Here is a 72089-nt window from a genome sequence, read left to right as displayed (position 1 = left end):
TAAACCATCGAACTATGGCATGCGAGGGTGACCTCTTGAATGGTTAACAGACTTAATAACTGATTTTAGTTTGTTCAATGTGGTCAAACATTATCTCAAAGGATCAGTGTTAGGACCAACTCTGTTTTAGATCTATAAAAATGATCTGCTATCAGTTACTGTTTATTTCAACTTTCGGCTGTTTTTCGATGATTCTAACCTATTTCATTCTTTCCCAGCTGCAGGAGATACAACATTGGTGCATTATTAAACAAAGCTACAATTAAGTGCTTTAAAAACAGACATCATTTTGATAAGAAGTACATGTAGAAATTTAAATTTATTTCTTACGAAATAGAGGTGTGGGGATGCACTTCTAAGACTAGTCTAAGAACTTAAGAAGCATATTGTATTCACCAGGGGCGGATCCAGCCGGCGACATAGGGAGGGAAGGGGTGGGGGAGGGGGGGGGGGGGTGGTGAGCAATAAATATATATATATTTTGTTTTGCTCCCGAAAATTTAAAATCGCGCCGGCCGATAATTCGCTCAGTGGGGAGGGGGGGGGGGTACTTTTTGTTTTGGCCCTCGAAAATTCGAAAAATCGCTACTCCCCCCTCCCCCCCCCCTTGAGCGCCAGGGACGGGGGCCCATCTCCAAAAAGGTAAAATTAACGTGTTTTTACATGTCCCCCCCCCCCTGGATCCGCCACTGGTATTCACAGATAGGAAGTTCGTGCTATTAAGCAAATATTAACAGACTACGAGGGTAATGGTACAACTATCATCACCTCGGCGATGATAGTTTGTATCCATTGCCCGAGTAAAGGAGGTTAATATTTGTTTTATATCCCACATCGGCAATGTCTATTCAAAGTGAATTTTACATTGTTAAAAGATTCAAATAGGTTTTCGTTCGCGGTGTACTGATTCTGCAGACAGATTAGCTTCAGCAGATATCGGTAGTGTTTCTATCGATTGCTTTCGTAACATCGTAGAGCTTAGTCTACGCCCCTAGTTTTTATTCGCGGTGCGTATTTCTACTAGTAGTCGTAGTAGTCTAGACTAGATCTAGACCCTATGCATAAATAGGTCTAGAGGTCTAGACTCTTTAGCAGCATAGTATAACAATTAATTGATTAAAATTAATATTATAGATGAACTTACCTCACTTGTTATCGTTCCACTGTCTACATCTATGGTCCAACAAAACTGGTAAAAATCCGAACTGAGATGAGAACGTAGAACTTGTCAACACATAGACTTCTACCACTGGCGAACTGGTGGGGGGGCTTGGGGGGCGCCAGCCCCCCCCCCAAATAAAATTGAACCATGACTTATTTTCAATTCCATATACAAGTGACGTATAAATGTTCGTGATATCACATGATTTTCAACAAAATGCGCGTTTCTCCATTTCTGTTGCAAACTGACACATTCCCAAATGGCCAGGAAGAGCATATGTTTTTTTATGGTCACTAAGGGGACGTGGCCACTAACAGTAACACTAGTAAAACAAATCTTTCCAGAAGCAACTGTGACAAGCACTGCCGGGCGTTCCATACTTAAGGGGCACAGAGGGGAAATTGAATTCAGACAAGATTAAGAGTAGTGAACGGTACAACGAATCGTCTTCTTTCTCTAATAATTTAATAAAACGTGAAAGCTTCCGCGCTTCGCGCGGGATGGGCGAAAATATATTCAGGCAAGGATTAAGAGTAATAGTTTAATGAAACGTCAGAGTTTCCGCACTTCACGCGAGATGGGCGAAAATGAATTCAGACAAGGATTAAGAGTCGGAACCGGTACAATGAATCGTCTTCTTTCTCTAATAATTTAATGAAGTGTCAAAGCTTCCGCGCTTCGCGCGGGAGGGGGGGGGGGGGGGGGGGGGGGGGGGGGTGAACTGAATTCAGACAAGAACACGATACAACGAATCGTCTTCTTTCTCTAATAATCTAATGAAACGTGAAAACTTCCGCGCTTCGCGCGGGATGGGCGAAAGTGAATTAAGACAAGGATTAAGAGTATTGATTTATTGAAAATTCAAAACTGCCGCGCTTCGCGCGGGAGGGGGGGGAACTGGATTCTAACAAGAATTAAGAGTCGGAATTGGTACAATGAATCGTCTTCTTTCTCTAATAATTTAATGAAGTGTCAAAGCTTCCGCGCTTCGCGCGGGAATGGGGGGGGGGGGGGGGGGGGGGGAGGGAACTGAATTCAGACAAGAACACGATACAACGAATCGTCTTCTTTCTCTAATAATTTAATGAAACGTCAGAGCTTCCGCGCTTAGCGCGGGATGGGCGAAAATGAATTCAGACAAGGATTAAGAGTAATAGTTTAATGAAACGTCAGAGTTTCCGCACTTCACACGAGATGGGCGGAAATGAATTCAGATAAGGATTAAGAGTCGAATGGGGGCGGGGGAACTGAATTCAGACAAGAACACGATACAACAAATCGTCTTCTTTCTCTAATAATTTAATGAAACGTCAGAGTTTCCGCACTTCACGCGAGATGGGCAAAAATGAATTCAGACAAGGATTAAGAGTCGGAACCGGTACAATGAATCGTCTTCTTTCTCTAATAATTTAATGAAGTGTCAAAGCTTCCGCGCTTCGCGCGGGAGGGGGGGGGGGGGGGGGGGGGAACTGAATTCAGACAAGAACACGATACAACGAATCGTCTTCTTTCTCTAATAATCTAATGAAACGTGAAAGTTTCCGCGCTTCGCGCTTATAGGCGAAAAGGAAATTAGACAAGGATTAAGAGTAATAATTTATTAAAACGTCAAAACTGCCGCGCTTCGCGCGAGGGGGGGGGGGGGGGGGGGGAACTGGATCCAAACAAGAATTAAGAGTCGAGAACGGTACAACGGATCGTCTTCTTTCTCTAATAATTTAATGAAGTGTCAAAGATTGCGCGCTTTGCGCGGGAGGGGGGAGACTGAAAAATAACTCAGTTCCTGACCCGGGTTTATAGGGTTCAATTTGTAGACATTTGGACATTGGCATTAATATATTTGTCGGTAATTGGTTGCTCGTTTTGTCGGTAATCGGTGGCCTCTACTCCCTCCCCACTCCCCACTGACAAAGATCTAGCGACGCCCCTGATAACGACACAGTTTATACACTCGAGAACATTTCTGCAAGTACTACTGATGAAGTACCGGACCACCGTCTTTGTGCATTGTGCGGCATCAAAGCATAATTATACAACGTCTCAAGACGTGACAGATCACTTTTCTCTAACTTCTGACCAATCAGAAGGCCTCGTTCCAGGAAGTGCCGGTGGACATAATGCGCCAAATGTGGTTCTCAAATTGCAAAAGTCAAAGATCCCTACTCTTGGAAGGGGTAGGAGAAAGTAATTTTACGTCATATTACTCCAGGAAGTGCCTGAAAATGCGTCTAATTTGGTTCTAAAATTGCAAATGCTTCTTACTCTGGGAGGGCGCCAGAACTCCCCTCCCAGACCCACCCCCGCTTAGTCGCTCCGCTCCCTCGCCACTAAATTAAGCCTCGTTCTGTCGCTTCATCGTTTTACATATTATATTTAACCCCATGCCAGTTTGTTCCCCTCCCCCCCCCCGGTAAGAAATTCCTGGATCCGCCACTGATGCCCATACCCCTTGACCCCCGCCGGGGCTTTGCCCCTAGACCCCACTTTGCGCGAAACGTTCAGCGGGGCCTGCATGTTATAGTGGGGTGCTGCGGATTTTTTTTTGTCAGCCCCCCCAAACGTTTTTGCTCATTACGCCACTGACTTCTACTACCAGTTCTAGTCTAGTCTGTACACTGTATGGTCAAAAAACTAAGTAAACTGGTAAAAAGCCGAAACTGAGAACGATGAACTGAATTGTCAACACATAACAACATGTCTATGTACACTATGGATGAATGACGAGCTAATTGAATTATAAATGTTAACAATACATCCATGGAATTGGAAGGATGCTTGGCTGCTGAAGTTTCGGTTGATATTGACATTTTGTGTAGAGAGAACTCGGTAGGCCTAGATGCAAACTGCTGAGAGTTGGAGTTGAAGTTGATGATGGTTGGGCATTTATAGTTGAAGACATTTGGTGCAGTATCCTTTCGACTTGGCTTTCGGATCCGGCGGAGGAAATATGAATATTGTCATCTAGTTCAAGTAGATCAACGTCCTCACCTCCACTAGTACTAGTACTAGCAGTAGCACAAGTAACAGGCACCACTGGCACTGGCTGTTGAACTTCCTGATCTGGGCCTGGATCTAGACTCCTGTTTACCACGGTATTTTCTAGGCCTAGATCTAGGTCTACTCCTAGCAAGGCAGAAGATAAAGTATCCGACATCCTGGACTTTTGTGCTACACTTGTGCGAGCATAATGCTTAATGCCACCCTCTGACCTGTGTCCAGACACAGCCATTATGTCCCGGAGGGATAACCTGCTTCATCTAAGATAGTGACGCTCATTGCTCTCAAGCAGTGGTTGGGTGTTGAACAGTTGGCATTTTGGCTAATGATTTTCATCATTTTCCCAAAGTGTTCTTGCCCAATGGACAGTTATCATACTAAACATTAGTTTTTGGAGCTTTGTTTGGTTTCTGCCAAACCAGCTACATTTGGGATTGAGCTCGGCTTTGTACTTCAGCATTGATTCCACAGGACAGTTTGGATTCGTATGTATTTCAAACATCCTTCCACCTTGGCTGGTGCTGTCATCATCGCGATGATTTGTTATGAGTTTGTCAACAATGCTGAAATAACGACGGCCGTCGACTTCATTCGAAATAAAGTCATTAGGTGTCAGATCACGAAGATTCTCCATCCCCCGGTTTGCAAAATATACCATGATATCCACAAACACTTTTGGCTGCAGTCCTTCGGGTGTTTCTGAGTCGAGACTTTCTTGGATCAACTTCATGTCAGCTGTACTAACTGGTGTGTGATGTTTTACATTTGCTTTACCCTCAGATTTCAGTTGTGAAATAACTGATTTGAATACTCTTACATACTTTGAGAAAGCTTTGTCATTAACAATGTCGAGTTCATGTGATGACAAGAAATTTCTCTGAAGGCCGTATCTGATTGCTTGCGTTTACCTCTTTGAATAAAGATCTCCATTTCGATTTCTTGCTCCTGCATAGAATTTACAAAGACTGTCGAGAAGTTTAATATCTTGTCCCAAATGTTCAATATGTTCAACCTTCATTTCCATCAGAAAATCTGTAAAAACCTTCGAAACATATTTGATTTGTCTTTTAGTATTAGTACTGTTGAGGATACCATAGGTATGTGCCCAATTGGAGCGTGTATACCTTGCAAACATTGTTTGTATCAATAAATATCATTAGATATTGAATAGATGATAAATAAATGTATTCTGTACATATGAACGATAATGGCCTGTCAAATTCATTGTATCATAATTTCTCATTTTTGAAGAAGAAAAAAAAAACAGCTGTTAAAATCTTGGTGCTCACTGTGAATGATTGGTGAAGGTAAAAAAAAGGGGGGGAACTCATCAAAAATCTTGTGTAGCTTTACAATGAAAAGCCCATGCTGAAGGAACGTAGGAAGAAAGGACGTAAACAAAACGAATGAATGACACTAAATAATTATAAAGTTGATGATGTTGATAATAATGATGATGATGATGGTGGTGGTGTGATGATGACGATGGTGATTATGAGGAAGATGGTGGTGGTGATGACGATGATGCAGATGGTGGCGGTGAAGATGACGATGGTGTTTATGAGGAAGATATTGGTGGTGATGATGATGATGATGGTGGCGGTGATGATGACGATGGTGGTGATGATGACGATGGTGATTATGAGAAAGATATGAATAATGAGGGTGATATACAGTTGTTGAAAGCATAAGTGGAATGAGCATTGATTGAGTGCGATGAAATTCTTCTTCTTTTTTTTTAAATCAGAAATTTCATATTTTTGTGAATATAGTATTGACAAAATGAATCACTGCTGCAAACTTTGTTTTGCTTTTCTAACCCATCGTTGTGTATGCTATGTACATAGTAAGCAGAGGGGGCGCTCCTGGGGTGGGGCCCCTTTTTGAACTACCCCCAAAGTACCCCTTTTTACATAGGAAAAGTGCCCCCTTGATTTTCAGTGCCCATTTTTATTTCTCATAGGTGCCAAAATGAATGACAAAACGAGCCCCCAATTTGTCACGGATCATGAACATCACAAAACCACGACAATCTGATTCGCCACCAAAGACAAGCATTACAAATCCCGAAACCGCCACAATAATTCCCAGAACATAACAGTCAGGAGGCCAATGTCTAAGTGTCAAGATGTCTACGATAACGAACCCTTTATTAACTAGTCTTGTCTCCAAGCGCACGCAGGCACGTCACACATTGTCAGGATCTTGCTGATAATTACAACAAGTACAGAAATGTACTGATAACCACGTTACTAAAATGCAGAAATAATTACTATTGCAATTTGCAATATAACAATACGAAGAACACAAAATTATAATATCACCGAGAAGTGGTAAGGTGGATCGACTATGCAACTTAGATCATTCTGCATCTGATATTAGTAGTTATACTAGTCTATCCAGGCAGGTAGAATTAATTAGCACCTAATTAGCATCTGATTAATGAGTCATTCATTACTCACTACAGGAGCGGATCTAGGGGGAGGGGTTAGGGGCTTAACACACCCCTTAGGCTGGTAAAAAAAAGTGTCGGGGGCCAATTGATTTTTTGTAGTGCTGTCTCCCCCCCCCCCCCCCCCCCCACCCCCCCCCCCCCCCCCCCCCCCTGAGCGAAATATTGGTCGCCGCGATTTTCAAATTTTGCTGGGTCAAACCCCCCAACCCCTTAGCAAACAGCTAGATCCGCCCCTGCACTAATGAACCATTCATAACTAGTGAGCATAATTAAAAACACAATAGACTAATTAAAAGATCCTTCTACGATTTACGTCTTTAATAAGCGTTTTTCTCTTTGATCGTCAGAAGAGAGGAAGTTTTCAGTAGCAGCGATTGGATGATTTTAATTAATCCTCTTGCTTATGATTGGTCAACGGAGACAGTGCTTGGTGATGATTGGGCGGCTAATTAATAAAATAGTGTGCTGTGACTTGTCGATGGGTGTGGTGCATATGGACGTGTAGTCAAGAAATACAAACATATTAACGTCTAGCAGAACATAAACACAAAACACGTAATAAAGAACCAGTTCCGACGGGAAGGAGGATTAACTTTATATAAATGGTGAACATCGTGAAGAAACATAATTTCTCAGCATTTTTGCAGCATATATATATATAAATCTGTGTACGTGAACACTTGCGCTTTGATTTGTATGCAACATGTCCCAAACAACTCTTGCATGAATCTTGCAAGACTAAGACCTAAAATCATATCAAAATCATTATCTGGAGTCCTTTATTTTCAAAATATTACAAGGAATTATCATTGAGAAAACTGTTTTATGAGGAATTTACGTGTTTATTTATTCTAGTAATTGAAATGAAATAAGGGTAGCAATAGGAAAAATTACTTTATTTTCGATTGGACGTTATCTTTTTGGCAAGGACACACTGTGATTCGTGTCTTCGCGTAACGTCTCTTACAATCGCGCGATTATTTTAGCTACTTGGGACTATGTTCAGCAGTCTTTTTTATATAAACAGTTGACACGAATTAATGTTCTCTTTTATTAGAAATGTAAACAAATAATTATCAACTGTTATGACTATTATTTGCACTATGGCGTCATTGGTTTTCTTAAGACACGTAGATTATATTTGTCTCTTGTAACGTCCAATCAGTGTAGACATAAAAGATAACAAGACCAATTGAGAACCAGTACATGTTAGAACAGGTTTTGGAATCGCCGACTAACTGCAAATTATTATTTTTTGACTGAAAAATTCTGCTTTCAGGAAAGAAATCTTTGGCAAACTCACACCGACCGTGACTTTGACGTATCCTTCCCTTTCACCATTTCACTTCAATCATTTGATTGACAATATCCGCATTTGGAATGTACTTTGATCATTCTTGAATCGTATCATGTTTAAACGGATATATAATCTTCACTAAAAATAATGTTCTTTTTTGCTTGTTAATTATTAACCCTTATCGTGCAAAGTTTTTTGTTGTTGCTTGTTTCGAGATTTGAACAAAACGTGAACAATATTTTATCTTCCATCAACGTCATACCGCCATGACCTACATAATATATACAACAGTTTTTGTGTAGGGCCTAACAGATGTTGTCGAAAATATAATAACCTTTCACATTGTGCCACATATTTCTACTTCACGTAAATTTAATGAATGACCATTATCGTGAAAGAAAATCAGTTTCCTTGTTATAGTCCTTTACATTTCTGATCCGCATTTGTGTAATGTTGTTTGATGCTGTATTCAGAAAAGATTCTGAAAAGATTCAATTTTCTCCAAATTTATTTATGGTGGCATAGCATTATAATAGGCTCCTCATATTTTAACCTTTTTAATATCGTTGGTCATGATACACTCAGTCTCGAGACACCTTGCTTTATATCGACAAATTATAATTCAATAAAGTTATCTACCTGTAATGCGCTGTTGCTCCACAGTTTGTATGAACCTGTATTATTAGTTTTTGATGTGGAACAAATAACTTCAAACGTCAAAATTTTGTTATTTCGAAATCTTGCATTCATTTACTACATTTGCCAAGTTATAATCAAGAAAAAGGGGTTAGTTTAAAAGTACTATGTCCTATTTGCAGGCCAAAAAATGAAAAGGTTAAATTCCAACGGCATTTAAAAGATAATACTAATTTAGAACTTCCCTAAAGAAAGGGGTGAGGGCTTGAAAATGTCTTTAAGTGGGAAAATAACGACTATTAGTTGTCGAATTGACTTAAAAGCTATAGAGCCATTAAGTAATAGTCTGATTTTCAGAACATTGTATTGAATGGTCGTACGTTTTATGCTGTGCAAAGATTCAATCAGTTTAATTTTGGCCATTACAAGAAGAGGGTTATTGATGTAGACAAATGCTCAATTACCTTTAAAGCTCATTTTATGTATGTTATTACCAAAGAAGAAGAAAAGCCAGTCAGTCACTCAAAAGTGTCTAACAGTGAAGTCTAGCAAATAAACGGGTTTCCTTGCATAATTTGAATATTAGGACGCTGCTAACGTTTACATTTCACAGATAGGAGTTAGGACATACATGACATCTACATAATTCCTGCAAAGTTCTACAGAATTTGATGTTGGCTGCAAAAGGGACATAGTATCTTTAAGACATTTTGACTAGTCCCCCTCCCTGTCCTAGTCCTCTCCTAGAACTGCTTTCGGAACCCAGTCGGTGGGACGGGCTTACATAAAGAAAAAGAAAAAAAATTGGATCTATACAGTATATCCGCCTGAACATGATATACAGAGCGTCCCAGCCAAAAATGAAACCGAGAATTATCGATATGTAATCATAACTGTAATAATCACAATTATAATGAATAAATGACACATATTTGTAAAGCATAGATCCTCCTATTTCATTTGATACAACTCATATGATGCATATTTCACGCATGCGTGATTAAAAACAATTTGAAGAAAGGGTACCAAAAAGTCATTTGGCGGACGGTATTTGAATTTCAAAGAGAAAATCACAACAGAGGAAAAATGAGCCAGGAATAACAAAGTTCTGTTTGTTTAAAGTAATGGTTGCATTTCCAAAATTTTATTAAACGAAATCGTTTTCACTGGCTCCCTGCCGTAGCAACAAACATAGTTGACAAAAGACTTAACTCCGTTTTGTTGACGATCAGCCATGCATGAAGTATTTCGAGTAAACCAGCAGCGGATAGGGGGCAGGGAGCACGCGTCCCTCGTCCCCACAGCCCCTGCTGATCGAACCAAAGCTGGCATACTCTCAATACAAACACTATATATATAACTTCACAAATTTGTACACGTATGCCTCAGCCCTCAGGTAGAATTTGATAACCTTCTTTAATACAATTTCTTGCATAACAGCTGAGACTATATAGGCCACGAAATAGTGTGCCACGTACGTATACCCCCCCCCCCCCACACACACACACACCTTCCCCCGCGACGGTAGGTATGCCAAATCGTCCAGTTTGAATTTCACTGAAAGGAGACTATAATTCCAATATTTTCATGAATTATAGTCATATCTCTTCGTCCATGCAGCTACTCTGTGTGACAAAGTTCATTTTGTTGATCAAAATGTTGAATCTCAGCTATGTCAGTCCTCCATCCTCCAAGAACCCTCAATATACTCGAAAGTTCGGTAAACTATTTATCTATGTGATTGCATGGATATTGAACATATTTTAATACGGAATATTAACAAAAATCAATATAAAAGGAGGTAAATCTGATCTATTTATATCTTGGTCTGGACAAAGACAAGTGTGGAAAAAAGGAGAAGTATTGAACCCATGCAACCATGTTCACAATCAACACATGTAGCCCTCAGCATAAAACAATACAAATATAGTGAAGCACAAAAATGAACAATTCAATTTTTAATTATAAAGGACAGGGATATGATAAAATGATTTGTTAAAGCAATCAGTTCAGAGGAAGTTAAAGAGACATGCATTCATAGCAAGATTGTGGGAATTCCCAGCAACCATGTATTTGAATAGCGATATAGTGCACTATATACCGTAGCGGGGAATTTCCGCCATCGACCTTTCTATAAATGGAGGTCATATGTAAACAATATCTTGACGCGTCTTTGTTGCCAGTGGTAGGCGTGCTCAGTTCGCACATAGGAAGTACAGAATAAATGATGCAAATCATTATAATTTTTTTTCTTTAAATAACTTTGGGGAATTTCGGTAAAGGCACTGTTTACATTAGAAATGTTAACGCTTTTAATTCCCCGCGCTACCAACTGCTATCAACTAAATCGCATAATTTTACGATAATGTGCAACGTATATTCCTGGCCTGACTCTCACTTATTTGCCCTACCAGACAGGTGGTCGGAGACTCTTGCCGATTTAGGGGAGGGGGGGGGGGGGGCTCAAGTCCAAGAAAGGGCCACCTTTTCTTGTCAGCCAACTTTAAGGAATATCGGACCCTCTTTAATTTATCTCGGATCCGCCTCTGGTCAAAGTTTTATGTTAGCTTTAGTGATAATTTTTGTTTGTGTGTTTGAGGGGGGGGGGGCATCGGGGAGGGGGAAGCGGGCGATATAGGATAATAAGGGCATGTTGCACGGAATCTACCTGTGGGCTATTCAGCTCTGGCAGAACTTGACCATTTGACTATATGCAGGGCCAACGCTACGGCGGTGCTGGGGGATCCTCCCCCCCCCCGCTCCACTGTTTTGAAAAAGTATGTTTAGACAAAATAGAAAGAAACCAACCAAGACCCAAGCAAAAATTTTAAAAAGAATTCTGCCGAATGCGAGACTACATTTGATTAAAAGCGCAATTTAGCGAACCTAATTCAGCAAGAAAAAATAGCAAATGCGAGAAGTAAAAACATGGAGGCATCGGCAAAACTTCGGCCATTCGGCAGTTTAAGGATTCATAAACTCTTTTTTTAAAAATCTGCGCATAATTTTTTATATGCAAATTTTACCGAAAAAAATTGTCTCATGCACATCGTCATAAGTGTCACGTTTTCACCTCTGGTAATTCCCCTTTTGACTCTGACATGTGCCTTTTTCTTTACTAATAGGTTTTCTTTTCCTTTTGGATATCTGCCCCACCGGGCCTTTTCCTTTCCCCATAAAATGTGCACCTATAATTTAAAGAGATTAAGAGCTTTTTATTGAATTTCACCAAAATCTGGCTCGCTTCGCTCGCTCGCTTTTAAAGTTGATAAATTGTGTTTCTTATTAAAGATCTTTTCAGTCTTTCATGATAAGATTATGCTTAAAGCACCATCAGGATTGTCCTTTTCTCTTTATTAGATGTAATTTTTTCCACTGCGACCTCACAAATCTAATTTTTTTTGCTCGTTCGCTTCGCTCGCCGCTCGCAAATAATTTTTCATACCGTCACACCCAGCTGCAAAGTACATGTATGATGCTTGATCTGTATCTTGGACCATGTAAGGAGAGAGCCAAACATTTAAATCATCCCTGTTAATGAAATTACAATGTAGGTATACCAATGTCTAAAAATTGTATATATTTGCGGTTTGAGGTTTCCCTTTGCAGGTGCCCCCTTTTCCAAGAAAGTGCTCTTTTGTATTGGTGCCTCCCCCCCCCCCCCACCTCCACTGTGAAAAAAACGTAGCGCGGGCTATTCACAAGAATAATCAAACTATACTTATGCTAATGCGAACTTGACCAAATTTCTTTCGTTTTCGTAATCGAATGAAGTTTAAAATATGAAATGGGACAGAGGCTGCCTCTATAATTATATGCATGCACCGCACGTTGTTGCTATATGCGCATGCGCTACATGCTATTGGCGTATATTACCTATATTCGGCGGACTCGGACATTTAATTCATTTAGAGATCAGCGATCTAGTCTTACATGGACGTTTTGAGATATTCCCGAAGCCCTATACGAAACACGGGACGATACTTCAGCACATGCTTCAGCAGATAGGCATTCTGTATTCATTTATTTGTGTTGAAATGACTCAATGATTATGAGGTTCTTATATTTCAATGCCATGATAACCACCTGCATCGCGCTCATATTATGTTTGCCCAACGAAGGATTTGGACTTAATTGTGTTGGGATTCTCGGAGTCTCGGGCCGTGAAGTTGGGAAAGATGAACCAGTTTGATCGATAATGTGCAACATTCTTCACGAGTGTTTATTTCTTCAAACAAAATGGTAAGCTGTATTTTACTTTCAGTAATGTATGAGACTGCCCCCGCCTTCAGTCCCGATCACTACGTCAGGATTGTTCTGACGTAGCTGGGGAATTTGGTTCTTTACAAAAAAATTAACTCATCATCTCTGTTACAATTAATTATGTTCGTTTCGTCAAAATCGATAGGGACTTTTAGATTGAGTGGACGAGAATACGACGAACGCCGACTGATCATGCGTGTCAACGTACTTAACTGCCCATGTTGACTACAATTATAAATGCTTTAGATTGCAATCGACGATATACATGCATACAGGAAGTAACACTATGAACATCACGGACAAAGAAAGAGGACAAAATATACAGTTCCTCATTCTACCTTCAACAAAAGAACACCCCTTCACTGCTATGTAAAATGTGTTTAACAGGTGAATATGCATGTGACACCTGTTCTACACATTTTACATAATAGCAGGGAAGGGATGTTCCTTTGTCTACCTGAGGAACTGTATATTTTATGCGCACGCGGCATACTAGTACCTTGAGCATGTAAAGGCGCTACTTAAATATCAACATGTATGTATGTACTGTATGTACTAGATTTAGGAAAATCAAGGTTGACGCATTCTCGATCGTAGCCTATAATCTAGGCGGAGTGCCGAGCTTTTTCTTTGCTGCTAGACTAACCTTAAGCAGAACGTCTGATACGGCGAGACTACGAACCGTGAGCCGCGAGCGCGTTTCCGTTTTACACCCTGCCCTAGGCTTTTCTCCAATAAAATTTTACAAACCGACTGGTATTCGGAGTCTAGTCGTCCACATCTTGCCTCGGCGCTCTGCACACCACCAGAACTCTGAAAACGTCACGTAGCGCTAGCTAACTCTCTATACTAGTTGATCTTCCTAGTCGTATCATTTATTTTTATCCATTAATACGCAATACTCTAAGAGCGTGAGGATGCGTGATCAGCTCGCAAAATTTAGCCCAGCGATAACAAAACAATAATATATCGGGAAAACCGTCTTGAACAAGAAGACCCTCGCATCCCCAATTGAAATTGTACATAAGCTTTGGCTTCGCTATTCTTGACGTCGATATAAACAAACTTAGACTTCGGATACAGCATGTTTCGTGTAATTTCTTGCCGAAAAGCCTAGGGCAGGGTGTAAAACGGAAACGCGCCCCCCGCGAACCGCCTATAATCACTGGTCTAGTTTTGGTCGTTGTTTTTTTTTTTTTTATTATCGACCATGAATCCGTGGCAATTTTTCGTGCGAAAAAACCTCATGAATACGACCAGTGATTATAGGCGGTGAGCCGCTTCGCGACTCACGGTTCGTAGTCTCGCCGTATCAGACGTTCTGCTTAGGGTTAGTCTAGCAGCAAAGAAAAAAGCTCGGCACTCCGCCTAGATTATAGGCTATCTCGATCGCCGACTGAGACGACGTAACGCATGCGCAGTGACTTAAAATGACGTCACACGTTGCAGTCAAAGCTGTCGACGTGCAAATCTAAAAGTCCCTTATGACTATGATGGAGGTACACAAGTTAAGAAAGACACAAGTGTTTATTGACTCAAATTTAAGTTTCAAGGCAAAAAGAAAAATGGTTAACAATTAATTAAATTAACAAAAAACCCGATATCGCCACTCTTACCATATCGTAATCTAGTAGTTCTAGTCCCTGAATATATTTCCTCTCTTCTTAATATCTCTTCAAGTTCTCGTGCAGGTATTCGTTCCTCCAAATCAACGAATCTAATACATTTAAGAAAAAAGAGGAGTTGGGGTGACAAAGCTTTTACAGCTGCTGCACCCCGGTTATGGAACTCCCTACCCCATTCAATCAAAATGTCAGTCAATCAAAATTTGTGCCAAAAAAACTTGAAAAACTATTTAATGTCTGAATTCCTTAGTTTAAGACGTAGTGTATTTCACAATCTGATGTAATTCACGTTGTTTAATTATATTTAATTATGTTAAATTATTTTCGTTCTCTGTAACTTTTCATGTACTTTCTTATGTTTAATGTATTTACCCTGTTAGGCGCATTGAGCATCTCTTGGGGTGGATATGTGCGCATTATAAATGTTGTTATTATTATTATTACACTAGTTCATGTAATTTATTAATTTTCTTTCTAATATTGATCTTAATACATGTAACTAATCAACTTCGAGGGCCATGATTCATTTTTCAGTAAACATGGACTAAGTCAGAACTATGGAAGTTTCCAATCTTAGTTAAATACCATTTCTTCTAATATACGGCATCGCGGGGGGGGGGGGGGGGGGGGGTCTCAGGCATATTCCAGCGTCTGAAAGTAGTCTTCGTTCAGAACCATAGACATATTAAGTTTAAGCATCTTTCTTCTATGGAGGGAAATTTCAAGGAGAGCTGAGCTCAATAATAGTTGTGATCACCCGACGGAGGCCTAAATTCGACTCCCCTTATTCAGGGGGGTCGCTAGACCTTTTTCTGTTGGGGGGGGGGGGGGGGGTTGGGGGATGTGGAGGCTACCGAATTCCGACAAAACTAGCCACCAATTACCGACACATATATTAATGCCAATGTCTACAAATTTAAGCCTATAAGCACGGGGCTGGGGCTAAATTATTTTTCCTCCGAACTATCTGTAGTACTTGCGAATGCGCACATGGTCATTTTCCTCGACCACATAGATACGGTTTATTTCGTCAAGACTAGTCAGCATCGTAGCTATACATTTGCAACCTTTTTGAGCAATCTATCGTTCCGGCGTGATTGGAAAAAGTGCGGCGCCAGTGCCCCTAAATGTATTTACTTTTGCTGATATTATATTAAGGTGAAACTTTGAGAAAAAACAAGTATTATAGCAAGCGCGCAGCTGGGATTTTATTTTAGGGGGGCGGTAGTGAGCATGCGAAAAGCGCTCTTTAGGGGGTGGGTGCAGGGAGGTCCCGCGCGAACCTTGACTGAATTATGTCCCCCCCCCCCCTTCTGCGCGAGGCTCGGAATCTTTGACGTTTCATTAAATTATTAGCGGAAAGAAGACGATTCGTTGTACCGTTCTCGACTCTTAATCCCTGTCTGAAGTCTGTTTCTCCCTCCCGCGCGAAGCTCGGAAGCTTTGACGTTTCATTAAACTAATAGATAAATTAATAACACGATTCGTTGTACTATTCTCGCCAAATGAATTCAGTTTTCCAACGCCCACGCAAAGCGCGGAAGCTTTGACGTTTCATTAAACTTTTAAAGAAAGAAGACGATTCGTTGTACCGTTCTCGACTTGTCTAAATTTAAAAGAATGTTTTTGTTTTTTTCCCTTTCTTGCCTTTCTTTTCCTTTTTTTTTCTTCTTTTCTTTCCATTTCCCTCTCATTTTCCCCTCCCCCTTTTTCTCATTTTCCCCGACGGCAGCGCAATTTTACCGACAATATCCTGACAGGTGGGGGGTGTCGCACCACCACACCCCCTTTAGTGACGCCCCTGCCCTGATTTAGAAATCTAACGAAATCCTGGCGGGGGGGGGGGGGGGGTTGGGACGATGCGCTGAGCGCTAACGGTCTTGGATAGCAAACGCGCAACGTATAATGGACCTACGTGACTTGTAAGCATACGACTGTGCTAGTCCGTATAGATTTATTCGTATAAACTTCAAAACCTAAACTAAACCATCAAATTTCAAAAGAGTATATTTTTTTTTGCACTGGGCAGAGCACAATTAAAATATCAATATAATCAATTTCGAGTCATAAGCTTTTAACATATGTATTAATTGAATTCCATTAATAAACGCATTGGAAACGGGGAATAGTTTTGGTCAATGAAGTTCGTACAAAGTGGATTTGTTCTTTGTTCCATAAGAATGGAAAGAAGAATTTACCTTAAAGGTATAGACCAGCTTTGGAAACGCCCCCCTCTCAAAAAAATGAAATGGAAGCTGTTATTACCAATAATGTGAAAGAATATGTTTTGAATAATACATGATGATACAAATTCCGCCGGGAAACCGCCTACTATTGATATATTTTGTAAATTATTATATCTATCCGGACTGGATAGATATCGCGTAGCCCCATATAATCTTTCTGTGTACAGTGCTTGTAACTTTACCAAGACTGGGTCAAATTTCTTATCATTTTGATGATTCCAGAACCTTGCAGTACACACCAATACTTATATGCAATCGCATGACCAGAACTGGTCTATACCTTTAAACATGTCATTTAATAGTGGTGGGAGATGTTAGCTTAAGGAAATAATACATGAACTAGACCTGCAATCGTGGCACAACGATATGCGTGCAATGACGGGTGATGTGGCACTAACGGTCGTCTATACTAACATAATCATAAACAGTATAATATGGTGTCTAAAATGCGATTAACTCACAATTTTGTGTGTGAACATATACCATACTTGGTATCAGGCGCGGATCCACGGGGGGGGGGGGGCCAACGGGCCCGGCCCCCCCCCCTCCCGAAAAAAAAGGAAAGGAAATGAAAGAAAAGGAAAGGAAAGGAAAGGAAAGGAAAAGGGAAGAAAGAAGGGCTAAAACACGAGTTAGGAGTGGACCCAGGGCCCTCACCTATCCGTATACAGGCCAAGCTCCCGCGGTTCAGCTGGACATGCGCCGAGCTTTGGGTTGTTGTTTTCAGGTCAAAACTAGCCCTAATTCTTGTTTTAGGCCTATATATTATGATAGAAACAAAATGCCGATGATCTTTCTACACTAGGGCGTACAAGTTACAACGTTCAAAAGTATTTCAGGACTCGGTTAACTTCAGGTCCATCTGTCAAATCATCATGCAGTTACACAGTGTACAGGGTCCGCGGTATGGCGGGGCTCGAGCCTCCCCCTCCCCCCTCTTATTTGAAAAAGTGTTTTAAAGAGAAATAGAAAGAAACCAACCAAGGGTAAGGCCCCGGAAAAAAAATTATCTACATAAAAGCGCGACTTAGCAAACGTAATTAAGGAAAAAAGCACGAAAAAATAGCAAATGCGAAAAGTAATAACACGGAGGCATCGTGAAGCATGTCGGCAAAGCTTCCAAATTCGGCAGTTCGCGGATTCATAAAATTAGTTCCGTAAAAGCCTGATTTATTCAGAAAATTACTCATTTTTATCGCCAGAATCTGGGTAAAAACACTGCATTCAGTTGAACAGGTGCCCAGAAGACGACCTGTCAGTCTAAAAAAAAAAATCAATCTGCCTATAATATTTATTATATGTAAATTATACCGAATAAAATTAGTCTCATGCACATCGTTTATTAGTGTCACAGATGGGTCGTTACTGTTACACTATATGGACAGATTGAATAGATGCGTAAATCATTTAAAATTAAAATCAGTATACGATCATGCGAAAAGGATTCTTCTCCAGCTTCCGGAAACCAACCTGGGATTTGTGTTGTGTCCTGCAGGACGTAATTACTCACCTTTTTTGCATAATGTGTGCGTGAGATTTGGTTCTTTCTTATACGTGCCCCTTTTCATCTCCGATGAGTGCATGCCCTTATTAAAATTTGAGAGGTGCCCCCTTTAACTCTGTAATAAGTGCCCCTTTTCATCTAAGATTAGTGACATTTTTCTTCTAAAAATTGCACTTTTTCCGTTGTCATAAGTGCCTATTTTCATCTCTGGTGAGTGCCTCTTATTAAGTGCGAGGAGTGCCCCATTTTCACCTCTGGTAATTCCCCTTTTTACTTTGACATGTGCTCTTTTTCATTTTAAATAAGTGTCATTTTTCCTTTGGATATGTGCCTCCTTTTCCTTTCCCCATAAAAAGTGCTCCTAATCTAAAGGGATTAAGAGGAACTTTTCTTTAATTTCACCCAAGTGTGGCTCGCTACGCTCGCTCGTATTTAAAGTTGATATAATTATGGTTCATATTAAAGATCTTTTCAGTCTTTCATGATTAGATTGTGCTTAAAACCCCATCAGGATTTTTTTTCTTCTTTATAAGATGTAATTTTTTTTACTGCGACCTCACAAATCCAAATTTTTTGCTCGCTCGCTTCGCTCGCTCGCAAAAATTATTCTTACCATCACAAACCAACTACAAAGTAAATGTGTGATGCTTGAACAGTATGGACCATGTTAAGAGAGTAACAGACATTGAAATCATCCATGTAATCACATTGTATGGGTATATACCAATGTCTAAAAAAAATGTAAATTTTCGCTTTGAGGTTTCCCTTAGTAGGTGCCCCTTTCTCCCGGAAAGTGCCCTTTATTGTTGATGCCCCCACACCCTTTGCCCTTTGAATGACCTCATTTGCCCCTGGCCTGCTCAAACCTTCGAGCTTCCAGGGGCACCGCCCCTTGGACCCTACGCCAACTTTACGCTACACTCTACCTGTTCATAAATACTTTAGCCCCCCCCCCCTACTTTGAAAAACGTTCACCGGGGCCTGATGTAAGGTGTTAAAGCTGCAGCCCGAATCAAGACTAGTCATTGCTGTCTGCCCATCACAACTGCTGCACTAGTCTTGTACTGACTGATTTTGACAATCAAGTAATACCCGAGGTATTAGGAATCTGTACCGTGTCAATTGTGGTTATCAACATTGTTGCAATTGAAGATCTTGTTTAGAAATGCAAGAAAAAGGATAAAAGATATACTTTATGGACTCTTGATCTTGATGAGGGAATCATTGCTGTGTTAAGTTATACATATATCAATATTAAACACTTACACCTAGAGGCAGTGGCGTACGCAGGATTTTTCCAAGGGGGGGGGGGGTTAACATTTTGAAATCGGGCCAAAAATTTCGCAACGACTCAGCAAGCCGCTGAATAAGCGGGGGGGGGGGGGGGGGGTTGTTCTAAAATAAACACATACAAAAACAACTAAAGGGAGGTGGGGGGTTAACCCCCCCCCCCCCCCCCCCTGCGTACGCGCCTGGCTAGAGGTACTGGTGCCATGAATACCAGTGTTCTAAAGACTTTTTGTCACAACGGGGTACTATGCGGACTGTACACATAGTCCCGATTCTTGTGTTTCCAGTCTTTTCCTCCTATCATAAATTTATGCTGGAAAAAGTCACAGATTTTAAATGATATCCTGGCAAAAAGTATACACCAAATCGCACAAATTGAGTTTACAAATTCGATTTTTCTTCAGCTTTTCAGAGGGACACATCCCCCCTCAGACTCCCCCTGTCCGCGCAAGCGCGGAACGCGGCGCTGACGCGCCGCTCAATATTTTCTCACAAATTGGCCCCCCCCCCTCGACGCCGGCTTGATCCGCCCCTGCTTGGTATTATTCGAAAGGGCACTTCATTGCGGTCAGTTTGACACCATTTTCATCTGCGCGCAATGTACTGCACGCATTAAACGCGCTATTACGTAATTCATAGTAAATTCATTATTTTGGGCGATAACTTTGCGCTGACATAATCGAATTTTACCAAACTTAGCAGACAGTTGTCACGTATGTGTCTGCCATTAAGACCCCGTTCTCACTCACTTTGTTGGAGCGCTCTGGAGCGCTCTAACCAAGACCCGCTCCTCAGGAGCGGTTCTTAGGTGAGTGAGAACGCTCAAAGTGGTCCAGGAAGCGGACTTCTGGACCGCTCCAGAAGTCCACCTTCCGAGGTGGTCTTGAGGAGCGGGTCTTATTAAGAGCGCTCCAGAGCGCTCTAACGTGCAATGTGAACGGAAAGCGTACTTTGAACGGAAGTGACGTTCCGCGCGATGAGCGATCGGGCAGGCACTACACATATACATGTGTATACGGGACGCGTCGCGCGAACGGGACATCAGGTGACATAGGGTTTGGATTCCGCGCGCGAAAAAAATGACCCGCCTACCTGAGCTGCCATAGCAACAAGACCACTTTGACTCGTGGAGCGGTTTGAGCCATAAAAACTGCTCGGAGTGTGAACGCTCGCAAACCGTTCCTCAAGACCCGTTCCTTTGGAGCGGTCTGGAGCGGTCTAACTAAGACCACCTTCAAAGTGAGTGAGAACGGGGTCAAAGTTCCATTGACGTAGGCATAAGGATCGTAATTTTAGAGCAAGTTGAAGTTATTTCGCAATTTTCTTGAAAACTGCATATTGACAATATTTAGTACAATGTGAATCCAGTTTTTAGTACCGGTAAGTCATAAAGTGAGGGAGAAGATCTACGATGGGTGATTGAAGATCTATATGCAGATCATAAATGGGTGCTAACAGGGATAAAATATGTTCTAATCAACCCTACATAATTTTATCCAGTTTCATTTATGCCATGAAATAATGAATCACAATTGTAGCAGGCAGTTCCAACTGCATGTCCGAAAAAAAAATGTCCTCTCCGAACTAAATATTGTCTCCGAACGAATTTTTGACGCCACATATCTCAAGAACCATCTATCCTTTTATTCTGGAAGTTGGTATGCAAAAGCACCCTTACAATAAGTAGCTGTGCAGTACAGAATATAGGGTCGAACTGCTCTGTGTACTTTTTTTAATTAGTAACGTCATGCTGTCAGGCCATCATTTTGTGGTATGAAAAGATGCATAACTGAGTTTTACATGAATAAAACCATTTTGCACTTGAAAAATTGAGTTGTATCCTGACTCCATATCATCAAGCTATCAAACTATGTCATTCACATTTACCCAAAGAAACAATAAATATTTTCTTCCTGCATAATGTCATCAGGTGACTCTTGACCCTATTTTGTTCATTAAGGACAGGTTTAATACTTGAACAAAAAAAGTTTGACACTTGTAGCCCTGATATTTTACAGACTTTACCAGAAACTTATATACAACAAAAAAACAAAAATTCAGAAGAATCAAAGGAACTTTTTTTTTCACCCCAAGTGAGACAAAGTGTGTACCCTGATTGTAAAACAACCCTCATGTTAGTCCAGAAATTGAAAATTGTAAAACTATGTCATCTTGCGGTATCATTACTATAGTCCAGAATATAGCCTATTCAATTTTGATCTCCACCACACCAACGTTACCATGCACCCCCCCCCCCACCCTGCTTACTTGCTACCAGCCGAAGATTACATTTGGACGCCCAGCAACATGTTTTACATTATTTGCAACAGATAAGAAACCTTGTTTTCATTTTCTTGTCTAGTATAACCATGCATAAATTCTTATTTTAAACTATTGACCCATACAAGTGGTATTGCTCGTTTAAAGGGCAAGTCGACTCCAAAAAAAAATACTTACAATAGAAGCAGGACAAAATAATAAGAAAGTTATGAATTTATGAAAAAGTATGTAAAACCATGGAACGATGGAAATCACTACACACATCGTCATTTGGTTATCAGTTTGTGACGTCATGTCCTCACTATTTATCAATTGCTTTATATATTTTCATCCCATTAATTTATTTGTTATCCCCCAAAACAGGATTTAGCCATGCCTTTGCTCAGGTTATATGATTCGTATCATATTGCGTGCATAACATTTCACAAATCTTTTATGAACTTTGAAGAACTGATACTATCTTCTGAATATAGTATACTTACAATTATTTAATTTTATATTAATAGTTTATCAAAACTCAAATTTGTCATGATTTAACTGAAACAAATTACGCTTTATTAGTGCATCCACACAAAAACATATTACTATCAATCTAACTTGGATGCTGGTGTGAAGAAATAAGATTCTTAAGGGGAAAATAGGAAATTTATATCATGAATATAAAGAAAACAATTTTAATAGTGGATAGTGAGGAAATGACGTCACAGACTCAGGAGTCAGTTGCCAATTTGTCTTGTGATGTTCAAAGTTTTTCATGACATTTAAAATTCATAACTTTCTTATTACTTCTCAGATTTTGCTCAATTTTCTTTTGATTGGTTTGCAGATTTGTATGCTTATATTTCAAGTTTTAATTGTTCCACATTTTACAAAAAATTATACGATACATGTAGTATAAATGCGCACTTCTCAATGATTCTCAATTCATATAATAGAAGAATATGAGAAACCTATTAAAAAGCAGTGCTTGTATGTTATACATAGGTTCCTGTAAAAATATGTATTGTAGATGAAAAAACCGTAGCAGTAGAGAAAGACGTAATTTAGAGGGGAGAATTTGAAGTGACTCAGTATTGTTGAAGGTTGATGAAAAAACTGCGTAATTTTTGTATGAAATGTTACTCATCATATTCCTTCTTCTGTATTCACCTTCTAACATTCAACAAATCCTGAACAAATTCTCAAACCACAAAGATATTCATTGTTTTATTTAAAGGCATCACTGTGCGACACCCTCTAACAGTAAATTCTCCTAACCATTTTTGAATTTTCCCAACCGTTTTTCCATTAAAATAAGACTTAAGACAGGATTTTTAAAATCTGTCAACACTTAAACGTCTGGAATGGTATATAGAGCCAATTCATTGCTTAGTGACGATTTAAATTCAACTTAAATATAATTACATTTTGATAATATAGTTGGGAGAATTAAGGAATCGATCAGATCAGTTTTTCCAAATTTCTATCATAATAATGGTTTGTTTTCACTCAATTTTTCAGATTATTTTAGGTGTTCATCTAGCATTAAAGTCACTACCTTAGCATAATTTTCTCTCATCTGAACAATGTTTCCAAGTCCCTTTAACCCTAAAGTCCCTTTAACCGAAGTCCCTTTAACCCCCCCCCCCACCACCGGGGGGGGGGGGGCATTATGGGCCCGCCGTGAAACGGTCGATCTCCGCGAAAATTTGCACGCATGATAAGTGAAGTGTATAGAATACTATGATCATTTCAATTTCAATATTCAAATAAATTTTCTTTTTTATCGTGGATTATGCGATGCAATTAGAGAAGGGTTTAATAATTGTACTATTTTTAACAAGGTGCCACAACCTCTTTTCCAAGATACAATGGCATTTGTTATGAAACGCATTAAAGGATGTTCACATATCTATGCAATTTTATTAAAGAGAAGAATAGGACTATGTAAATGTTTTCTTAAATGGAAATGCATTTTCGACATGAATGATACGAGTTTGGAAACATATTGTTCTATTGGATTTAATTGTAGCATTGATGTGGGCTTACGATGGTTTCAGTTTAAAGTTTTGCAACCCATATTATATACGAACGATCTACTGTTTAATATTAATTTAGTCCCAAGAAAAGAATGTACATTTTGGAATGAACAGATTGAAACAGTTATACATTAGCTAAGTGATTGTACGCGTGTTAAACATATGTGGGATAGGTAGAGCACTGGATTTATACTGGAACCGGAAATAAATTAACATTTTCATTACAAGATAAATTATTTGGTTTAAGAGGTTCAAATAATTATGCATGGAATTGTATACTGATTGTGATGCGTCAGATGGTGTATACTTGCAAAATAGAGAAACAATTGCCCGACTTTGATAATACATGTATTAGAGTTTCGTTTATGAATTACTTCAAAAACGAAAAGGATATTGCAAATTCGAATTGTAGAAATAATAAATTCACAAGAAAATGGTTTCAATTCAGAAGTTTGTTTACATAAAATGATTTCAACAATACTTGAATCTTGAGAAGCCAATTTTATTTATGTTATAAATGTAAATTACCTTGAATATATATTTGTTAATTTGTTTCAAATGAAAATCAATAAAATCCCTTTGGAGGGAAATATATGGAAAAAATAATAAATTTCAATTTTTTGAAAAATACACTCATTTGCATATTTATGGCAATTTATGCAAATAATTTTTTACCCATAAATCATATACTATTCATATTTAAGCATTCTTTTTCACTACATATATTCCTTAGACCATTTGGAATAATAATACGAAAACAAATTTGGAAGAGCCAGCTTATTCCTTGTTTTGATAATTTCTTATGTATTTCATTGTTTTTTTTAAACTAATATGTATTTTATTGTTTTTGTTGTTTTATTTCATTTCTAACTACAATTCAACTATTATGACTCCCAAAACTACCACCTAAACATTAAACAAGACCCAATAACCAATGTTGGATCAATTTTTAGGAAAAATTACATTTCCATATGTTTTGTACACAAATCACGAAAATGAGCGATTTTCACATGACCTTGTAACTGTAGTCCGATTTTTCAACCAAACAAATTAAAAGATGCGCAAGACTCGAAAGAAAAAAGTCATCGAGCGGCGGGGCGCCATCCATATGCGTTCTCGAACAATCAGAAAAATACAAAATACAAAATAATGTACTAGCACCAATACCCAGGACAGAGTCACCTGGTTAACATGCGTAGTCAAAATGCGTAATCACCTGAGCAATTTAGGTTAGCAAATAGCATAATGTAATTTGTTTATATACATTAAAAAAAACGGAACATGCATCATTGATTAATAGTTAAGATTATCATTGAAAAAGAAATAAGTGGGGAGGGCAAGCACATTATATTTGATGTAAGAATGTAAAAGAAAAACTCGAAGTTTGTGTTTAAAGCAATTTAACGATGGTGCTTCCTTAACCTCCGAATCCAAACCATTGTGGGATAGGAGTGAATAACGCTGTTTAAAGCGAACATAGGAGAGAATATATTGGGCAAATCATCCTTACTTAGCTGATACATGAACGTTCCGAGGAAATTATTGAATAAATCAGATACTTTTAGAAAACAATTTGCAAGAAATAAAACGTTAAAGTGTGGAAGGGATCCCATCGTCTCATTTCTTATTTCTCATTTTTCATTTTTCTCTTTCTTTTTTCTGTCCTTTTACCCGCTTCTTTCTTTTCATGTTTCCTTCATGATACGATTCCTGGGGCAAATGCCCCCTATGCTCCCCTCCCCACTTGTACCTAAGCCCTAAAGCGGAGGAACCATCCAAAATGGCGGCCCTTTTGACAACAAATATTGTATATCTATATTTTTTGTAAAATGTGGAACAAATAAAACTTGATTTTTGTTGTTGTTGAAACTAGTCCTTGTTTAGTAGTAGATAATTTTTTCCTCTTCCCCAATGAAAGTACCTCCACAATAGCTTGATTGACGTTACGCCACTGTAATGGAGAGCATCTGATTACAAAGACTGCAGTTTGAATTATGTTTTAATAATATATTCTGGTTTGGTTTATTCTGTATTTTCCTCATCCTTTTCTTTTCGTTTTATTCCCATTCACAGGCGGAGAGAGAAGACGATGACCGTGAGTACAATTCATTTCAACACATTTATAAATTAAGCCCTCACAATGTATATCAAAGGATAATTTTTAGCTTTGTAAAATGAAACATATATCTATCTTGGTTAGGTCCATATTGTCAATTAAAGGGGGAGAGGTTTTTCTTGGATTCAAAACATCACCTCTGCCAATCTCGGTGATCTTTGTTTTATTTTTTCTTTATTGTTAGTTCATAATTCAAATTAGAGTCATCATTATATATAATAACAGTATTTATTAATGTCAATTACAATGTAAGAGTCGAAACGTAGAATTCTGTTAACATGCATAAAACCATTCCGAAAAATAATGGCAAGAGACCACTTCACCCTGCACTTAAGACCATTACTTGATAAGAGTATTGGGAAGGAAAAGAATAAGTTAATTCTAACACTTAATCAAAAGAGGAATTTTCTTTTGTGAGTAGAAATCCAATAAAGCATTAAATGAGGTTACTCAGATACAAAGTCATGTAACTTCATCCCTGACAGCTCCTCTACAAAGGTTTTGAGAGGAGTATTTGGGAGGGGGTGGGTGGGGTTTGTTGTCTTAACAACATTAGTACCCCCCCCCCCCCCCCAAAAAAAAAGGGGGGGGGGGTCTTTTCTACTTTTTCTTTTGGTTATGTGCTATAAAATCCCAAACATTTTACAAAACAATATTTTCCAGAATAAGGGGTACAAACATTTGTGTGTGTGTATGGGTGTGTGGGGCTGTGCTATTGTGTGTGTGTGTGTATGTGTGTGTGTGTATGTGTATTTTTATATATTTTTAATTTCTTCTTATTTATGACCAGATATATATAGCACACCAAAAATAAGTACAGCAAACACATGTTATTTGATGATTGCAAATGATCAAGCTTTATGAAAGCTTCAAAAAAAAAAAAGAATTGAAATCGGTCAATGCGTTGTGATTTTATATCATTTTTTTGATATCGCAAAATTACCGAAAAACCTGCCAGAAATGGTCAAATTGGCAAAAATGGCAAAATTCGCCAAATTTGACAACTTAATAATTCATCACTTTCTTGGACACAAATAATAAATTAAATTATTAGACAATAAAATATCATCTTTGTGGTAAAAAACACAAAAATGAAAATTCATATATCTATTACAGTTTTGAAAACAGAAGCCAACAAAATAAATCATTTTTGCCATTTTTGCGAATCTGCAGATATGAAAAAGTTGTGAAAATAACTAAGTCCGCCTAATTGATATGTGCATATGTAATCAATCAAAACCGATCATGATACATCAGTGAAACCTATGTTTATCAGACAGGTATGGAAATATATTTTATTTGAAAGAAAAAAAAATCATATATATTCATCAAATATGCAAATTAGGTCATTTCAGCTAATTATATATTCGCGCACTCATTATGCAAATTAGGAAAGTCAAACTGTTTATTTTTTAGGCATTTTTTAAATCATATATTTATAGATCATATTTACACCAAATACATATGGAAAACTTTGGGGGCCAATTCGTTCATAAAATGGATTGCTCACCGGCTCGGTCAACTCTGCACAGAGCTTCGCACCAAGTCCCGCAGGGTGCACTGGCGCGTAACACAGATCACTGGGTGCGTCCATTATGACAAAATAGGGAGAATGGGTCTTGTTCATAACATGAACATAAAACAAGGACGATTTCATTTGCATGTTTGTGTCTTTTAATGAAACTCTAAGACGACACAAAAACAATAACAAGACTTTAAAACTGTTGAAGATTGAATTCATATCGATAATTCAATATCAAGGAGTTCACTAATTATATATCTAACCCCACAATCAAATGGAACATTCCTCTCTCAGGGTCTGAGGTTTACGACGAACAATTTTAAAAAATCCTTTGTGTTTCTTCATGGTCACTGGCAAATTACACAACAAATCCATGATGTATCACCATTTAATTATCATTACTACAGTCTACATGTCTTCTTCTTTCTATATTTAAGGTTAAAACTCACATATTGAAAGAAATAACTACACAAAATGGACAAGTTCGAAGAACATTCCGAGAGGAGACGTGCTGTTTCAAATCACATGCAACGCAAAAGTTCGCACGCTAATGTGTACGTCTATGGAACTCGTGTAGTGTGGCATTATGCCATGCTCTTGCGCGAAAAGGAGCATACATGAGAGACAGCAAATCATTGGATGCAAAAGTGCAACCTTTTCCTCTTATCCAATCAAAATGTATGATACATTACTGGAATCTTTGAAACCTCTGCTTCAATTTGATATGCGAGATGGTGCAATTCGCCGATCGAATCAGTTATACAGCCAAGATAAGTATGGAGAGTTGACGGATTTTGGGCGAAAATCCGTTGACCTCCATAGAGAAAGTGTCGTGAAAGGTTTTTTTTTAACATTTTAAAGCAAAAAGTGCAACCTTTCCTCACGAATGAAATTATTTCAAATTTATATCATCTTAAAGAGAAAACATTGAACTTTAAAATTCAGGCCGAGACGGTATTAAAAGTGGGTTCAGTTAGGCTGTTGCTGTGATTTAGCGTAGGTAATGCATGAAATGGTAAGGAATTTCACGTGTTGTAGCTCACGGTGCGATGCGTGAGGAGCAGATGAACGAAAGTTTTTCATATGTTAACCTTAAAGGAGCTACACAAAGAAAATTTACTAACAACTGATAATTAGAACAAATTACATATGGATGGAAAGGTTTTCTCTTGACAAACACGAATAATTTGCTGAGAAGTCATATAGATATCATGGAAAGGCGTAAAATGCAATTTTTCAAGACCCTTCTTAGACCCCCAAGCGCCCCCGGACGTAAGCCAAACACACGAGCGTAGCGAGCTCTGAATAGTGACGTCACACCCTGGACAAACAGCTCGGCACCGGCCGCATAGTCCAGGGTGTGACGTCACAACAGTGACGTCATACGAAGGACTGCTGAAGGCAGTAAATCTGGATCTCAAAACTAACATTTTTTAAAGTTGATTTCTGCGGGCCCCAAACATATTTTGAAGAGGAAATTTGTTGTATTTGATCAGTAAGACTTCCCCTTCGCAATGATATGAATTTTGCATCAATTCAATACACTTTTGCTTCTTGGTGTGACTCCTTTAAATTCCAAATGACCCAAATTGGCCCAATGCAGTGGCGTGCAGCGGTGGCGATGGAAATTACTTGGATCACCGTCACAGCTATTTTCTCATGTGTTTCACAAATCATTCAGAAAAACCGATCATATGATAAGAAATTGCAGACTTTCAGCTACATCACAGTATAGTCCGGCAGCCATCTCGATATACCTTGTTTTAGGGTCTATAGTTTTTTATGCCTCCGCCATCGAAGGTGGTGCCGGAGGCATCATGTTTTCGGGTTGTCCGTCCGTACGTCCGTACGTCCGTCCCGTTTGACCGTTATCACAATATCTCAAGAACCATTTAAGATTTAAACTCGGGAATAGTATTTATCACCATAGGAAGACGATCTGATTAGATTTTGGAGTACGTAGGTCAAAGGTCACAGGTCACAGAGGTCAACTTATGAAATTCCTTGTATTGAGTTTGTTAGCGCGATATCTCAAGAACCATTTGAGATTTAAACTTCAAACTTAAGGATAGTATGTATCACCATAGGAAGACGATCTGATTATATTTTGGAGCACGTATGTCAAAGGTCAAGGGTCACAGAGGTCAACTTATGAAATTCCATACATTGAGATTGTTATCATGATATCTCAAGAACCACTGGAGATTTAAACTTCAAACTTAGTGATAGTGTGTATCACTATAGGAAAACAATCTGATTACATTTTGGAGCACGTAGGTCAAAGGTCAAGGGTCACAGAGGTCAACTTATGAAATTCCATACATTGAGATTGTTATCATGATATCTCAAGAACCACTGGAGATTTAAACTTCAAACTTAATGATAGTATGTATCACCATATCATAATATCTCAAGAACCACTGGAGATTTAAACTTCAAACTTAATGATAGTGTGTATCACCATAGGAAGACAATCTGATTAGATTTTGGAGCACGTAGGTCAAAGGTCAAGGGTCACAGAGGTCAACTTATGAAATTCCATACATTGAGATTGTTATTATGATATCTCAAGAACCACTGGAAATTTAAACTCCAAACTTGTTTAAATTGCTCTATGGCGGAGGCATCATTTTCGACTGCGCGCAGTCAAAATTCCATCTAGTTTTTTTTTGGATTATAGTTCCTGAGACCATCAATTTGAAGAATCCGATTGCTGACACTCTGTCAGCATTGAGCAATTTGAGATATGTGACGTCATACAAAATGGCCGCCAAAATCCCCTTTTTAACCCAAATTAATGATATAAAAAGTGTTAACAGCGTTTTACTACATTAAATGCCAGTCAAATATCTTGATTTTTTTCTAGAATCATCACTAAATAAAAATTGCGATGTTGTATGATCACAATTGATATGTAAATTTGCATAATTCGGAATGGCGCCCTCTATAGACACATTAACTTGCATAGTTAAAAAGGATGGCCAAATACCAATTTCTAACATGAGATTAGCATATGTCATAAGTCAGATGCACTGGATACAGTGACTAAAAGTTGTGCTGCACATTTATTTTTATTTTGTAAATTAATACTCGAAGAAAACACGATTGAAGTTTATGCTCTCTGTCGAATAGATATGAGGTGGCATACGATGATAAATGCCCGTTTTCAGTGACAGCGTTAAGAAACTAGATTTGTATTCTAAGGTACTAGATTCTTTTATATGAACCTAAAAATTACGAACTACCAATACGATACAGGACTATATCCGTTTATAAGTTTGCTTCAAAATTTTGAAATTTGTTTAAAAGCCCTCTAAAGTGTTGGGAACCGTAAAATATTCCACGCGGAAGAGGGTGTCATTTAACACTTAATTCTGCAAAAATATTCAAAACTAATGTGTTCGAAGTGAGGTCGTAAGGCGTGCTTCCACACACATGTTTGCAAATGAGCTCTCTTAACATTTTTTTACAAACGCTTCAGTAGTTTGAGGTAGCGAGGCAAGGTTTAGGGGTAATTGTAGCTCCTAGTCTTCGGACCCTTGATAGCCACACGTTGATACGAGCCTCTGACATTGAGCTGGTTGTTGACTGTCCATAACATGAAGCAAAGCATTGAGCAGGTTGAGTGATGACATATGACCATGCTGCATCAACATTGCCAACTGAGTCCTAAGGGAGTCAAATTTTCTGCTTCATCACTTTCAGCATTGTACCCTATCCAATGCCAAAGTATGCCCCAAGAGTGTCGCATCCCGTCAACGCATGTCCTGCCAACATCGATGGAATGATATCTCCTAACTTGTCTACAGTGGCAGGAACATCAATAACAGTTCGATCTGTGATGGACGTCTCCATGGTCATTGGCGTTTTATAAGTCCGTCATCTAGATAATGATGCAAAAGTAGTGCGTAGACGTCTGTGTCATCCACTAGGACCCTAACATACCTCTTCTCATTAGCAGCAATTCGAATCGCTTGCTGTACTATGACGTTGCCTGCTTCTTCATAATTATGTTGTGGACAGACCTTTCCTTGGCATGACATCACTGCCTGGAATCACTTCAACAGGAACCTCATCTTGACGATAATGACCAGCTTGTGCTTTTGCCTATTTCTGAACACCCAATCATCCTACAGACTCGCGCATATTATGATGTTGATCAACTGTAGTCAGCAACACTAGAGACATGTTTAACACATCAAGTCACTGACCAAGAAACCTACACCAAACTTATATGTCTTGAAGGATGAAAATGGGAAAATTTTAACAGAGGATGAAGATATAAAGGCAAGGTGAAAGAAGTAATATTGTGTAAAAACGTATACTGCTTGGGGACAGTTGACCCCCCAAATAAAATTCAAACTGTTTTTTCTTCATATTCGATACCAGTGATTTACAAATGTTGCTGAAATGACATGATTTATTTAAAATCCTACATGTCAGGGTCCGCAGAACCGCGGGGCTCAGGGGACTCGAGCCCCCCTCACTTTTTGTATAAAGTATGTTGAAGAGAACTAGAAAGAAAGAAAGTGACCCGAGCTGAAATGAGGTATCAAAATATGCTCATCTGACCGTTATTAAATGCCTAAAACCCCTGAGCTTCCGGGGGCTGGGCCCCTTGAACCCCACCTAGGGCCCTAAGGCAGGCCCCTGCATGGATGCTTATCTGACAAATATTAGCTGCCTACAACCCCCGAGCTTCCGGGGGCCCTGCCCCCTGGACCCCACGCCAATTTGCGCTCCTCTCTTCCTGATCATAAATACTTTCGCTCCCCCACCCCGCTTTAAAAAACGTTCCGCGAGGCCTGCATGTACATGTATGAGTAGTGGTGATGCAGATTTTTTTTCTGCCCCTCTAAGTGTTTTTGCTCATTATACCACTGGGAACACTTATAACAAGAACATCAGAAGAACTACTAGAACTTCTTAAAAAAGAGTGAATGATGCAAGTGAATAATTTAGACCCTACCTCAATGTGAAAAAGACCAAGATTATGATTGGTGGAAATTAACTACATGCAACAGAGCATGGTGGTTGGTGGAGAAGAAGTTGATCAAGTGGACAAGTTTATATAATGTTCTTGGGTCAATGGTTGTCAAGGAGGGTGGAAGCTCGGTATCTATCAAGAGACAACTGGCCATGGCTAAAACATCGGCCTCAACACTGTCAAATATCTGGAAGGACAGAAACCTCACCTTGGCCACTAATTAAGGGCTTTCATCGAAAGGGTGCGGTGCGGTGCGGCGCGGTGTGGTGTGCTCAACGCACCCATTCGATAAAAGAAGGGGGGCTTTCTCGAAAGGGTGCGTTGAGAGCGGAGTACCGTTTTAACACACCCTTTCGATAAAAGCGGGGGGGGGGGGGGCTTTTCTCGAAAGGGCGCGTCGACTAGTCTTTCACATCAGTCGTTTAAAATGAGGATCTGGGACAGAAGGTAATAGTTGCCAATTTAAGTATATCGAAAATGTATTAAATAAAATGGAATGGTCTTGATTACAGAGTGGTCTCTTTCGTTGTTACTATGTTGATGGGGGAGACAGAGAGAAGGAAAAAAGGGAAAGGGAAAGGGAAGATAAAAGGAAAGAAAGAATAATAAGAAGAAAAGAGGGAAACGGGGGGGGGGCGAAGGGCTCTTGCCTCCTCACCCCACCCCGCCAAAAAATAAATAAGAGAGAGAGAGAGAAGGGAAAGGGAAAGGGAAAGAAAATATAAAAGGAAAGAAAGAAGAGGAAGAAGGAAAGAGGGAAACGGGGGAAGGGCGAAAGGCTCTTACCTCCCCCCCCCCCGCCAAAAAAATAAATGAGAGAGAGAGAGAGAGAGAGAGAGAGAAGGGAAAGGGAAAGAAAGAAGAGGAATAAGAAGGAAAGAGGGAAACGGGGGAAGGGCGAAGGGCTCTTGCCTCCTCCCCCCCCCGCCAAAAATAAATAAGAGAGAGAAGGGAAAGGGAAAGAAAATATAAAAGGAAAGAAAGAAGAGGAAGAAGGAAAGAGGGAAACGGGGGAAGGGCGAAAGGCTCTTACCTCCCCCCCCCCCGCCAAAAAAATAAATGAGAGAGAGAGAGAGAGAGAGAGAGAGAGAAGGGAAAGGGAAAGAAAGAAGAGGAATAAGAAGGAAAGAGGGAAACGGGGGAAGGGCGAAGGGCTCTTGCCTCCTCCCCCCCCCCCGCCAAAAATAAATAAGAGAGAGAAGGGAAAGGGAAAGAAAATATAAAAGGAAAGAAAGAAGAGAAATAAGAAGGAAAGAGGGAAACGGGGAAAGGGCGAAGGGCTCTTGCCTCCTCCCTCCCCACCCCCGCCAAAAATAAATAAGAGAGAGAAGGGAAAGGGAAAGAAAATATAAAAGGAAAGAAAGAAGAGGAATAAGAAATAAGAATAAGAATAAGAAAAGAGGGAAACAGGGCCAAAGGGCTCTTGCCTCCTTTCTTTTCTTTCTTTTCCTTTCTTTCCTATTCTCCCTCTTTTTCGTTTTTCTCTTTCTTTCTTCTCTTTCCCTTTCCTTCTCTCTCTCTCTCTTATTTATTTTTTGGCGGGGGGGGGGACGAGGCTAAAGCCCTTTGCGCCCGTTTCCCTCTTTTCTTCTTCTTCCTCTTCTTTCTTTCCTTTTATCTTCTCTTTCCCTTTCCCTTTCCCTTCTCTCTCTCTCTGATTTATTTTTTGGCGGGGGGGGGGGGGAGGGGGGCAAGAGTCCTTCACCCTTACCCCGTTTCCCTCTTTTCTTCTTCTTCCTCTTCTTTCTTTCCTTTTATCTTCTCTTTCCCTTTACCTTTCCCTTCTCTCTCTCTCTTAATTTTTTTTGCGGGAGGGGGGGGGGGGAGGGAGGAGGCAAGAGCCCTTCGCCCTTCCCCCGTTTCCCTCTTTCATTCTTATTCTCTTCTTTCTTTCCTTTTATATTTTCTTTCCCTCTCCCTTTCCCTTCTCTCTCTCATTTATTTTTTTGGCAGGGGGGGGGGAGGCAAAAGCCCTTTGCCCCCGTTTCCCTCTTTTCTTCTTCTTCCTCTTCTTTCTTTCCTTTTATCTTCCCTTTCCCTTTCCCTTTCCCTTCTCTCTCTCTCTGATTTATTTTTTGGCGGGGGGGGGGGGGGGGGGGAGGGGGACAAGAGTCCTCAGCCCTTCCCCCGTTTCCCTCTTTTCTTCTTCTTCCTCTTCTTTCTTTCCTTTTATCTTCTCTTTCCCTTTAGCTTTCCAATCTCTCTCTCTCTCTCTTATATATTTTTTGGGCGGGGGGAGGCAAGAGCCCTTCGCCCTTCCCCCGTTTCCCTCTTTCATTCTTATTCTCTGCTTTCTTTCCTTTTATATTTTCTTTCCCTCTCCCTTCTCTCTTATTTAATTTTGGCGGGGGGAGGGGGGGGGGGGGGGGCAAAAGCCCTTCGCCCCCGTTTCCCTCTTTTTTTCTTATTCTTTTTCCTCTTCTTTCTTTCCTTTTATCTTCTCTTTCCCTTTCGCTTTCCAATCTCTCTCTCTCTCTCTCTTATTTATTTTTTGGGCGGGGGAGGCAAGAGCCCTTCGCCCCCGTTTCCCTCTTTTCTTCTTCTTCTTCCTCTTCTTTCTTTCCTTTTATCTTCTCTTTCCCTTTCCCTTTCCCTTCTCTCTCTATCTCTTATTTATTTTTTTTGGCGGGGGGTGGGGAGGGAGGAGGCAAGAGCCCTTCGCCTTTCCCCCGTTTCCCTCTTTCCTTCTTATTCCTCTTCTTTCTTTCCTTTTATATTTTCTTTCCCTTTCCCTTCTCTCCTTATTTATTTTTGGCGGGGGGGGGGGGGTGAGGAGGAGGCAAGAGCCCTTCGCCCCCCCCCCCCGTTTCCCTCTTTTCTTCTTATTAGTCTTTCTTTCCTTTTATCTTCCCTTTCCCTTTCCCTTTTTTCCTTCTCTCTGTCTCCCCCATCAACATAGTAACAACGAAAGATAACACTCTGTAATCAAGACCATTCCATTTTGTTTAATACATTTTCGATATACTTAAATTGGCAACTATTACCTTCTGTCCCAGATCCTCATTTTAAACGACTGATGCGAAAGACTAGTCGACGCACCCTTTCGAGAAAAGCCCCCCCCCCCCGCTTTTATCGAAAGGGTGTGTTAAAACGGTACTCCGCTCTCAACGCACCCTTTCGAGAAAAGTCCCTCTTTTATCGAATGGGTGCGTTGAGCACACCACACCGCGCCGCGCCGCACCGCACCCTTTCGATGAAAGCCCTTGCTGCATGAGATTGAGAGCTAGAGCTAGAGTCGATATATAGTCTAGATCTAGGTAGTACTAAGTAGGTTAAACTTCGAGTTAGAGACAATTTGGTTAATCATGTTAATTCTAGAAAGAGAGAGTTGTCAGTTGTCAGCACAGTCTGCATGGAGAGAGAGAGAGAGAGAGAGGAATTATATTCTCTGAAAGTAGTCTTTAAAATATTATGTATGGCATGCTACTTGACTTTCAAATTCTAATTCCACTAATCACTATTTAACAAAAGTATTAAACTCTTTAGCGCTAGCTACGGTCATAGGCGACGTAAATGGGGAGGGAGGGTAGGGGGCACTCGCCCCCCCCCCCAACCAAAAAAGAGGGGGGCAAAACGCATTTTTTGTCCCCCCAAAACGCCCTCCCCCCCCCCCCCCCCCCTCCAAAAAAAGAAAGAAAAGGAGTAAAAATGGTTTGTATTTTTAATCCAAAAGAACATAATAATAATAAACCTGAATTAAATCACATATAAAATTCCATTGAAAGAAAAGGAAAATTAAGCCTATAACAGGAACTAAATTTCCTACATTCCGCGTGCCACCTATATTTATCGATGGAGGTTTTTATAATAACGATACACGCATATCGTGATCGTGGAAAAATTGTGAGAATATGGGAAAGCGTGTGTTTTTTTCAATATGGGGGTGAGAATACATGAGCCCCCGAACACTGGCGTACTGATGGGGGGGGGGGGGGGGGAGTATTTCTTATTTGATATACAAATGTTGCTGAATTGACATGATTTTCCGGTATTTTTTCTAAAAAATTGTGTAAGTCATACCTTTTTATGCGTTTGTTGAAAATAAGAAATTCCAAAATTTACAGTCGGGCTAACAATATGCTTATTTAGAAGCCTTCATGTCAGGGCCTGCAGAACGGCTGGGCTCGGGGGCTCGAGCCCCCCTCACTTTTTGAAAAAGTATATTACAGACAAAAAGAAAGAAATTAGAGAGAGAGAAGTGACCTGCCAATGTCACAAATGAGGTATCAAAATATGCTCATCTGACCGTAATTAAATACCTAAAACCCTGGAGCTTAATTACGGGGGCCCCGCCGCCCCCGGACCCAACCAACGGCCCTAAGGCGGTCCCTTGGATGCTCAGCTGACCTTAATTAAATACCTAAGACCCCCGAGCTTCCGGGGGCTCTGGACCCCCACCAAGGGCCCTAAGGCGGGCCCCTGGATGCTCATCTGACCGTAATTAAATACCTAAACCCCCTTAGCTTTCAGGGGCTCTGCTCCCTGGACCCCACCAAGGGCCCTAAATCGGTCCCCTAGATACTCATCTGACCGCAATTAAATACCTAAGACTCCCAAGCTTATGGGGGCTCTGGACCCCACCAATGGCCCTTAGGCGGGCCCCTGGATGCTTAGCTGACCGTAGTTAAATATAAAAAACCTCTGAGCTTTAGGGGGCTCTGCCCTCTGGACCACATCAATGGCCTTAAACAGGGCCCCTGGATGCTAATCTAACCGTAATTAAATACTTAAAACCCCTGAGCTTCCGGGGGCTCTGCCCCCTGAGCTCCCCGCCAATTAGTGACCTGCTAGTGTCACAAATAAGGTATTTAAATATGCTTATCTGACCGTAATTGAATGTCTAAAAACCCTGAGCTCCCGGGGGCTCAGCCCCTTGACCCCCTGCCGGGGCTCAGGCCCTGGACCCAACGCCAATTTACGCTCTACCTGATCGTTAATAATTAATACTCCACCTGGCTACGGCCGTGTTTCATGCTGTATAGTCGTGAACAATTGCACTGAACTCGCACTCTGTCTCTGAAGGAATCATCAATTATACTGGACGACTTAATTTGCATTCATGTTTAGAAATATCAAAATAAATCTTTTCCTGTTGTTAGTTTGCATGAAAAGTGCATAGTTCTAATTTAGAACTTTAGAACTAATTGTCAAAATCCATTTGGGCTTCCCTGTAGTGACCTTTGATTTTTATTTGATTTGATAAGGTTTTATTCGAATATTCAACAATACAGCTGGAGGCTGATGCAATTGAATTTACAAGGTAAAAATAATTCCATAGACATAAAAATATAATTATATGCTTTAACACTTTTAAATGAATCCAGATATAAACAGTACATAGTAAATAAATCATGAATAATGGAAACAATAATAATATTGAGTTCGGTTTGCATACTTGAATATGAAATAAATAGAAATTCAAAGGGTGTACGATCAGGTATACAGTTTGAGAGTCGGAGCAGGACATTTTGATAATGTATTAAGAGAAAAATTATTATTGATCATCAAAAAATTGAAACTAAATGATTAAACTGTAACATTTACATGAAGTATATATACAAAATAATTCGATAAAATAAAATTATTAAATATTGTTATGTATGATCTTCATGAATACGTGATGTAAAACCCGGCTTGAAAACATAAAATTACATTTAATAAATTAAATTTATTTAGTAAACAACATCCGTACAAATGGGCTTGTTTCGGGCTCTGCTCATTTCTGTGCGCCCGTTGTACCTCGATCATTACAATAAGTTAAGTGACATCCATAGAGACTCGACCGAGCGTATTCAAAACGCACCACACAGGGCGCGCAATTAGGTATAGGCTTTTACACACACTCTCCATTTTATACTCTCCCAAAATATATCTTTCTGTACAGAAAAACCTGGTTTTAATGAAAATTTAGAATTTAGACTTGCTGTAGATATGACTATATATGTCTACTTTTTTTTAGTTTAAAACTGTCTAATGGTATAAACTCTTTTCTTTTTTTTACACAAAAATCTTTACACAGGAATTACACATTGTTCTCAGTCTACATGGGCTGTATTCATAGACACTACTTGCCAATTTTATCTCTGTTACACTGCACATAGTTTACATGCGGTCTTGGATTCAGTAAATAATAGGAAGGGCGGTCATGGGCATTTCAGTGTACTCAAGAGGGTTACTTTTATGATGCTAATGTAAGGTTTTAATTTTACTGATCCAGGTGGTTACTTGTTTATTTTACACTGTACATTTAGCTTTCCACTCCGTTATGCTTCAGCGCACTCCTGACCTTCATTCATTCTCTCATGTCTGCTAGCTCTTGGCTTCCATTGTTCTGTCCCTATTCATTCATCCTCATGCACATTACCTGGTATAGCACCACACACACACACTCTTCCATCTCTTATGCCTAGTTCACACCGACGCCGAATGTCGCGCTTTAAATCGGCGATCAATTCGGCGTCATTTTTTCAAAAAATCTCACGATCTCCTGAGATATGTTATGCTAAGTTCACACCGACGCCGAATTAATGGCGCATTAAATCGGCGAAGCGTAACAAAGCTTAATTAAAGCGTAAAGACCGTAATAGAGCGTGAGAAAGCTTTGAGCAATTCGGGACATTCGGCAAGAGCGCCAAAAATTTAAACTCTGTTAAGCTTTCCTACGCTTTGAGCAAAACTTTGATAAGCTTTGTGACGCTTTGATAAGCTTTAATACGCTCTCCCCGCTTTACGCAATTCGTGACAGATCGCCTCAAAATTTTAAACAGTTTAAACAATTTTGGCGCTCTTGCCGAATGTCCCGAATTGCTCAAAGCTTTCTCACGCTCTATTACGGTCTTTACGCTTTAATTAAGTTTTGTTACGCTTTGCCGCCGCTTTGCTCGCCGATTTAATGCGCCATCAATTCGGCGTCGGTGTGAACTTAGCATTAGCTATTCAACCCAGCACACATGGCACTCTACCTTTACAAGCTTTTCTATTGGTTACTAGCTTACTTATTGTCCAATCTTGTGATTGGTGATTATTGTTTCATGGACTGCATGTCAGCCATCTTGACAGCCATTTTGTGGTTGTAATAAAATCTAATAGTGCAGCTCAAGTCATCAAACATGTAAGACCACTTTTGTCTTGTGTGGGTCCTTACAACTGGTGGCAGCGGTGGGATGGAAGGAGGGTGCAGTCTGCAACTGGTTATGTTGCTACGCCAACACTATGTAGAATATACAGGTTTATACGGCAGAATGCTTTAACGTACAGCAGCCAAAGGCAGATTATACATGCAAACTGAATGTGATAAGTTGCTAGAAAAATACAGAACTGTATGAAGGGTGAAGAAAAGAAACCTCACTCACTGATGAATCGATGAATGCAGGAATATCCACCAAAATACAGCTCCAGTATGAAGAAGGGTAAAAGAAATCTCACTTACTGATGAAGGATGAGTGAAGGAATCCACAAAATTACTGATGTAGGAAGAAATCAAGGCTCAAAAAGTCAAGATGAAACTTCAGTAATTAATGAAGGAAGTTGAATACACACAAACACTAACTGCTTCAGCTTTTAAATGAAGGGAGGTCAATCAGTGAGAAGAAGGGTGATATCATGCTCTCAAACATTCACATTCATATACAGATGGAGGGAGAATTTCACCTTGCAACTCACCACTAAAAACACTGCAGGAATTTCTACATATGAAGGAAGGCTGCAATTACAGTTTAGTGCAGAAAAACCACCGCTGTCACCAGTTGTATGAAGGGTGAAGATACAACAAAAAGAGAATGTAAGATTCAGATTGCATTTGTCACAGGGTTGACCTGAATTAATTTACAAAGAGGACTTTCTAAATGTGTCAACAAAAACAATAACTAAAAGTTGATGTGATTATTTAACTTACAGTACATGTTTACATCGTTTTCTGAACATCACGTTTTAGTCATTTGACCTATATTAATGTTTTCAGATATTTGGATTTAAAACAGATTCTCGATACATGAATTCATAAGATGTGTTTTTTCATTACATTAATCATTTTTAGTCAAGATTTTATCGACCATAGACACTGTATTTGTATAATGTCTCCTTAAATCTGAGACAGTATTGAAAGAGTTATGTCAGAATGCATGCATATTCTCTGTGTACATTGTATTTCATTATTCAATTGGCTAACTTATTCCAAAAACAAAAAATCAAAAATTAACAGTGATTCACGAAACAGTGATATTTTTTTTTTTAGGTGAAGACATTGCCATGTATTTTTTGTAAAATTATTGACAGTTGCCAAATTGGGTATGAAATATTTGATATTTTGTCATTACTGACAGGGCAAAAAAAAAGAAGGGAAATTATTCAATGTGTATGTCTACAGATGATTAGACTGGAATTTTCAGGGTGAGAAAGGATAGAACCCATTGAAGTTAGGAAGTTGTTTGGAAGATGTTCATTGATGAAAGCATACCATTTTCTTGTATTCGCTATATGTGTGACCTTTCATTTTAAACAGTTTAATTTTCCCTAATATGAATAGATGCTATTTCTTGAAGAAAAAAAAGAAGGGAATTGTACAGAAGGAAAACTTCATGATTTGATTTGTTCAGGTATTTCAAGCAAATTTATGTGACTCATTTTCTTCGGAAACAAATGCATGTTAATACGAAGTATCTTTTAAAATGAGGACATTTTTCTGTGAAGATGGAATATTATGTAAGGTTTTAATTTTACTGATCCAGGTGGTTACTTGTTTATTTTACACTGTACATTTAGCTTTCCACTCCGTTGTGCTTCAGCGCACTCCTGACCTACATTCATTCTCTCATGTCTGCTAGCTCTTGGCTTCTATTGTTCTGTCCCTATTCATTCATCCTCATGCACACTACCTGCTATAGCACCACACACACACACTCTTCCTATCTCTTAGCTATTCAACCCAGCACACATGGCACTCTACCTTTACAAGCTTTTCTATTGGTTACTTACTTATTGTCCAATCTTGTGATTGGTGATTATTGTTTCATGGACTCAGGCGCGCCGGAAGCAGTATAAGATTGGGGGGGGGGGGGGGGCAAACATTCCAGGGGGCTCACCTTCCAGGGGCAGTGACGTAACGAGCAAAAATGTTTGGAAGGGGGGGGGCATAAGAAAAATCTGCATCACCATCACTCTTACACGTTACATGCAGGCCAGGCCCCGCGGAACGTTTTTCAAAGTGGATTATTAACAATCAGGTAGAGCGTAAAATGGCGTGGGGTCCAGGGGCTGAGCCCCCAGAAGTTTAGGGGTTTTAGGAATATAATTATGGTCAGATAAGCATATTTAGATACCTTATTTGTGACACTGGCAGGCCACTAATTGGCGGAGAGTCCAGGGAGCAGAGCCCCGGAAGCTCGGGGGTTTGAGGTATTTAATAACGGTCAGATGAGCATACAGGGGACCGCCTTAGGGCCCTTGGTGGGGTCTGGGGGCGGAGCCACCGTAAGCTCTGAGATTTTAGACATTTAATTAAGGTCAGATGAGCATCCAGGGCCCCGCCTTAGGGCCCTTGGTGGGGTCCAGGGGGTAGAGCCCCCGGAAGCTCAGGGGTTTTTAGGTATTTAATAACGGTCAGATGAGCATACAGGGGACCGCCTTAGGGCCCTTGGTGGGGTCTGGGGGCGGAGCCCCCGTAAGCTCTGGGGTCTTAGACATTTAATTACGGTCAGATGAGCATCCAGGGCCCCGCCTTATAGCCCTTGTTAGGGTCCAGGGGGCAGAGCCCCCGGAAGCTCGGGGGTTTTAGGTATTTAATTACGGTCAGATGAGCATATTTTGATACCTCATATGTGACATTGGCAGGTCACTTATTTTTTCTCTCTCTCTTTCTTTCTTTTTCTCTGTAACAAACTTTTTCAACAATTGAGGGTGGCACGAGTCCCCGAGCCCTGCCGTTCTGCAGTCCCTAACATAAATGCTTCTAAATAAGCATATTTTTCGCCCGACTGTAAATTTTGGAATTTCTAATTTTCCAACAAACGCATAAAAAGGTATGACTTACCAAAAAAATGAGAAAATATACCGGAAAATCATGTCATTTCAGCAACATTTGTAAATCACTGGTATCGAATAAAAAAAAATACCCCCCCCCCCATCAGTACGCCAGCGTTCAGGGGCTCATAAGCATCTCACCCATATAACAAAAAACAGACACGCTTTCCCATTCTTTCGCAATATGTCCACGATATGCGCGTATCGCTATTATAAAAACCTCCATTGATAAATATAGGTAGCTTGCGCAATGTTTAGGAAATTTAATTCCTGTTAACTTTCCTTTTCTTTGAATGGAATTTCATACGTCATTTAATTCAGGTTTTTATTATTGTTATGTTCTTTTGGGTTAAAAATACAAACCATCTTTACTCCTTTACTGCTTTTTTTTTTTTGTTGAGGGGGGGGGGGGGGGGGGGCGTTTTGGGGGGGCAAAAATGCGTTTTGCCCCCCCAATTTTGTGATCGGGGGGGCAGCTGTCCCCCCCTGCCCCCCACTTCCGGCGCCTATGCTGATGGACTGCATGTCAGCCATCTTGGCAGCCATGCATTTTGTGGTTGTAATAAAATCTAACAGTGCAGCTCAAGTCATCAAACATGTAAGACCACTTTTTTCTTGTGTGGGTCCTTACACTAATAGTGAATATAATTGACCTTCCTGTGACTTTCTCTTCTTTTTGTTTAACCTTTGCAGATCGAGCTCTATTAATTGCCACTTGAGCCATCAAGGCAGCCTCTGTTTCAAGTGCTTCATCAATGGATTTCTCAATTATCAGAAGTCTAGGAATTCAGGAAGCGAAGGTTTAGCACGTATTCCTGAAGATTCAAAGTGCTCACATTCCATGTGGTCACCATGCCTAAGAAGAGGGTTTCACACAAGAACAAGAAAGGGCAACAGTCATCAGCAAAGGACAGCCCAAGAAATACCAAAGATGAGAATTCAAAAGGACCCAGTACCAATCCCCAAGGGACACCAGGAGACGGAGAAAAAGCATGGCCCATGAAGGATGGAGCCACAGGTTAGTTTCAATCGAGCAGACATTTAATTTTCAGACCAAGCATACGGTCGAGTGGCCCATATATGAAAATGTGGTTCTACTGTTTCCTTTTAAGATTTTTGTTTACTGTTGTAGAGTAATTATGATGTAAAAGTGAGATAAAATGAATTGATAATAACCATGCAGACATCAGCTGTCAAAGAGGTTGGATGGTATTTGAAAAGTGTGTTATTTAAAACTGAGAGGCAGTGGCGTAATGAGCAAAACTTTTTTTTAGGGAGGGCACAAGAAGAAAAAAAAGGATAATCTACAAACAAGTGAGAAAAAGCCCTAGAAAATCATGTCATTTCAGCAACGCGCTTGTAATAAATGGTATTGAATTAGAAATAAACCACGTTTGAATCAGTACGCCAGCGCTGAGAGGTACATGTAAGTAATTGTCATGGTAACAAATCTGATATTAGGAAAGTCATTGGTTAATGTCTAAGCAGAGCTAAAATGCACTTGGATAGTTTACAGAGAAATAGCACGAGTAAGACGTTTTTATTTCATGTAAGTTAATTGTATCCCCCGGCAGTATGCCGGTGGGGAACTATGGATTCAGCAGCGTTACGCCGCCGCATCATATTCTTGTATGCGCTCTAACTGCCATTTTCCTCGACAGATTTCTTTCAAAATCTCCAAGCCTATAGATTTTGGTGATGCTGCCTCTAGAGTTCCGTCGTTTATAGGATCAAAGGTCATATTTTGATGTCTTGTGTGTGCACTCTAGTGTGCGATCTAACTACATCATTACTTGGCGGATTTCTATCAAATTTGTAAAGAGGTGTATCTTGGTATAATCTACACACCTATAACTTTTGGGTATGCTGCCCCCAGTGTTCCGTCTTTTATAGGGTTAAAGGTTATATTTTTGTGGATGGTTTGTGTTCGTTCTATAGGCAACATTTCTAAAGGGATTTTGTTCAAATGTTGAACGAAGGTGTATCTTAGTATAATCTCCAAGCCTATAGATTCTGGTGATGCTACATGTAGCTGCCTCCAGTGTTCTGTATTTTATAGGGTAAAAGGTCATATTTTGATAGATCTTGTGTGCACTCTAGTGTGCGATCTTACTGCAACATTTCTTGACAAATTTCCTTCAAAATGTGTATCTTCTCGATATATTTCTTTCAAATTTTGTATAGAGGTGTATCTTGGTCAAATCTTCACATCTTTGGTGTTTGGTGATGCTGCCACACATGTGTTCTTCTGTTATAGGGTCAAAGTTTATATTTTGGTGGCTTTCATTTTGTGCTCTGTAACTGCTCATTTTTTGACAGATTTCTTTCAAATTTTTGACTGATTTCTTTCAAATTTTCGACAGAGATGCATACTCTAATCTACACACATATTGTTTTGTTGATGCTGCTCCTAGTCTTGACAATAGTCCGAGCCACTAGTGGCAATCTCTACGTCATCCTTTTGTTTCAGGGAGGGAGAGAAGGGATCTTTCTCCCTCCTTCGAACATATACATGCATGCAAGGATGACACAAAAGTCGCTGCCAGTGCCGGGGCACTTCTTTTTTCTTCTTTTTTTCCCACCCGTTCACCTGGCACTGACCAGGCCGACGCTTACCCCTGCCCGGCAGGCTCAGGAGAGCGCCGGCATGGTACCGTGGGTAAAAATGTTTCCCAGCTCAATCACTGTCAACTCACCACTCAGGTACCAAACTGGGACCAAATGTCAAAATTTCTGTTTGGACTCGAAGGAAAATGGATTATTTTGTCATCTTTGGTTTTTAGAACAGCATTGTTTACTATTATTATTATTATTATTAAATCGGTGCCTTCAACTGCAATTCGAAGTAAAATCGCTTGAGTTTTCAGAGACGGACCTGGGATACTGCTCCCGTAGTGGTGGTGGCAAAAAAACAAAAAACAAACAAAAACATGGCGACCGAGTATTTGAGTATTCGCCTGTAAGCCTGGGAGTGTACTCGAGTACCTCATTGTAAACACGGTTATGCACAGCCTTAATACATATTGCGATATTTCTAGTTATTTTACTGTGAGGTTTTGGAATTGTGAAAATGATAAAGAAATTGACTCGGCCTGGCTGAAAAGCGCACCACTGTACGCGAAAATGTGTACAGTATATCTACTAAGTCATTTTGCCTATTGAAATACATATTCTTAATGGGTGAATAAGTAATATAACGATCAAGGCACTTAACAAAGATTTGTGCATCAAGTGTGATTACATTACCAGGCGCGGATCCAGGATTTTCCAATAGGGGGGGGGGGGGGGCCGGATATTTGAAAATCGCGCAGACCGTTATTTCAACTCGACTTACCAATACTGACAAGGTTATATTAAAAGCACCGTACCGGTACATACAAGCGGGTACAATTTTTTTTCTTTTTTTTCCCCTTTTTTTTCTCTTATCCGATATCAACATTCCCCAAGTTTAAGTTATGTGCGAGCAATTTTTTTTACATTTTCATCAGGGGGGGGGGGGGGGCTGAATCCACTTGCTTAAATATTAATTTTCTGGGTTCACAATTTCGCGAGCGAGCGAGCGAGCGAAAATTGAGCATATGTATGTTGTGAAAGTGTTATTTATCCCCAAAATACGCGAGATAAGACATTAAAAAAATGCATATTCGGTCAGGTTGTAATTTTTAAATTTGCGGGGAAAGAGAGGCTGTACCCCGCATTAACTGCAAGAAATGAAATTTGAATGCCTGTGGAGTAAAAAAAATAACAGCTCTAGCTACAACCATGATTACATGAGAGCTTCCATTTTTGGGGAAATCCAGAACAATTAAACTTTTGTGGTGTTATATCTGTGTTTCATGACTGTCAAAATATATTTAACACTTTCTTTATATCTTTACATATTTATATTCATGAATTACTTCATCACTCTTGTTCGCTTATAAAATGACAATGTGCTCGTCGTGCTGAGTTATTTGCTATAACTATGATTGCAATGAAAACTTCCATTTATTTGGAAATCCAGAACAATTAACTTGTGGTGCTCTATATGTGTTTCATGACTGTCAAAATATATTTAACACTTTCTTTATATCTTTACATATTTACATTCATGAATGACTTCATCACTAACGGTTCGCTTAAAAATACGATCGTGCCGAGTTGTTCGCTACAACCAATATTGCAATGTGAACTTCCTTTTATTTGGAAATCCAGAACAATTAACTTGTGGTGCTCTATATGTGTTTCATGACTGTCATAATATATTAAACACTTTCTTTATATCTTTACATGTTTGTATTACTTTATCACTCTCGTTCGCTTACAAATAACAACGTGCTCATTTTACTCCGTATTCATATGAATATAATATAAATATTTTTAACAAATCCGCATCACCACCACTGTTACATGCAGGCCCCGCTGAACGTTTTTCAAAGTTGGTGGGGGAGGGGCTAAAGAATTTACGATCAGGTAGAGCGTAGCGAGAGAAGCGAGTGAAGCGTAAATTGGCTTGGGGTCCAGGGGAAAAAGCCCCAGCGGGGGTCAAGGGGCAGACCCCTCGGAAGCTCAGGAGTTCAGTTTAGGAATTTAATTACGGTCAGATGAGCATATTTTGATACCTTATTTATACCTTATCACTAATATACCCGGGGTCCAGGGGACTGAAGCTCAGGGTTTTAGGCATTTAATAATGGTCAGATGATTTAATTGCGGTCAGATGGGCATATTTTGATACCTCATTAGTTGTGTGGCATGGCACTGGCAGGTCACAATTTTTCTTTCTTCCTTTCTTTCTATTTTAATATCTTACACATACTTTTTTCTAGTGAGGGGGTGGCTTGAGCCCCCAAGCCCCGCCGTTCCTCGGGCCCTGACATGTGCCCATGCCTTGAGCCATAATGTATAGCCGTACAGAGGATTTTTTCATGTTGGGGACCGGGGTAAAATGCAATGAATTATTGATCATTTACTGCATTTTTTATTTAATTTTTATTTGTGGGAACTGCCCCCTACCCTAGCCCCCGCTGCGTACAGTCATGGTTGAGTGGCAAAGCAATGGTCTCGTAACTGTGAGGCCCCAGGATCAAAACCGTGTCGATGTGCTATATTAGTGCCCTTTTGTGGGGCATTAATCCTCATTACTGTCATTTATGACTTAAGGGCGTAGGTCCCCTAGTTGATAAGCATATTAGCATACACATGCTTTAGCAGTCACGCAAAACAAACACTGGCAAATCATTATTCAATAATGTCTGAGAATTGATACTATTATCTAGATCTATTAGGAATAAATCATTGTCAAAATGATTCCATAAATTGGGGTTAAAATAAATATTCCAACGTTATGAGCGACAGTTTATATTCTCATAGTAAATAACATATTGTTTTTTTTTTTTATCATAATCATACCTTGTCACATCAATACTATATCACATCGTTTCTTTTCATAAAAACATTATATTCTTGCATCACATGATAACGTATCTTATAATAAATACTTTGTTATCATTTCGTGCAATGTTGAGTCAGGTGATATCACATTAATGCAATAACATAAAGATATCATATTTAGATCATGATCATATTATGTTATGGAATAGCAATCATGTCGATCATATCTCCTTTGTATCATGATTTTCATATGATTGTGCTGATAAAGTGTAAATTTGATTTCTTCAATCGTTAAGAGTTCATTTTACTGTACAAGTGTTGCCGTAATTATATGTCGCAATTATAATTTTGAAATATGAATGCAAATGTATGTATTCCTGTTATATTCTGGCCCGTCTCCTTGGTCCAGTGGTCAAGACATTGGCGTTCTAATAGCCAGTGAACCTTGTTCGATTCCCGGCGGAGTCATTTTTCCACATTCGCAATCAATTCCGAAAAGGGATGACAGCAACTAAAAGTATCTAGGAAATCAATGTATTTCCCTGGCTTTGGATTTCTTTTTTGTCTTCGATTTTCATACTTACTTTCAAAATAATCTCTCAACCTTAAATTCCTGCAAAATTCAGAACCATCTTATTTTTATGAAACTGCGGACGTAGTAAAAAAGTTAATTTCAAGGATTTGTATTTCAATTGTTTTAATCAGCATTAATATACTCTCTTAGAGTAGGTTAGATAGAAACTTTATAATGGAAAAATATGCATCAGTATTAACAAACTTGACACTTCTGTGGCGTGGGAAAGTGGTGTACCCTATTGTTCAGTGCTATTGTAAACAGATGGCAATTTAATTGTACTGAAAATTCAATAACCAACAGAACGAGCGTTCTCTTTTATACAGATATTGTTGTATTAACCAAAACAAATCCACACTGTAGGCCTAGGCATACATACATGTACATCACACGCAATAGATCCAAGATTTAATACCACCGAGAGCCCCCCCCCCACGTTCGGAATCGTATAGGGCTGCTGCTATTATCTCTCAGGAAAGTACCCTATATAGTACATGTACATTCTTTTACCGTGTGCGTAGGCCATTTAAGGGTTTTTAGAGGGTAGATTTTCCAAATACGAACTTGTTTATGATGCTTAAAATTTGTTTATAATGTAATGGTAGTTGACATATTATAGCACAGGAAACCATTTATCCAGGCGCGTATCAAGGATTTTCCAATAGGGGGGATGGGGGGATGGGGGGGGGGGGCGGAAATTTGAAAATCGCACAGACCGTTATTTAATTAATTCAAAATCCCAATACCGACAAGGTCATATTAGAAGCACCGTACCGGTAACTACCAGCAGGCACAGGCTTTGGAAAGGGGGCAGGCTCACGCCACGTCACCGTCACTTTAAAGGGATAGTTGAGTTCTGTTGCAGAGGGCGCTACACAAAATATTTTTTTTGTGAGATAATGAAAAACTGAGTGTCAAATTTGAAAGAACATAATATTTAAATGACAAAATCATCTTTGTTTGATCAAAATCGGTTCAGAGACGGCTGAAACATAACGATTTCTAATACTTGTGTACCACCACAAATATTAGATATTTTGACAAATTTGAAATAACCGTTGAAAACCGTTGAAAAGAACGAAATAACGCATTTTACGTCGTATTTCAGCCAATGCCGATGTTGGCTTTTTTGTTGGCATTTTCGTGTTGCTTATACTACCCACAATTAGCTGGCTCATGTATTGTTATTTTTTAATTAAATAATGAATTAATGGTCACCGTGTTTTTTGGAAAGTGGAGCTGAATTGGTATGATCGTATTGGCTAAATTTCACACATTTTGGGGTCTTAAATTACCTTCATAGCAATTTTAGGTTCTAAAAGGGCACTATAAATGTCATAGATAAGAATAAGAGCAATAACCATGCACTTTGAAGGCATTTGCGGTCTGAAAACAGAACTCAACTATCCCTTTAAAGGTACCGGAAATACAAAGTTTTGGGAAATTTTGAAAATTGGGTGGATAGTGATTCTTTACAATTTTAATATGTTTGGATGCCCCTGTGGATGTAGAATAAGCACTAGAAAATTTAGCCCCTAAAACACTTCTGCTTTTGAGAAAAATTGAAAATAAAAATTTACTGATGCTCCCGATAAATTTGGATAAATTTCAAATTGCGCCTACGGCCGTACAATGGTAGCTGCGACCATGAAAATTTCAGAATATGTAGTTGTATATAATTATGTAGCTGTATATGTATATGTAATTTCCAAACGGGAATAGCTAATTGGTCGATTTTAGACAAGAAACATTGTTTTAAAGCTTAATTAATATCTTGACCTTGAGAGGGAGCTATACAACATAAAGAGTTTATTATTTACAATTTCATAACTTTAGACTTAGATTTTAACCACGACAACGATCACTGAATATTGTAGGATCGCATATATGCTTCCAATATGTTCATTTGAACCAAATTCATGATCCAATACCAAAACTTTGTATTACCTTTAACTTTGAAATTTGTTATCCAATGAATACAAAAGATATATCATGAGTGCTTTTACATGAACCCTTTTTTAATAAATATATTATGCTGGATTCTGATCCAGATTGCACAACCTAAAATGATAAGATGGTCATCCCCAATACGCTTGCAGTTCTCAACCCTTCCTCCTTATTCCCTCATCTATCATTACCGTCACTGCCATTGACGTATATGGCCGGCCCCCCGGCCCTCTTCAATAAAGGCTCCGTAGACTTCTGGAATAACCCAAAATGTTCTGATCACCATACTGCCGCTCTTTGGAGGGTCCGGGCGCGGCCTTTTCAGAAGTATTTTTTACTAACCTTTTTAGGCACTACGGCTTAAAATAAACAAGCATGCTTATAATTTTTTGAAAATAAGCTGAATTCTGACTCAGTTTTGCACAACCTTAAAATTAGCCCCCCCCCCCTCCATGCGTGCGCATTTCACACGCACATACCCCCTCCCCAAGTTTTTCCCGTTTTCTTCGTTACTGTCACTAAGTGTCATTTCCTTGTCTTTCTTCCTTTCTCACCCGGCTTCTAGCTCTCTTCTTTCTCTTTTCTCTTTCTCTGTCTCTCTCTCTTTCTTTTCTTTTCTTCTCTCCTCTTTTCTCTTCTCTTCTCATTTTTTTTCTTCTTCATTTCCTCCTTTTTTTTCCTTCCTCTTTTTTTTGGCGCCGCCAATAGGGGGAGCCGCGGCCGTTTCGGCCCCCCCTTGGATCCGCCACTGCATTACGGTAATGGGACTATTATACAAATGTTGACTGCTTTGAGGGGCACGGTGAAAACTATGGCCCGAGGTGAGCTCACAACTGTGCTATTCCCCGAGACGACAGTCGAGGGGCATATAGCGCAGTTGTGAGATCACCGAGGGCCATGGTTTTTAACCTTCTTGAGCTCAGAAATTAATGTCAAAGACAGATGAAATACGGCACTGTAACATAATTCTCATCGATTGCTCTTTCGAAATTTCGTTCGCTGTACATGTTTGATATGGTGCTGGCCGCGCCCAAGCGTATCTAAATTGCCATAGACATAATTCTATGCCCGGTCAATATTTTTCACTATACCGCCCAGCAGTCCATAGTGAATTTCATGCCCGCAAATTTGACCAATCCGAGGCCTAGAATCTAGACATGCGGTATATAATCTGAAATATTGTCATCCGTCTTTTTTTTTGGTCCAGATTCTGTAGATTCCAGAACAAATAGCTCTTTGCAAAGGATTGAAGATGCCAGAAGAACGGTAGAGTCAATACAAAGAGGCGCTCCACCTTGCCAAGCAAGCAACAGCTCGACCAGCAGATCCTCTCAAGGACAGCCAAAGTTCTATGACATCTATCTTAAGTTTAGTAAAGACACGGTTGATGTACATAAAGTGAAGGACATCATACGCAGGAATGACTGGACGATGATGACTGCTGCCGAAAGCAGGCTCGGTGTCCCGAAAATGACCAGTATCGAGGACGCCCTGGAGACCTGTTCCCACGTGGTCCTTATAATCACGAAGGAGGATTGCGAGAAGGACGATACGTATTGGACCATGACGATGGGGATGGCATTTCAGTCGATGGTGGGCAGGAGTTTGAATGGTCGGGTGATTTCAATCCGATGCTGCGAGGAGAGTCTTCTTCCCTTATCGCTTCAGAGTTTGGAAAATGCATGCATCGATGATCGCTCTCTAGAGGACAAGCTGAAGAGGACCATTGATGTTAGCATCAGGAAGAAAAAAGAAGGATCATCAGTGGGTGAGTTTCATATGATTAAAAGATAATTAAAGCTTAGTTTTGGTAATGCTTTTGCATAGTGAGAGAAACTGAAAGCGATCAGAAGGAAAACAAGTATTTATACCTTTTCAGCCGCAGCACCTATCTTGTAGCTCCTGACCGACTTTTGGAGGTCACGAGCATGCAGGGTTTCGCGAGTGCCTTGAAACGTATTTGTTTTCAAGGACTTCATGAGGCTGTTCTGCTTATGGTATTCTCTGGGTTTGTGAGGAGCTTGTTCGACATCTTTAATACTGTTAGGTGTATTTCTCACAATATTGGCTATTGTCACACATACATAATATATTGCTTTCATTATGTTAATTATTTTCTGGTTGAATAGATTTTATACATCCATATGTTCTGGTACAATGTATGTTAATGTATTATTGTTAAAAAAAAAGGAAAGCGCATATAATTCTACACCATGGGTGGCCAACCTTTTAAAGCTCCCGGGCCACAGCTAATGATTATCATAACTTGGCGGGCCGTAGGTAATCTTCTCCCCTCCCCCCCCCCCACCCCCCTACACACACACACACGCACTCATGCAATACATGTACCGGTAAACACCTGCAATTTTGCAAAAACAATCAAGCAAACAACAAAATCAGTGAAAAAAATTAGTCTTACTTTTTTAGTGTGATTTCTGGGGCTGCATTTGATCATGGACCTTCTTATTAGGTCCATGACTTGATGGACAAGTTCCCAGATAACAATACGGCGTTGGGCCAACGTCGGTCACGGTCGGCAGGGTCGCAGTCGGCAAGCCAACGTTGGCTAATAATATTGTTGGGCCATCGTCGCCATTTTTTACTGATAAATGGTGGCTATTGGTTGGCTATTCGACGTTGGGCCAATGTTGGCTGAACGTTGGTCCATTGTCGCCATTTTCACTGATAAATGGTGGCTATTGGTTGGCTATTCGACGTTGGGCCAATGTTGGCTGAACGTTGGTCCATCGTCTCAATTATTACTGATAAATGTTGGCTATTGGTTGGCTATTCGACGTTAGGCCGATGTTGGCTGAACGTTGGTCAATTGTCACCATTTTCACTGATAAATGTTGGCTTTCGGTTGGCTTTTCGACGTTGGGCAAATTTTGGCTGAACGTTGATCCATCGTCACAATTATTACAGATTAATGTTGGCTTTTGGTTGGCTATTCGACGTTGGGCTAACGTTGGTTCAATGTTGTTCCATTGTCGCCATTTTCACTGATAAATGGTGGCTATTGGTTTGCTATTCGACGTTGGGCCAATGTTGGCTGAACGTTGGTCCATCGTCTCAATTATTACTGATAAATGTTGGCTTTTGGTTGGCTATTCGACGTTGGGCTATTAACGTTGGCTCAATGTTGGTCCATCGTTTCAAATTTTACTGAGAAATCGTGGATATGTTGGCTACACGCGACGTTGGGCCAACCTTGGCTAATCGTTGGTCCATCGTCTCCATCTTTACTGATAAATAGTGCATGTATATATTGGTTGGCTATATGACGTTGGGCCAACGTAACAAATACGGCCTAGTACCTACATCCGGGTAAAAAAAAAATTGCATGCGTGCGCATGCCCATGTGCTCATGCATATTCTGTCCATTTGTCTGGATCAGTTGCCGGGAGTACCTGCACTGCATGGTAAATTAATGATTTTCTTTCTCTTTCAACGTTATTTTTGTGAGCATGTCGCGTGAAACTGATAAATTGTATAGTGTGAGAACTCCCCGTCACAAAGCGAGGGAAATAGCATGAGAAATTGTTAAAGTAATCATTGATAATTCCCTGTCTGAATGAAAGTGAGTGCGAGTGTACCGCTCGGCGTATGCTTATCATGCACACCCGCTGCGTGCAATTGAAGTGTGAGTGATGGCTATGATGGCTATGATGGTTATGATGGGGGCCGAAGTGTCGGCATCAAATGCATTGAGTGTTTGCCGTGATAAATGTTAATATGTTCCTGACTTATAGAGTCAGACCTAGGTGATGCATTGATGCCCCATGTTCCAGCGTCCGTGACAGTGATGATGTTCATCCCAATATGCAATATTGACTTTGAATCAAATGATTGTGAATCTGTTGGTGTTACAAGTGTTGAAGGTGCTGATGCGTTCTTTGAAAGACCAATTGAATCAAATACTGATCTTGATATATAGACTAGAGCTGAATGGGAAGACGCATCATTTTTTGTATGCATATCTAAATGATATTATAGTCTCTATACTATAGTCTCTGATACTTTCAGATTTAGAAGTAGGTCTACGTCTACTATACTCTGTAGTAGCTCAATATAGATAATGCTGATGATGATTCAGTTCGAAAAGGAATCAATTATGAGATTGGGCTGTGAATTCAGATATCCCGCTAGTACATGTGTCTAGCCTCCTGAAATCTTACAAGGAAGTGTGCCAAGTCTGCCAAAATATGCAAGAACTTTGTATCAACACATTTAGTGGATTGTGAGTGTGATGTGAAATAGGTATCTGGTGGGAATTACCATCATTTTGGCATTTGCAATTATTTAAAGTCGCAATTGGCCAAGAACCACAATTTGATTGAATAGTAAATAGGAAAAACTATTGAGGGCGGGGGTATACACTGATCCCATAATTTTCATTCACAATTTTCATTCACAAATTTGATTATTGCTGCATTTTTATTCTCATTTTCAAGTCAGTTTTTATTATTTATGCACATGTATATTAAATTGCTATAATTTGAACTAAAGATAAATATTCTAATTATTTATTTTTAGATTTTGACGTTCTTTATTAATACATTCAAATCTATATAGCTCTTCCAAATCCCAATACTTTTGTCTCCTAAAATCCCTACAATTCTGAAATTTAAATATTAAATCCTGCATTTCATATCGTCAACTTCACAACAAATTCCAGATTCCTCTACCCGTCCAGATCCAGCTACCCCTACCTCGATCATCCAGAACAGCATCAACAGCACCAAGGACCCCTTCGACATCGACCCCATCAACCTCCAGAACACTGTCGACCCCAACGACCACATTGACCTCAACATTCAGAAATATGGGTATGTCATTTGGCATTTTATTCATTTTGTATTTAGTTATACATGTAGACAGGATAGCTAATGCACTTCTTAGTATTCGTTATAGTTGTGCCCTGCACACAAAGTACAAATGTACTGGATTAATGTACGTTTGTCTATGACATAGCTGCTAACGGATGCAAGTATCTTTTTCCTGATTATATTGAGAAACTGCATTGTGATCACTTACAAAACTATTCAACAACAACAAATCATGAAATACTGCTTATAGCTTCAACTTTGAAGCCTCTCTCAAGTATTGGGAGCTTCATATTTCACTTCAATTTTATAATGATGTGAAAGAGGATGCCACTCTTCTTTAAACATTTGTCCTAAAAATAAGAAAGAATACAAACTTACTAACTTAGGGTTTTGTGTTGTATGCAGAAAACGCAAATTTTGTATTCTTTCATCCATATTCTACTTCAAACACATTTGTTAGGGCAATATTCTATTTGCAGAAGTGCCCGGGTGTTAATGACATCCTCTTTCACATCATACCATTTAAGTGAGATTGTGCCATCTATTCTTTGGCTAATTTTGGGATCCAACACTTAAGAGGGGCTTTAAACTGTTATCAATCAAGCATCTCAACACTGAGCAAGCAGATACTATAAATTGGTTTTTTCTATTGAAGAATATCACTGCCATTTTACTTAAAATGTATATTTCCTTTGTTAAGAAGAGTGTTTGATGCTATTCGAATTAAACAAAGACACAAATAAAAGAAATCCATTCCTTTCTAATTTCCATACTACTGGTTCATTAGCTCTAAAATTTGAACGAAGTTATTTTCATGACAAAGTACTTCTATCCATGAAATTTCATCAAAATTAGGGAGGATGTGCCACTCAGGACTACTTCCCTTGAATGCCGTACTATTTGATTAATATCCGTACTATTTCAAGGTGATGTTTTGCTTTTAAATCTTGTTTGGTTTCTTTCTTCTTCTTTTTTTTGCCGCAGATGCCGAAGTTGTACCACCACAAGCTAGACAAGATTTTGATTCCGACTAACTCATTCTTTAAAGGTCCACTGCCTTAGGAAATTTAAACTTTTATGTCTTGTATCAAGACCCTTTTTAGGCAACATAATAACAATTGTTTCATAAATAAATGCCTCCTTATATTTTTTACAAATTGTTGAAAACCTCTCCAAGTTGCTCGTCTAATGGTGGACCCCGCCCCTTAGAATTCTCAGAGTTCCTCGGAATGATTGACCAAAGGATTAGTGATGTTATATCAAGAACGATCTCCGCTTAGGCAAGCTACGGTGCTTGCTAGCCAGCTCTGCAGGCATTATGTTTTGTACACAAACATAAACAATAACTTTTTTTTTTATTAAATAGTGTGCTATGCATCTTTACTTGTTATTTGTTGTGGTGAAATGTCATTAATGGCCCAATTTTAAAAAGAGAGCTATACCATGAGCCGAAGAAGGTCGTAATTGATTTGAATGCCTGTATAATGTGTCAACTAAATGCATGCTATAAAGAATTTCAAAGGTAAGAACAAAATATTTCATATATCTAAGTGACTGAATGTTTTTCGTACTACCTTCTTCTCAATTTAAAGAAATATTGAAAGTGGTATATTAGAGTGAAGACACTTGTGTTTTTCCCTTTACAAGCTCTGCTCTTTCTTATTTTCTCTTTCAAATTTCCTCTCTTGTTATATAAACATTTAGCGATTGCTTTACTTCACACATTCAAGCAATGTAGCCTATCCCTCCTGAAAAAACAGTTTGTAGATGTGTTAACAATAGATATGGCGACGAAATGTATCAGCATCTCTGAAATGCCTAAGCAACAAAATGTTGGCAATTTCTCTGAATTTAATTTTTAATTTGTTATGGAAAACTGTTTACATTAATTGCCTAGTTCTTGGTATGCAAATGGTGGACACTTCATTAATTTCTTTATATTTTTGTGCTGTACATATATAGAGGAATCTTGTCATAAGCAATCGTGTTCGTCTGCCAGAAAGTTTCTTTTGTTTTACTCGGGAAGTTGTGAGGATTGTTTATTATATTCGTACAATGAATTTCAGTATGTTATGTTGTGTTACGTGTAAGCGACACTTCATTTTATAACAGCTTCTATCGTCCTAGCATTCATTGATAGTAGGCCTATATTGTGAAACAGTGAGATACCTTGAACTTGAAACTATGTTTACATCTTTTTTTAATTCAAACGAAAATACCAAAGAAAGATGTACAATAATTGTATTCACATTGACAACAGTTTGTTTATTACACATAAAATAAAGTATGTTTTATCACAAAATCAGTTTATTTTCCTTGTTTCTTTTTTTTTTGAAGGGAGGGGGATGTATTCAGAGCAAATTCTAAGAAGCAAGATGGTAAACTTTTCATTAAAATTGGACAAATAAGTTGTTATCAAGTTTTGATAGTGATTAAAATGTACCAGATAATAGACATGACGAAATTAAAATAACATGTCCCTCTTGCTGCAATATTGTTATTATACAAATGTTCCAGAGGGATGTAAGTAGAGTTCTATCATGAACTTTTCTCAATTTCAGTCTAATTTTGATGAAATTGTTACTACCGTATTTCATTTTGTGGATTTTGCTCTGTTTATTTAATCCAATCTTAAACTACCTGGCTTTTCCTTGTCACGTTGTGATGCATGTGTTTGAACGATTGTACATGTCCGATGTAGTATGATCTTGACGATGTTCTTATGAACGGACGACTGATGTTGGTGTGAATATGTTGTTGAGTTGGTGTTGGTAATGTCAGAAGGTCTAGCGTTGGTCTAGCATCGGCACATGGTGGAGGAGGGGTCGGCACTTGGTGGGAAAAGGGTTGGCATTATGTTAGGACAACGTCGGGGAGACGTCGGCACATAGTGGAAAAGGGGTTGGCATTACGTTGGTCCTACGTCAGGGGGACGTCGGCACATGGTGGAAAAGGGGTTGGCATTACGTTGGTCCTACGTCGGTACATAGTGGGATAGGGGTTGACATGACGTTGGTCATACGTCGGGGGGGACGTTGGCCCGATGTTGGCTTAATGCAGAGATGCCAACCAGTACGGATTTCCCGTAATTGGTACGGAAATTAACGACCATTACGGCAGTACGGAATGTTGTCTAAAAATTACGGATTACAAAAAAAAAAAAATGATTTTCTTTTTTTTTTTTAATTTTTTTTTTTTAATTTTTTTTTGCGCATAGGGATCTATCGTAGCAAGTGCTGTGCATTATGGTGGCCATCCATGAGAAAGATGGAAAAGTATCAAGTATTCTCTTAATAGAAGCCAATTTTTCATTGAAAACTTATGTGTTGTGATGAACTGAAAGTCAATATTTAGCAACTTTGTGGGAGTAAAATCACAAAAAATTTCAGATAATCATGCGCGCATGCGTCCGCCTGCCATTCTTTTTTGATTCATGACGCCGCATAGGAAATTACTGATTTATTCCCCAAATTACTGATTTTGAGCCTTATGATTACTGATTTTCTGTTCTGGAGGTTGGCATCTCTGTTAATGTCATTTTGTCACTGTCGGGCCAACGTTGGCCCGCCGGCAAGAAAGCCGTTGGACCAACATCATATTGGGGACGATGGACCAACGTAACAGCCCACGACGTCGGCACATGGTGGGATAGGGGTTGGCATAACGTTGGTCCAATGTTGGAACTACGTCGGCACATGGTGGGATAGGGGTTGGAGTAACGTTGGCCCTACGTCGTGGAGACGTCGGCACATGGTTGAAAAGGGGTTGGTATAACGTTGGGCCAATGTCGAGGAGACGTCGGCACATGGTGGGATAAGGGTTGGCATAACGTTTATCCAATGTCGGAACGACGTCGGCAAATGGTGGGATAGGGGTTGGCATAACGTTGGTCGTACGTCGGCACATGGTTAAAAAAGGGTTGGGATGACGTTGGTCCAATGTCGGAAAGACGTCGGCATACGGTGGAAAAGAGGGTGGCATAACGTTGGTTCAATGTCGGGAGGACATCGGCACATGGTCGGATAGGGGTAGGCATAACGTTGGCCCGATGTTGGCTTAATCTCATTTTGTCACTGTCGGGCCAACGTTGGCCCGCCGGCAAGAAAGCCGTGGGCCCAACATCATGTTGGCGACGTTGGCCCCACGTTGGCGTAACGTATTGTTATCTGGGTTTCTGCCTTCATCAGAAAATTTCCTTTTCTTCGCAGGTCTCGAAGCTAGTCGATGCCATATTGGTTGTTATTTCAAACAAAACCAAGGAGACAGTAGAAAGAATGTCCTAACTTTATTAGTTCTACACTGTACATCTCATTTACCACAGTGTAAAGGGTAGGGGACTATCCAGTTTACGATTAAGATTCATGGGAAAATTCAATGGCGGGAGGAAATGGTTGTAAGTTTCAAGAAACATTTGGCATTTCAAACATATGTCTTGATTCTCAACATTTAAATTACCGCCAAACTTGGGGCATGTATGTATCTTGCAGAGCCATTAAACTTAATATATTGGGGGTCACGAGGTCAAAGGTCACAGGGCTCATTATATATGCGAAAATAGCTCGTGCTCGGGTTATCTCAGGAGCCGATTGATGGATTACCGCCAAACTTGGGTCATGTTTGTCTCTTACAGAGCCAATTAACTGATTAGATTTAGGGGTCATGAGGTCAAAGGTCAAAGGTAATAGGGCTCATTATGTATTCAAAAATAGCTTGTGAATGCATTGTCAATAGAACTACCGACTGATGGATTACAATCAAACTTGAATTTTTGCAATGACGACCTTCGTCATTGCCTTGTTTTCGTTCACATTCTGCCCCATTAATATTCTCCTTTTCCTCCTTTTCCTTATCCTTATCGTCAGGAAATCGCATTCGTTTTGCACGTAATGTTTGTTATTCCTAGTTAGGTGCTTTCCTCATGTCCTTTTCCTTTCAAATTTCATAGGCATAGTCTGTAACATCCCTTCAAGGTCACTACATTCTTCGATTTTCGAAGTCACTCATGCATAACCGTCCAGGCGCCATTTTGTCCGTTTCTGGTCCATTTTAAGGCCTTTCTTTCTTCCTTCCTATCTCCACTATCCTAGATCCTATAAACTTCTAACAAATTCCTCTAGATAGTCTAAGAGATGTTCTTTAATCTGCGACGTATAACCTGCCCTTCAAAATGCCGTCTTCATACTCAAAATTCAAATCTGAAACCGACTCCGTCAACTATCTCTCAAATTCTTGAAAAATTGACCCCTAAATAATCTAAAACTGCCATAACTTTCTCATATAAATTCCGTTTTGCATTTAAATCTCACAGTATCTTTATCTCATAATTTCATATAGCCATGCCATATTTCACGCTCCAATGGCTTTGCACAACATAAATAGCGCCCTCTAAAGTTCTGGGAATTGGCTTTCTCTCTGTGGCCGTATCTCCATAATGGCTTGGCAAACCCGTACCCTTTTTTGGATTTAGATACTTGAAGATATGCCCTTTCCAGCCATATACAAAATCAGATACCCTATCACTGACCAAATTTGAGAAAATTGCCCTCCAAATTCGCCATTTTCAAGAAAATTGAGAAATAACTTCAACTTGCTCTAAACCAGCGATCTTTATACCTACATCAATGAAACTTGGCAGACACATGTATCCATATACGTGACAACTGTCTGTAAAGTTTAGTAAATTGTAATGCCCTCTTCGCCAAGTTATCGCCCAAAATGATGAATTTACTATGCTTTACGTAATAGCGCGTTTGATGCGTGCAGTACGTTTTGCGCAAATGACAATGGTTTCAAACTGACCGCAATGAAGTGCCCTTTCGAATGATACCAAATATAGTATATTTTCACACAGAAAATTGTGAGTAAATCGCATTGAACAAAGGTCACTACACGAATTCCGCCGAGTTTCCGCCCGAATCTAACACGTATCGGCTATGACGTCATTTTTTTCAGACTGCTTTTCGCCCCTTAAATGTCCTTTTTTTTCCTTGAAAATTTGCAGTTGCATGCCGAGTTCCAATACGCAGGGCACCTCTTGGCCGGATTTTTGAAATTGGTCAAGGGGGCCATTCAAGACGCCATTTTGTTCTATAAATCTATTTTACATCACGTGTTTCGATAGGATTATCATAAAAAAAAGAGAGTGGTTTACAATAACAACCATGAAATTCTCTTTCTAATGATACCAAATACGGCCCATAAAGAGACATAAAGAGAGAGAGAAAAAACAATTTAACTCCGGTCATAATACAGATCCTGTACGTTTTCCGGCCATGAATTACACGCATTGTCTATGGGGCATATCGGGTTCATGCTTTTGGCCCCCAGAACGATCTTCATTGCAATGACGAACATGCACCGAATCCCATTGGTTTTTGCACGCAGTGCTTGCGAGCCCTTTCTAGGTTCCTTCCCCTATCCCAATTTCTTTCAAGCTTCGTATAGGCATAGCCACTACCATCTCATCAAGGTCACTGTTGAGGCCTTTCTTTCGCCCTACCTATCTCCAATATCACAGAAGCTACAGACTTCGTACAAATTGCTCTGGATAGTGCGAGAGAAGCTCTTTCGTTTGACACGTAGAAACATGGCGTCATTGCACGCACATCGTTTTGAGACGATTGCATTTCTAGTTTAAATTGTTTCTGTTTTGGTTTGTAAAATTGCTATAAGGCAAAGGCATCATTTCTACTACACGCAATGGCCCAACGTATAAATTTACTCTTACTCATGTATTATACATTTGTTTCTATATTTTGTATGTATTGTTTGCATACCTTATGTTTTATATAATTATCCATATTTGTTGTATGACTGATTTGTTTGATTGCAGAAAATAAAGTCTTTGAAATGAAAAAATAAAGATTCATGTAATTAAAAAAAAAAATAATATAATATTTTTTTTGGGGGGGGGGGGGGGGGGGGGGGGGTGTTTTGGGGGAAAATCAAAAGAAATCACAATATTTATAAATAATTACATAGAGTGTAATTAGAAGAAAAAAATATCACTGAACAAAAACAGAGACTTTACTCTTGGACATATCATAATTACGGTAAGTCAGCAGCATTCTACACAATAACAATCAATTGCAAGATTGCAGATTGAGAAGTTGACTCGTAAAACTAAGTTCCCAGCCTCGATATACATGCACGATAGTAAAATAGTTCAATCAAAAGCCTCTAAAAATAACTCTGGCTCATGTAAACGCGTAACGCACCGAAAGTCCTAACCATAAAGACGTTAATGACCCCAGCTCATGCCCCAGTTTTTCTTGTGCGATAAACAATTTCTTTGAAACCGCACGTGGTGTCTGGCTAGTTGGCCTTGATAAAAGCACATGGCTGGGCATGGGTCACGGATTATTCGTAACTCAAAACTAAATACAGTTGGGCTGAAGTTTTAAAGGAGGTATAAGTATGGTACTCTGCTGTATGAATTGGTACGAATATGTTTGACGAATTGCCCTGTCCTTTTTGAATCCCTATATCATTACACCTCCAGGAGAAATTTGATCTGTATCCTATAGTTAGTGAAACTTTGGGAAGTTACGCGCAATTAAGGCGCTAATCGCCATGACGAGTAGCTATTTTCATCTCTATTTTGAATCTTTCTTCAAAGCAATAACTCCAATGCGACTTGACGAGGAAGACGTTCAACGAGACAGAATGGCTTCACTCCCAAACAGCAGCCGACTGGTTGACCAACCTTCAGGTGATGGGGAAGTACAAGAGAACTGGCTTGAGAATCTGCCAGGTATGTCCTTGATTAATTAAGTTATCGCTTTATATGCCACAAAGATTATCTCCCTGTCCAACATTGTATTTATCATGGGATAGATACAGTATATTTGAAGGCTTCAAGATTATTTAAATGTTTCCAGTACAAGATCAATCTTTACCAGTGTTTAAAAGGCAATCATGGAGCTAATCAAGACTGGAAATGTCTTTTTGTTGTAAAATCAATTGGTGTCTAAGGTTTTGTACAAATGAGCGACTGTTCGTAGATGCGAAGAAAGCAACCAAAGTGTTGTAAAAGTAATTGCTCCTCAATCCATCGAAACAATTTAGCTTAAGCTTGTCATAAAAAGAGACTAGTTTTTCAGCAATTCTCTAGAAAATGGTCAGAGCTCTATTAAGCTCCCTGTTTTCAATAACAACATCGTCATAATTAATAATGGTGATAATAGTAAAAGTAATGATAGAGATGATGTGGAGCTGTAGTTGAGTGCCCTCTCTACCAAACCAAAAAGATGAATTTGTCTACTTTATGGCCTTTTTATGGCTCGGTGTAAAAATGTCAGAGGTAAAAATGTCAGAGGAAAAAATGTCGGAGGTAAAAATGTCAGAGGTAAAAATGTCAGAGGTAAAAATGTCAGAGGAAAAAATGTCAGAGGTAAAAATGTCAGAGGTAAAAATGTCAGAGGAAAAAATGTCAGAGGTAAAAATGTCAGAGGTAAAAATGTCAGAGGTAAAAATGTCAGAGGTAAAAATGTCAGAGGTAAAAATGTCAGAGGTAAAAATGTCAGAGGTAAAAATGTCAGAGGTAAAAATGTCAGAGGTATAAATGTTAGAGGTATAAAAGAAAAACAAAAGCATGTGCCAAGTTTTTCCTCTTATATGCTTTGCTATATATCCTTCCGAACAGTGGTCAATGCCTAGGCAGAGAAGGCAGACTAATGGGACATGGTTTCTACTCCGAGTTTCGCGCCTTGCAAGCAGTCATCAGGCAACTGATAGCATTCTTAAAAGTACATGATTATCCTACAACCTTGGTACAAATACCCCTAAAATAAGACTTAACTAATAAAATACAATTGGAATTACTCATGAGTATTCTTATTGTATTGTATTCAGGTATTGTATTAGTCTTATTGTATTGTATTCAGGTATTGTATTAGTCTTATTGTATTGTATTGTATTAGTTAAGTCTTATTTTGAGCGTATTTGTACCAAGGTTGTAGAGGAATCATGTACTTTGACGAATGCTATCAGTTGTCTGATGATCGCTTGCAAGGCGTGAAACTCGGAGTAGCAACCATGCATGTCCCATTAGTCTGCCTTATTCAATATTTATATACCGGTATATTATGCTTTTGTATAAGCAAATGGTACTGGTACACTGAGCAAACTTCTGGGGGAAAAGATTTCTAAAATCGAGAAGTTTGGCCATGTTTTATAGGCTGAGTTGTCGCTCCATGGTGTAATCATTAAATAAAAAGAAAAGTCAGTACAGCCCACAAAATAGGATCAGATATCTATGAACCTTCCCCCCCCCCACTTCTCCTTCACTTTTGAAGATTGTTGGACATTTTAACTGCGTGGCAATGACTACTATTATATGTAATTTCCAATAAATGCATATTTCCGACAATTCCACTTTCTTGTGGGCTTGGTATTTTGATACTCTGAAACAAAGCAGAAAGCCATGTTATCAGTGCTAACCGCACCATCTAACCGCACCATCACATTCCCTAAGTGCGCACGTTGCAATAAAATATTGTCGATTCCTATTGCGGTATAAAATAGTCTGGGAAAAAATCAATAAGCAGCTTTGTTACTCCGATACAAAGCAGAAAGCCACCCATGTTACATCAATTAAAGAGAAGGTTCAGTTCTGGGGAAAGGTGAACAATAATGTGTGAGCGTTTGTTATCATTCTTATTATGCAAGTGTGGAAGAACATCAAAGAAAAAAGTTATTCCCTGAAAATCTATTTCAAATGACTTCATATCCCAGATATGACAAGTAGCCTAACAGCTTTAAAATGAGGCCCGATTTGTATGCCATATGTTTGTGTAGTCCCATATCAATATCTTTCTGTGTACAGTGCTTGTTACTTTACCAAGACTGGGCCAAAGATTTTATCATTTTGATGACTCCAAAACCTTGCACTACACACCAATACTTACATGGTTATGCTAGATGATCAACCTTTTCTGATTGCTTCCACACCGTTTCTTTCACAATGCAATCGCAAGAACAGAACTCAACTTTATCTTTAAATGCCAACCGCACCATCACATTCCAGAGAAGCGCGCGCTTTGCAGAGGTTTAGTTTAAATTACATCGTTATTTATAATCGTCGGAGAGTTTAAAGTGGGGATGAGCTTCTGAATCGAGACGGTCTTTTACTTTTTGGAGCGGGTGTTTAGTTTTCGGAGCGAGTTTTTACTTTTCGGAGCAACTTCTTGATTTTCTTATTCTTACTCCACTTCCTTTGCCGCCATGAGGTGCTAAAGCTTTAGCAAAGTTCGGGGCGCCCAGCCCTTATATGTAACTTTTCGTGATTCCTCGTGATTATATGTAACTATTTGTACTAAATGCACTACTCACTTTAACACTTGACTTTTGTCGAGAACTTTCATTTCTTCGTTTGGACTTTGTTCGTCTCTGGAACGTTACACGGGCTAGGTTGCAGGCTGCCACCGGCCAAACCGGTCCGTTTCACAAACATTAACACATCAACCAATTCAAAATATCAACAAATGTTAGACATTCATACATATATATGCAAGCATGATCACAGCAAAATAAATTTCAAAATCTATTTTCCACATTGTATTACCGTCAGGACATGTACGAAATACAACACACAGCCATTTATAAAATTTACATTATGGAAGAAAGGAATATAATAGACTAGCCCATGCAGTAGCAGTACGTCTCGACATTCTGTGTGATAAAAGTGCTGAGATATTATGACGGCACTCATTTTTTTTGCTTGTACCTCTGACATTTTTACGACTGACATTTTTACCTCTGACATTTTTACCTCTGACATTTTTTCCTCTGACATTTTTACCTCTGACATTTTTCCTCTGACATTTTTACCTCTGACATTTTTACCTCTGACATTTTTACCTCTGACATTTTTACCTCTGACATTTTTTCCTCTGACATTTTTACCTCTGACATTTTTACCTCTGACATTTTTTCCTCTGACATTTTTACCTCTGACATTTTTACCTCTGACATTTTTTCCTCTGACATTTTTACCTCTGACATTTTTTCCTCTGACATTTTTACCTCTGACATTTTTTCCTCTGACATTTTTACCTCTGACATTTTTACCTGGCACCCTTTTTATTACTCATATATCATAGAAATTATGGCAAATACTCCAGCATTCTAGGTTATTATGCATGTGGTGCTTTGTACAACGGAGTGGGTTTCATTTAATAATTTTGATTACTTTTTTCGAACTGGTTGGTTAATTGAATGTACATTTTTTTAAATGTTAAAGAATATTTATGACATCTGTATTGTGCTTAGTATGCTAATGTTTTTCAGTGCTTTTTAAGCCCTCCGTATATTGGATCTAAATATTTGGAGGCCAAGAAAAGCCGTTCTGCCTTCCTGAAATGCAACATGAGTTCATGAAATGTTCAGTTTTAAATCCCCCCCCCAAAAAAAAGCACGACACCATGACATTTTTCAAGAGGCCCAATGGAAGTGACGAAATTACTTCAAACCCAAAGAGAAGTCTATCTTGAAACACGTATGATCAGCTTGATATGAATAAAAGACAAAAATCACTGGTAACAAATGAATTTAATCCAAAAAAAAAAAATCCTTTTTGCAGTCACAAAGATGACTACAAATACCATCAGCTCTGTATCTAATTTTCATTTTTGAACTATTTTCCTTTCGTTTTCACTTTAAGATTAATCAGTGTTCTGTTTATTCAAATCCTTCAGAGCTCACCGAACTCATCCTGTGGAAGGTCAGTGAGGTCATTTCACCGCGTAGACTTATGTCATTGGGACTGAAGCTTGGTCTTTCTCAGATAAAGTTGAAGATCCTGCTTGATGAAAGAAGCACCATTTCCCAACAGGAAGAGATAACCTTCAAGATGCTCTACCAGTGGTACAATGACCAAGTAGGTGACCTGTCCAAGTTCTTCTTCAAGGTTCTGACAACAGACGCTGGCCTTAAACAGGAACAGGTCTTCAACTTGTGTAAGCTCCAAAGGTAGTGCTATAATACTGGGAAAATGGATGTACGACGAAATTCGCTAAACAGGGAATGGGATAACAAGTTTCTCTTCAGGGCGTTCCTAGAATGTAAAGAACATATGTAGGACCAACCTTTCTATTACAATATGAGAATGGGGGTAAAAAGTTTCTCTTGGTGATCCTGATGACTGACAAGGACCTATACTAGAAACAAGTCCTCAAATTGTGTAAGTCTAAGGGTAACTATAGATTATTTAGAAAGCATTTCTGAAATAATGTAAAGATGTGATGATGGATCAAATTTTGCTAAATAGAGAAAATGAGAATGGGGAAGACAATTTGTTATAAATGCCATGTTAAATATCTACTCTGAAAACAAAGCTCCCTGCTTTGGTACTACACTGTAAGATTAAAAGTGAAACAAAATCCATTGTGTTTTGGTTTCTTTCAGTTTTTGAGAAGCAGCACACATGCACAAGTTCGTCTGGAAGATCTTTCCAGGATTTTCAGTTGTGGGAAATAGCAGAGGAACTCCATGTAGATAAGCTGATCCCATTGAGTCTTCGATTAGGTATGACCTATGCAAGGATCTGCAGAATTCGAAAGGAAAGCAACCTTCATTCTGTAAATGTTTGCTACAACGTCATCATGCAGTGGCAGAAGGAACAAACATCTCAGACTGACCAGGTTGAAACTCTCGCCAGGATTCTGGACGCCTGCCACGAGAGAAGAAAAGCATACAAGATCCGTAAGTTTTCAGTAGATTCATGTTGTTCCAATGATTAATTTATTTCTTTTTTCAGAAGTGCAACGTCTAAAACACACATATTATTCTTGATTTCATATCCATTTTAATCATTTTAGACTTGATTGAAATATCTCAGAGAATCTACATTCAGTCTAGGTAGCATGGTTACATTTTGGTTGACCAAACAAGACTGAAAAATAGCAAATATATTTCTTTCATCATAGTGGACAGAGTGATTGTAGTATTAGAATGAGCAAAACAGCGAATAGATAATACAGGAGGTGGAAATATTTTGGCATCTACTGTACCTGAAACTAATGCAAAGATGTGTTTTTTAATCTATAGGCCAAAATCATTTGGGTGTCACCAATGAGGGGAAGACATTGCTTATCAGTGAAGACCAGCCTATGAAGGGAGTGACAGGTAAGACATTCTATATTCACTTTTACTTCGGTGTACAGCATTTGCTCCTGCAACAATAATCGTTCAGCATCTCTGACCAAATTCTTAACTTCATCCCTGGACCCAACATGATATACCTGTCTCTAACCCTAGAATCCAAAACCTAACTTAAAGCCCACTTGCAATCCCAACACTAATGCTATACATGTAATGAAGTAAAGCCAGGAGCAATTGTCGTGGTAGCAAATGTCTGGTCAATTTAAGACATTGCCAATATATAATTATCAGCCTATGAAAGGTGTTGCAGGTAAGACATTTTATATTTACCATCACTTCAGGAAGGATTCCAAGTCAGGATGTGCTTCTTAGATGTTTGATTCACCTATAGCAGAACTGCCATGATTGCTTCCCATAAACGTCCAATAACATACACATTATATAGTCCTCTATGCTATTTAATGACACCTATCAATGTTCTAGTTTTTATGTTGGTCTCTGTTTTGGGGCCATATCTTTCTTTTTTTCCTTTTTTGTGTAGAAGAACAAACCAATGCATTTGTTCAAGTTATGTATTGGTGATGAATCTTTGTATTCCTAAAAAATAATTTCATGAATTAAACTGACATAAGCGATGTTTACAGCTAAGCTTATTTTGATAACATGTTCTTGTTCATGAATGGTTCATGTTGTGTCTTTGTTTCCACAGAAGTTCAGCTCAATGTCACCCATTCCAACCAGTTGGTAAGAGAAGAAGCACAAGGTAAAATAAAAGCTCTCCTAGATGCCAGTTCCTCAGAGTTCAGTTTGGTCCCATCCACAGGAATCGCAGCAGATTTTCTAGAAGGGCTGAAGACATTCAGCAACTTGTGTAAGCGTCATTCAGACTTGATGAAGGACTTGGAGAGGAGCATAGGAAGGGATGAATTCTACAAGCTCAATGGATTGACTCATGATTCTATTCATTTCCATGTGAAGGTGTACAACATCGAAGGGCTACGTTGGCTTCAAAGTGATGTCCAAAGCGGGCGCATCGGACATCAGCTTGGAAAGGTGCTCATCTCTGAAAAAACCAAGCAGCAAGTTCAAAAGGAAATCGTTCTAGATGTCGCGCCGGAAGGAACTGGTGTTTGGGATCTACTTTCCCATGCAGTCATTGCCCCAATACTTCCAAGCTCTAGTCCATCAACATATTTTGAGAAGAGGGAAGCATTAAAAGAAGACCGAACATCATCGTCAGATCTCATGGCCCATCACGGACACCCAGTTTTCCAGGAAGCCACTGTCAGAAAGCAGATAGTCACTCAGGAGGAAGAAAATTGTGGTCTCCTAGCTGGTAGTTCTCCTCCGGTAACACCTAGAGAAGTTGCTTCATTGGCATCTCATGTATCAGTGAGACAGGAGAAATGTGGGCCAGAGGATGCTGTGGACAAAGAAAAAGAATCTCTAACAAGCACAGAGAAAGCATATACAGGTAAGAACAATTATATAAAAAATTGAGCTACTTGTCCCTATCCTTACATCTTTTACATTGAATTTGATTTTTTTGTGATTTGTTAAAAGGCACAAACTTTATTTCAAGCCTTTATCGGAACCATGTGTGTTTAATCTGTTGAGGAAACATAACTGAAGTAAAGGGCAATCCAACCCTTGTAAGAACTTCATTTGTATGAAAACAGAAAAATGAGACAAACAGAATGGTGAAAGTTGGAGATAAATTAGATCAAAAATAAGACAACTATAGGTACATTCTCCGATAAAGTGTGCAATTAGAGTTGTACAAATGACAAAATTTCAACATCAGAGATTTCATGAAACTCTTATGAATTAAGAAACTTTAGTGCCTTAAGAATACAAAACAATCAATGGGTGATTTTTGGCATCCAACATTAGTTCAAGAAATAGTTTCAAACACAATGATCCTTTTTAACATTTTAAAACTTTATCTCAAATACGTTACCAGTGGCAATATTTTAGAAAACCTTTGATATTCTGCTTAATTCATGCTTCAAACTGTCAACACCTTTGTAAAAGTACAAGCTGGAACATGTACAGACATCATGGAAACATTTTGTAGTCAACTTTGACCTTTCAGAAATAAAAATTAATGTGATTTGTGAATTATAGGTTAAAATATAAGGCAAAAACATATGTATATTTCTACCTGAAATGGGTAACGCTAAATTGAGTTTCTATCTGTAGTTTAATTATATCAATATAATGTAATTGAATATGAATGAAACGTAATGCACAGGTATTACGCTTGTGAGAGAAAGCACATGGCACGTGACATCTCTACTAGATTTCATAAATTATGGATGCAAAGAAGAATGGTGTATGGTAACGTATCTGACGCATCGGAATTCCCGTTTAACATACGTTATACAACTACAGACTGGACAACAATAAATGCACTCTGACTCATTTGTGTGACATCCAAATATGACTAAGTTCGTAAAAAGACTACCTCCTTCTAACCGTGAAGAACAACCTGTATACATTAAAGTATATATATTTCTACATATACCATGGGAATATTATGTAAAGTACGCTTGAAAACATTCAACCACAAAACAAGAGTGGTGTTCTGATATAGATCTGAAATGTTCAATTACAGACGGCGGCAAAAATGAAGTTGCAGGAAGATTTTCATGAACAAAATACTCTTAAATGTTGTTTCCCTATATTATTCTTGTACTAATAATTGTCTGAAGAAAACATAAACGATGGTAACGTATTTGACAATGCATTATTCTCAACATAATATTGAACGCCGAATAATTCAACAAGTATTTCGATTTAAAAAAAAAATGATACAAAATTTACTTACATCCAATCCAGTCCTATGTATTTTCAGAGCATAATTATACAACTCAAGAGTGCTCTTGACATTCACAATTTATTGTCAGATAAATTTCCGAATCTTTCGATCTCCCCTACTAGGGCTTTAAGACCACAAATGGTGGACATTCAACAAACGAATTCCTTGAACCTTACTTTGAAATGATATTTTTTGCAACACTAGCCAATCCTTCAATTAGAGTAAACTGTTCCGGGGTATACTGAAAGGTTCTCTCAGACTTTCCAAGCGGTGTTGGATGTGATACTACGGTAAGTATATCATCAAAGGGTATCCAAATTACATCAGGTGGATGTGGCCACTTGAAGGTTGTCGCCGTCTTTAATGTCTTACGGACCATGAATGTTATCTTGGCATCACGATCCGCAAGATCCACTTCCAACACCTTCCCCACGTACCACTCATCCGAGTACAACGCTGCAACTATTTGGTCAACAGCTGGTATGTTGTCCACGACACGACCTTCTTCAGCTGTTGGTTGATTATCTTCTACTAATTCATCTGCGGCCTCAGGGGACTTCGGTTTCTTACGTTTCAGACTTCAAATCATCCACCCAGCACACCTGTTTTCTCCCTTTAGGCAGTTGTCACAGTAACATGAAGTGTGTTTCACAAGCAGTCTTTGGTTGACGGGATGAGCAGAATGGACTTTCATGGTGCCTGGAATCGGTTGACAGTCCATGGAAGTTAGCATCTTTGACGCTTCGTCGTAATCTTCCTTTGAGTACATCACGTACGTGATTTCTTTCTCGTGTGAAGACGCCCACCCAAAGAAATCACTGGCATCTTGGATGACCACCTTGCCCTGTTTCACTGCATCTGATGCTTGCCGTTTCGCTGTCCCGCCTACTCCATCACAAACGCTTTTGCCATGACCACACTCGAAGTAGTCCCAGCTAGCGCCTACACCGAAGATGTCATTGTGTTGGCATAGAGTGTTGAAGATGAACCGATTTCGATATTGGGAGGATGGACTATCCGTCCAGTAAT

The 72089-nt window shown here is 39.3% G+C and overlaps 1 protein-coding gene across 1 annotated transcript; it reads left to right on the top strand.

The window, feature by feature from the left end:
• The first annotated feature begins 12448 nt into the window (after positions 1–12448).
• On the top strand, positions 12449–69910 carry LOC105446577. The gene is made up of 9 exons (XM_030984992.1): positions 12449–12789; positions 25847–25868; positions 43109–43433; positions 51517–52077; positions 62757–62891; positions 66835–67095; positions 67544–67840; positions 68186–68263; positions 68949–69910. Exons 3-9 carry the CDS (start codon positions 43268–43270, stop codon positions 69737–69739), a joined length of 2289 nt encoding a protein of 762 aa, XP_030840852.1. The 5' UTR covers positions 12449–12789; positions 25847–25868; positions 43109–43267; the 3' UTR covers positions 69740–69910.
• The last annotated feature ends 2179 nt before the right edge of the window (positions 69911–72089 follow it).

Source organism: Strongylocentrotus purpuratus, unplaced genomic scaffold, assembly GCF_000002235.5.
Source record: "Strongylocentrotus purpuratus isolate Spur 01 unplaced genomic scaffold, Spur_5.0 spur5_scaffold_14, whole genome shotgun sequence".
Taxonomy (NCBI): domain Eukaryota; kingdom Metazoa; phylum Echinodermata; class Echinoidea; order Camarodonta; family Strongylocentrotidae; genus Strongylocentrotus; species Strongylocentrotus purpuratus.
Note: the sequence above shows the minus strand (reverse complement) of the source record. Positions and strands in the feature narration are given on the sequence as shown.

Coding starts and splice junctions, on each gene's coding strand:
- LOC105446577 (XM_030984992.1), top strand. CDS start 43,268: ATGCCTAAGAAGAGGGTTTCACACAAGAACAAGAAAGGGCAACAGTCA. Junction 43,434..51,516: donor CATGAAGGATGGAGCCACAG/GTTAGTTTCAAT, acceptor TTTTTGGTCCAG/ATTCTGTAGATTCCAGAACA. Junction 67,841..68,185: donor AAGAAAAGCATACAAGATCC/GTAAGTTTTCAG, acceptor TTTAATCTATAG/GCCAAAATCATTTGGGTGTC.